We start from the raw sequence: 69,638 nt of genomic DNA, 5'->3' as shown, positions 1-69,638 counted from the left end.
CCCCTAGAGGCCGCGGGCGGCGGGTTCCGGGCGCCCCTCTGCCGTGTCGCTGCAGCCGCTGGACCCCTCCTCGCCCCAGCACAGCGGCGTTCTCACGGAGTGTCTTCCCCTCTCTCGCTCCGCACCGCCCCCTCCCCTTCCCTCCTCTAGTTTGGCGGCATCTAGCACCTTGCACTGAGCTCCCAGCACCCCCGCAGTCTCCAGCCCGGACTTTGGGGGACCTGGGATGCAGACGTTGCCACTCTGGAGCGAGGGACCGTTCAGTCTGCAGCCCCTGACGGATTCCCCCACCTTCCCTGGAGGGGGCGGGGGTGGAGCTCTGGGGGGCAGGGAGACTTCTGGGGGAAAGGGCTTGATTCCATCCACCCTTCCCCAATCGCCGCCCACCAATCCCCCGCCCCCCAGAATGGGGTGTGGCCACGATCCCGTTCCAGGAGGCGACACTTTCTCCCAGTGGGGTCTGTAAGGACCTATTGGGGCGTGAGGGGCGGGGAGGGAGGACTCGGTAGGAGACTGAGGCACTGATTTCTAGAACCTGGAGGTGTTCAGCCGGAAGAGCATCTCCTCCAACCTCTGCCTTCATTCATTTGCTTATCCATTCAAAAACCTTTCCTGATATGAACCTGTGCTGGGCAACCTCCCTCCTGACCGTGGCCGTGGCCGTGGCCGTGGGAAGAGGGCACTGCCTCCTCCTTTGGCTGCAGAGAAGGAAACTGAGGTGCAAGGTCCCGCAGCCTCTTGCCCATCACCCCATGCCAGGGGGCTGTAGGGGATGCAGAGGCAGGATGTGTCATCCCCAGACTCCAGCCCCTGCCTGGTCAGTCCTTTCGATTTGCCAGCAGGGCTGTGACCTCTAAGGGGCTGTCTGGACCGCTCACTCTCCACTTCAGTGTGTTCTCTGAGCCACGGTTGACTTTGCCTTCACCTGGCTAACTCCAGATCGACCTTCACTGTGCAGCTGGGACATCACTTCCCCCGGGAAGACTTCCTAAACTTCCCAAACCGCAACAGGTCAGATCCAGTGTCCAGGTCTGCATTCTCCAACTTTTTTCCTTGAGGACTGGCTTTCTGTCCACCTCGTGGGGCCAGCCGAGCACAGCTGCAATTGAAGTGAGAACAGGGCTGCGGGACAGAACTGATTTCATTGAGCAGACTGCTGGAAGAGCTGGGTTCCATGAGCTGTCCCATGCCCATGCTCACTCTGTGCAGAAATACTGGAGGGTTCCAGAGCTGCTCAGAGGAAAGAGAGCACTTCCCCCCAACATGACCTCCCACACCACCCTGCCCCTGCCCACTTGGCCCAAACTTACCTTCCAAAGCTTGGGTGCGGAGGGGCATGAGCTCGCCATGGACCACTCCTGTGACCAGGTTGAGGGGCGGGGGGATTAGGGTGGAGAGACACTTGGGAGGATGGATCTGGACATTCAGTTAGACTGGGGAAAGGAGATCTCAGGGGTCCGGTTTCAAGGGTCCCTGCATAGTTCTTCCCCAGTGGACATAGCCCTTGCCTTTTATGCGTTCATGCCTTAGGTTATTCTGCTCTGATCCCCTACACCGCTCTGTGTCGAGCTCTGCCCGGCATCAAAGATACCAAAGCCTTGCCTTGGGGAGATCATGTTGGGGAAGGGTTTGGTGGTGGGTCAAGTGGTGCCACCCTCCTCCTCCCCAAAGCTCAGGCTCCACTTCCCTCATTTCCACTCCTTCCATCCTTGGTCATCGTTCTGGGACGCTTTAGGTGAGGTTCGAAGATGGGCAGGAGGAAAGGTTTCTTTGCTGATCAAAGAGGGGCCCCCAGGCCTGGGTTATGCTGATGATAATGCTGTTGAGGGAGCAGGCAGGGGGGAAGTGGAAAGGAGGGAAATGCATGGAGGGGGACTTGTCTGAGGCTGGGGGAACCACAGGCTCCATGATGGGGCCAGCGTTTATGAGTGGAGGCCTGTCACACCGTGGCCAGCCAGTTGGTCCCCGTGCAGAGGACAGCAGCGGGTAGAGGCTCGGGTGGAGAGAGAGAGGAGCCCTGGATACAAGGCCTGGTGGTCCAACCTCTCACCGCAGGACTTGAGGCGTCCCTTTCTCTGGAGGGCCTCAGCTTTCCCATCTGTACAATGATGTGGTCTCCGCCACTTTTGGCTTGGTTTTGCAACATTTGCTGGGTACCTGTGGGCCTGCTCCTCTGGGCTGGGCTCTTGAGAGGAGGATGAAGACAGGGACCACTCAGAGTGGTGAGGGCTGTGATGGACAGAAGCCCCGCAGCAGTGCGAGCACGGAGAGGTCAGGGGAGGCTTCTGAGAGGAGGAGTTATCTGCATTGGTCCTGCAAGAATGAGACTCTTCCCAGCTTGTCCCCCTGCTCAGAAGCTAGGACAGAGGCCGCATGGAGCAAATGGCTCTGTGGAGGTCAGACTGTGCTTCAACCCGAGGGTGTTGGGGAGCAAAGAGCTGTGGGAAGGCGCAGCCACATCTGCACACATCCATGCACGCCTGGGTAGGTCCTCCTCGCCCCAAACCGGAGGGTACGTGGGCCTTGACGTGGCTCTCCAGGGAAAGACCGGGGATTGTTTTTCCATTAAATTTAAGCCACTAACATTTAAAAAAAAAAAAGAGTTTATTTATTTGACAGAGAGGGAGAGAGAGGGAGAGCACAAGCAGGGGGAGCTGCAGGCAAAGGGACAAGCAGGCTCCCCGCTGAGCAGGGAGCCTGATGTGGGACTCAATTCCGGAACCCTGGGATCATGACCTGAGCTGAAGGCAGACACTTAATTGAGCAACCCAGACCTGGGAGGTGGGGGCTTTTGATAGGCATAGAGGAATGGGAGGCCTCCAGAACACAAGACAAAGCTTGGAGGCTGGAATGTTGGAGATTATTCAGGAGCTGTGAAAGGGTGGGGGACAAACGAGAAGGCTGGAGGTCTTGTCTGGAGTTAGATCACCAAAAGCCTTGAAGGATGGAGTCACATACAAGAGTGTCAGGTCAGGACTCAGCCCAGGAGCCACTGCTTCCTGGAAGCCTCTAGATTGGTGCCTCACTGGGACTCTGAGTCATGGCGGTGACCATTTTGTTTGTCTGGGCCATGCTCCTGTCTGCTTTGCTGCTGCCAAGAGCCTGTCCCTGAGGAGCTGCCCAGTGTTTTTGAGAACCTGAAAGAATCTGGTCCAGACCCTCTATCTAGCCAGTGAGCTCTATAGGCCCAGGGCCAGGCCTTAAGGGCTGAGGGATCCTATCTGCGGTTGCTGTGGGTCTGTGATTCATTTCTGTGGCCAGCCTGGAGCAAGGGACTTAGAGATCTCTGGCCCCAAATTCCAGAGAAACTAGTCAGTAGATAAAAAAAGGGGAGGTTGCTGAGCTGCAGTCCAGAGAGAAAATCCAGGGCAAAAGCCTGACACAAGGGCCCTCTGTAGAACGTTCAGTGGTGCCTCGCTTTAGGCCCTGCCAGCGGGCTGCGTGGAATCCATCTGTAAGAGCTTTGCCTAGGCGAATGTGGGGCTGGTGTCTCCAGGGCCCAGTTTACCTCTGGTTTGGACCCAGGAGGGCTGTGAGAGCTGGATAGCAGGCAGGCAGGCACGGAGGGACGGAGGGAGGGGGGGAGGGCAGGGTGTAGACCCTCAGCCCCTGCCTCAGCCCTCCCCAGTCCCCCGCCCCCCTGGCTTCAGCTTTTCCAGTGTTCTGCTCACCGTGGACAGGCTGCTGCGGGCTCCTGGGGGACAGACCAGGGCAGGGCTGCCTGAGTAGACCACTCTGGGGCAGAGAAACCCAGAGGGACCACCAGGGAGAGAGGGGAGTCCCAGGGGACAGTTTCAGCTGAACTTAAAGAGGCAGAGATGATCAGAATGGCCCTTCAAGAGGACAACAGCGTGGTGGGGGGTGGTTAGAGAGAGGACTCTCAGGCTGAGTACCTGGTTTCAGGTCTGGCCCCACCACTTCCTGGTTGCCTTACTTAATCTCCCTATGCCTCAGTTGGCCCACATATAAAGTGGACCTAATTATAGTATCTCTCTCATAGGGTTGTTTTGAGAATGGAACAAACTAATACATGTTAAGTGTTTGGAGCAGGGTCTGAAAGGGGACCTTATGCTGGCATTAGGCATCTTACCACTGGTGGGTGGCCGCTGCAGGCTGGCTCCATCTTTGAGAAACTCCTGTCCTAGAATTTTCTGGTGTGTGGGGAGATGGGAGAGGAGGAAGATGTTCCCTTTCAGGTACCAGCTCTGAGAGTTGGATTCCATCATTGGAGAGGAGAGTGAAAACATGAACGGGGACATGGGACCTAGAGGGGCTCCCAGTGTCCATGTTGGGCATGATGGAGAAGGCCTGAGGTCAAACAAGAGGAGCCCAGCTCAGCTTGGAGCAAGAAGGGTTTTGACCCAACACATGGGAGAACTGCCTGATCTGTTAGCTCCTGGTATCTGGGGACGTCTCTCCTGTGTGTGTCTCAAGGCTTTTTCCAGGGTCCCATAGAGCTGCTCAGCCAGAGAGCAAAGATGGAAGATGGACTCTGGAGTTTTTTAAACTTACCCTCTTCATTGCCATTGGCACTGGATCTTCCCTCGCCATGGTCTGGCCCCGGGTGGGGGTGGATTCTCAGGCTCCCTGTGGAATAAGACCACCCCACTGCCCCTGGTTACTAAGCCATTGTCAGATCAAGTCCTGCTTTGGGAAGGGAAGTCCTTCCTGCTGTCTCTTTTCCATCCCTGCTGCTGTTTCTGCTCTGCCACATTCCTGGAGGTCTCCCGCACGATCTGGGCTGATTTAGGAGTGGAGTTCGAAGAAACGGGTCCTTGAAGGGGAAGATGGCAGACTTTTTAAGGAGGTGTGCATCATGGGGAGAACTAGGACTATGTAAACCCCCCAGGACTGATGGAGATGGTAACATGTATGTGGGGGGCAGAGATGAGTTAAGGAACTATAAAGGGTCCTGAGGTCTTAGGGGTGGTAGAGGGTGTTTATGGGGGCTCAAGGTATGAAATGGGCTTATCTGGAGATGTTGAAGCCTCTGGGGGAGTTAGAAACTCTCTCGGGGGGAGAAGGGAGTTCTGGGTGCTCTGAGCTGGTTGAGGCATATTTGCAGCAACAGGCTGGAGTCTGCTGCATGGTAGTCATGGCAACGCCAACACACACCCACCACGCACGCGCACACGTGCCCACACCCAAGAGCAGTCACACACAGGGCCTGGGCTCCACTCCAGAGTGGGCCACGGACTTATACACAGTGGGTCTCACCCAGTGGTCCTCGGAAGTGGATTCTGCTGGGGGCTGGTAGAGGTCTCACCTATGGTAGGCAGAATGTGGTCCAGGTTGAACCGAGCCTTGAGGAATGGGTAGGCCAAGATGAGAAGCCCTGAGAAGAGAGACGCAGAGGGGTTCTGTGATGGGCAAGGGGCCTGCTTAGTGCAGGCTGCGTGAAGCTGTGGGCAGGCTGTGCACCTGGGAGTGCTTTCTTGGGGGGATATGGGTGTGCATGGGAGGAGCATGGGGGTGCAGGTTGGGACTGTGGGTGCATCAATGTGAGCGTGTGAGTATTGGGAGGGGGGCGGCTCCCCAACACCCAGCCCTAGGAGGGGGCAGGGAGTGGTGCCTATCTGGGGAAGGGGCTCCAGGCTGTGAAGGCCCAGGCTCCTGGCACCAGCCTGCCCCGGTGATTAGCATGGTTAGCTTCCATCCTTCTCAGTGGGCTGGAAATGGGCCCAGGGGACATCACCACCACCAAGTGCCTTTGCTCCACCTTCCCCTAAGGCAGGACTGGGAGCTTCTGAGCAGGCTCCTTCCCACCCAGACCTGGGGAGGGCTTAGCAGAACAGTGGACTGCGCCTGGCCCACCCCCATTTCAACCCCAGACCAAGCATCTGTGGCCTTTGGAAAGAGTATGCAGATACAGATGCCAAGAACCAATCAGTCTGCTGCTTCTGGCTCTGCTTTTACCCCAGGGGAGTGGGGAAAGGGATGGTATTCAACATCGTTATGGGAATAGCAGTGGGACTGGCCCAGACAGACAGATGGACAGATGCCTGGATAGACAGACAGACAGACACCCTGCCAAGGTATACCAGGAAAGAAAAGGGAACCCTTTGAGTTGGATCCTACCTCGGGTCACAGAGTATCCCACTGGGACCTCTGTCCTCTTTTAACTGTCCTGCTGTCAACCCACCCCCAGCTGGCTGATGAATTCCACCAAAACCCCAAGAGGCCAGGGCTTGGAACTAAAGGGCCAGAGGAGGAGAAGCCGAAGAGACCTGTGGCAACCCTTCTCCACAGTGTCCTTATTCCCGGCAGAAGAAATGTCACCGCAAGCCTCCTCTGCCTCCCCGGACCCCAGCAGCTGCCTTGCTCACACCTCTAGCTTCCATCCTCCCCAGACAATTCCTGCTGAACCAGCCCTTCCTTCCATTTCTCGTTCACCTGACTGCACCCCTGCTTGCCTCCCCATGCCCAGCACCTGCTCACCCAGACCGGCTGCGCCAATAAAGATGCCACCCACGGCAGCTGCAGCTTTGGACACAGACACGCCGATGATGATGCTGCCGGCTACCAGGCCGAGGCCCACGCAAGCCAGCTGTAGGCAGCGGAAGTCTCTGCTGCTGATGGGGATGTCCATGCAGGCCTACTCAGGTATTGTCTGCAGCCAGTGGGGCCTGTCCCCAGGAAAGCCCTGGAAGTCTTGGTCCTCTTGGATGTGTCTTTGTGGGTGCTCCCCCTTCAGAGTGGGAATTGGGCAGGAAGATTCAGCCCTGGTAACACTATCCCACAGCTCTCCTAGGGGCCCCCAGCCGCACCTTGACCTAGGATCCCTGCCAGGTCACACCAGCCTACTCCTCCTACCGTGAAGGCCCCTGAATCTGGAGGCCACTCTTGAGACTCCGGCCTGATCACCTCCTGCCTTGACTGTCAATGTCCTGGAGAGCCAGGCCTGGCCCACCAGGTCCCCCCTGTTACCTTCCTCTCAGGAGAGCTTTGCCTGAGCTCCCCTGCCCAGGACATCGGGCCCTGGCCGCCTAGAGCTGGCTCCACTGCCACTGGGCCTTGGCCTATGAAAGTTTAAAGCAGTGGAGGCGGTCGGTGCAGGGGTCATGGGTTCCTCGGAGACGCAGGCAGCTGGGAGGCCCTGCGTTATTCATGAGGTTGCAATGTGAGCTGCCGCCTGCCCCAGAGGCCCACTGGGGCCCTCAGCCCAGGTTCTGCTGCTGCTTCCTGAGGGGGCAGGATAGACTGGTGGCTTCACGTGGAGCTTAGCAGCCAGGGATGTGAGGGGACTCCCTGTCTACATGCTCAGGGCACCCTCTGTGCCCATCTGCCATTTGACACATGGGGCTTCTACTCAGGGACTCAGAGGCAGGCACGGGAGGGGACCCGGAGGAGGCTCAAGAGACAGGAATGGTGACTGGCACAGGAGGAGAGAAAGAGGTATTCCTCTGAGTTCCTGCTCTCCCCTCGCCCCTCCCCCCAGCCTATCAACCTCTGGTCTCTTAAGGGGAGCAGGGTTGAGGGGTCCTGGTTTGAGGCTGATCTCAGGGGACCTCCTTCTCCTCAGGTAGGCTTGATAACTACCACCTTAGTTGCCAGTAGGCTGGGAGAGTGAGCCCTCTCAGCCCTCCTGGGATCCTTGGGGGGGGGGGTGCTGAGAAGGAAGAGCAGGGAGCAGAGTGGTGTGGGGAATGGGGTAGGAGGACAACAAATATGGGGAGAAGGATTGGCAGGGACTGGGTGCCAGTGGCCAGAGTCAGCTGGCTGGGACAGGGCTAGCACCTCCTGACTTCCTCTGCCCAGCCTGTCTGACCTACTTGCAGGAACACCCAGGTCAAGGCTAGGCAGCGGTAGCCCAGCCCTGCCCTTTCCCGCCCCCAGGCCCAGCTCTTCTCAGGCCCTTGATGCATCAGGGCTTCCCTGATCCCTGAATCTGGACCTGGTCCTATGCCTGCACCTAGGCACCTGGGCACTATTCCCAGGGTCCCATCACTAGCCCCACTGGCCTCTGTTTGCGTTCCTCGGTCTCCCCACGATGTCTGCCACCCAACAGAGCCAGGCCACAGTCCTCCACCTCCACAGCGACCCCCTGCCCCTCGTTCCTCCCCTTTTCTGCTGCTGCCCTTCTGTTGAGTGTCTGCTTAGCCCCCGCTGCCTGGGGAATGCCTCCTCGTCCTGCAGGACCCTACTCGGCCAGCCCCAGCTCTGTAAAGGCATTCCAGAGGGTGCCTGAGTGGGTGGGCTGCCTACCGCTGCTCCCATTTCCCCATCTCCTAACCTCGTTCTCTGTCTCCTCTGTAGATCATCAGCCCCACAAGGGCTGCTTCAGGGAGTGAGCGTCCCTGTGTTCTGCCTGAACATAAGGCAGAGCTCAGGGAGGGCCTGGACCTGCATGACCAGCTCAGGTCACCACAGAGGAGGGCCGTGGGCACCATGGGACCTCCATCTCTAACAAGGGGCATTCTTTGGGTGGGGGTGGGGAACTGAGAAGGCCAAGGTCACCAGACTGAGCTTCAGTGAAGGGAAGGCACGGCAAGGAGGCTGGAGAGGGGCCTGGGCAAGGACGTGTGAACTCAAAGGTAAGTGGAGGGGAGGGGTGACGGCAGAGCACCAGTGGGCCCCCCTGGCTGTGTTCCTGGCTCCCATAAGAGGAAGCCCCTGGAGGTGGGCATTCCCCAGCTCCAGGGGCTGCTGCCAACGTCCCCTGTGTCTCTCTCCGGGATGAGATCTGATTATTCCTCTAATTAGGTATCAAATGACAGCCCATGTCTCTGTCACACATAACTGCTCTCCCACTGACTAGTTTTAGAAGGAGCTGTCAAAATAATTGTCTAGGAAAATAGGTTCCTGAGATGTTGAGAATCTCAACCCCTTCACCTCCACTAAGTGTTTGCATAACTCTGGCTGGGCGGGGTGGGAGGCTGAAGGTGGCCCCCACACCGTCAGCAGGACAGGGCGCCTCACACTGTGGGACTTGGGCCAGCCACTCGCCTCCTGAACTGCACTTTGCCTGTCTGTTGGAGGGGGATGGAGATGGCAGAGGCTGGAGTCAGGGAGGCCTGTGCAGTGTGAGCTCCAGATCCCAGAAGAACACTCTAACCTCTAAAAACAAGACCAAGTTCTAAATTAGAGGGTTTTCTTTTTTGTTTTGTTTTTTGACATTGTAAATCCCTCAGGACCCGGTCAGAGGAGGAAATACGGAGGAGAGACACAGTAAACCATGATCAGTTACAAGATCACAGAACGACAAACCCATCCAAGTTCCTTTAGAGATGGGGAAACTGAGCCATGGGGAGTGGAAGGATGGCCCGAGAGTTCTTGCTAGAACCTCAGTGTCCAGATTCTGTGCTCAGCCGGGAAGTCCTCTAGCATTTCTCTGTCCCTGGATTTCTGACTTGTCCTATTTGAGGTGGGAGGAATTGGCAACCCCACCGACAGAGGGAGACACTGTGTTGTCAAGGCTTCCACCTCTTTCCCCATGACAGGGGAGAGTCAAAAAGGCTGCTTGAAACCTTTGTGATGCCTGCTCTCCTGTTGACTGGAATGTAGAGAAGGAGGCTTGGTTATTCTTTCCTTGACACAGGCTATTTCATCTGTGAAAAAGAAAATACAAGTTTGTCCTTGGATGATGTGCTTCCTAGAGTAGGTAAGGAGATGGAAGCCTGAGTTACTAGAGGCCGATCGCCCCACCTGTTGCCCACTTCACAAGCCTTGGGGCCCTCCTTGCTGAAGCCTGGGTCCCCTAGGCCTCTGGACTCAGGGTGGTGGGTGGGCAGCGGGTGGGCCACGGGTCACAGCTGAGTTCGGCCTCAAAATCTGTTTCCCGGAGAGGCCCGGGCTGGAGTGCCTGCCTATGCTCTTTCCTTCCCAGAAGTGCTGAGTCCGAGGCTGGCATGGGGTGGGAAGGAAAACTGGGCGAAAAGGCCTCAGTGTGGTTTAGTTCTGTTTATTTTCCTTGCGGGGTGAGGACCCTGGAAAAGAGCATGATTAATGCACCTGTCCCCTGGGGGACGGGCAGCTTTCCCAGACTGTTCAGAAGCTGAACTCGGGGAAGTGGCTTCCAAGGCAACCGCTACCATGGCAACAAGAGTGCCAGCTGAGGGGGACCTGGCTCCTTGTCCCCTCCAGACCTAAGCAGCTGGAGTAGCTGGCACGGGACCAGGGCCCTGCTGTTCAGGAGTGGGGTCTGGTGAGAGGCATTCAGCCACGAGGGAGAAGGGGCCCCCAAGAGCTCAGGCAGGTAGACATCTGGAGGGAGAAAGACTTGGACCCTGTGCCCAGGCCCCCAGACAGGGGTCAGACAGGAGACCTGCTAACTGGATTTGAGGCAGGAGGCCTGAGATCTAGGATGTGCGGGCTGGCTGAGACAAGCCCACACCTGAGCCCTAGAGCCAGGGGACTGGCCACCACAGTTCTGGGCCCCAGAGCTTCCCTCCCTCAGTGTGTCTGCCAGACTCTCCTGCCTAGCAGAGCCAGGCCCATGGCCTGGGCCTCAAAAAGGGCCAGGGACTTCCCAAGATCACCCAGTGAGGAGTGGCAGAAGGACTAGAACCCAGGACCCCCTGATCCCTAAACGCACTCTCTGCTCCTGGCACTATGGCTACCTCTTGGGGACAGAGACCCCTGCCCAGAGGGGCAGAGTAACCAGGCAGCAGGAGAACCCCACGAAAGGCCAGAGGCCAGGCCCATCTGGAAAGTCTAGACCCATCTCCACCCACACAAGCGAAGGAAAGGGGGAGAAATTTGTCTCTCTCACTGGCTTCGGGTAGAGGGATTGTGCCCTGTGCTGAGGAGACAGCAGTAAGAAGGACCAGTCATAGCCAACCCTCGATCGCGCACTGGCTGTGTGTACTTGGAATTGCTCTAATCACTCCCCGTTTATTAATCCGTAATTTCACAACAGGACCATAAAGTAAGCACTAGCATCCCCGATTTTGGGTAGAAGAAACTGTCACTCTCAGACACTAACTTGCCCAGGGCTCAAAGCTAGTTACGTGGCAGAACTGGGATCTGAAGCCGGGCTGCCTAGCTCTGGGTCCCGAGTGTCTCCGGGAAGAATCCCAGTTCTGTCTTCCTACCTGTACATCAGGGTTTTTCTCTCCTTTCTCTGCTCAGTTCTTCTAAGTGGGGTGACTTACCTCCTGGGACGGCTACAGAAACTAAGCAAGATAACGCCTGGACATTTCTCTGCCAGCAGCTGTTGCTTAGTGCACAACGATGCTAACAAACCCAGAGGAGACACTGGAGCACTGGAGCAGAGACATGAAGGATGACAGGGGCCTTGGCATGTGGACCCGAGTGGGGAGGTGGGCTGGTAGAGGTGGGCCGCCTGAGCAAAAGCACAGAGGCCCGAGAGCCAGCTGGAGCTGTACCCAGAACTGGGTGGAGACACTTGGTCCAGGAAGACCCTGGAAATCACCTTTCAGGTGGCCAACCCAGAGGACTAAACTCACACCCTGGTTCCAAGTCCCCAGGGACTAGGAGGCTTTAGGCCAAAAGGCTTAGAATCTGCAGACTTGTTTCTTCCAGCCCATCCCCCTCCAGGGAGAACAAGGGGTGTGAGGGTGGTGATAGTTGTGTAAGGGCCTATTTAGCCAGAGCGACTCCATCTGGTTAAACAGTGATTTTGTTGTTTATGCAGTAAAACTTATAAACTGACCCTGCCTCCCCCCCCCCCGCCAAGGGGAACTTACTTAAAAGCAAGTCCGGGAAACCAGTAAAATATGGTCGACCAGTCCCTGATAACAGAGCCCAAATACAAGGGCAGGTCAGGTCAGGTGGAGGTAACAGAGCCCGAATGCAGGGATGAGTCGGGCCAGGTGGAGACATCCAATGAGTGGGGGCATGCATACTGTCTCCCTAGCTACCAGGGACTGTGGGCCCCGCCTTTTGGGTGCAATTTGGGCACCAATTCTGACCAAGGTGATAGGCTAGTTCAAATAGCTACTATGGGGTGAATTGTAATTCAATTGGCCACCCGTGTGTGACCTAACATGACTGTGCGGCTTTCTCTGTGTGTTACAATCTCATTGGCCACCTGTGTGTGGCCAGGCCCAACCACATGGCCTTTGCTCTATGAAAGTTAGTCTGTAAAGCAGGGAGGGGTCGCCCTCGCTGTAAGAGGCGGCCCCGAACGGTCGGTTTGATTCTCGAAGCTTGTTGCGAAATAAAGCTTTGCTTGACCTTCGCTTTGTATCAGTCTCGCTCCTTTGATCATGGACCTATCATTGGGGGACCTATCAGTTGCTGCAAAGGGAAGACTGTCAACAGAAAGGATGTCAGTGTCAACACAGAGGCATCGATGCCACAGGATGGCTCCTAGAGTGAGGAGCCCCTGACCCCAACTCCCCTCTCCCCAGAGAAGCTGCCAGCAGCATCTCTTCCACTGACTTGGCCCTCAGACCTCCCTCCTGCTCCTCCTTGGGAACTTCTGAAGCCCCTTTCTACCCCAGCCCTCGCCGGTGTGGTTCTGAGGGTGACATGGGACAAAGCATATGGAAGCCCTTTGCATGACGAACATGACAGCTGTGGCTGTGAGGCACCATTTTTCTTTGTTCCGACTCTGGCAAGTCCTGGGCACACAACAGATCCTCAAGAAAGGCTTAGTGCTGCTCTGGACACAGGGGACCTTCATTCCTGCTTGGGCGCGTGGCTGGCCTGGGCACAGGACACACCTACTAAGGCATTTTTTTGAAGCCGGTTTGTGTGATGGTGGCTGATGTCGGTCTTCCATCTGATGGGGAGACCCTACAGGACAGAGGCTGTTTCTCACTCATCTCTGGGTCCTGCCACGGAATAGGAGACTGACAAATGTTGATGAACTTCATTCCCTCCCCTGAAAAAGAAAAGCAACGATTTCTCCTTCACCTTGTTTTAATCCAACTAGGGGCTAGATTTAGACGGTCCGGATGGGGGCACCTTCTCCCCACGGGGCTACACTCGACCCCTCTCCAGAAGGCCCGTCTCCCTCTCAGGTTTACAGGGGAAGAAAGGACCACCAGAAAGGCCACAGCTAGAATTTAAAACAGTTTTATTAAAACAAGCACATCGTGTAATAGCACTGTCGTGTTGTGTAAGTGTCCGTCTGACTTGTACAGATCCATGTTCTTAGGCAGCTGGGCACTCAGCTTCCTGGAGGCCAGATGCGTCTTCAGGCTCTCTGGCACCAGGCGGCACTTGGCTCGGACCCAGGGCTGCCGCGGTCTGGGCCCCTATCAGGCACGGAGCCCCTTCTAATTGCCCTGGACTGGTGCTGCCCTCCAGCAGACGCAGCCTCTGAGTCACTAGTCACCTTAACAGCTTAAAACCAGTTAGGATAATAGGAAACAGCTGAATAAAACCTTTCACATGCATGGTCATTCAAGGAAGAGCAAGCCATGACATGTTTTGGAAAATCCACCGGCTTGCAGTGGGAGTGTGAAGTCCCGTAGTTGCTGGAAGTGCATGGTTAAAAAAAACAAACATTTTTTTTTTTTTAAAAATGAATTAATACAGACTTCAGCAGCAATCCCAACCAAGGAAGAGGATGATGAATGAGGGACACTTTTCGGTTCTGGCAAAGATTCCGTGCTTCTCCTGCGCTGCAGACTGGAAGACTCATCTGGCCTTCTGAATGCAGAAGGCTCCTTGCCCTTTCCGGAATTGAGTGGATGGCTTTGCTCAGCCCAGGGGAGGACATCCGGAGGACAGAGGAAGGGGTTGGGGGGGGTGACAGTGCAGAGAGAGGAACAAGCCTCTGTCAACCGCCACTTCTCAGGGCTGGCTCCCTGAAGGCCAGCCCCAGCTGCTGCGCCACTGGCCGAGCCCGGGAGAGCAGGCAGGATCCTGGGTCTGCAGGGGGGTGAGCAGGTGGGCAGGAGCCCAGCAGAGAGATGTCCCTGCCGCAGGCGGTTATGCAAAGTGACAAGTGACTGCTTTCCTTTTCAAAGACAACCCCTTTGGATGGAGCTTTTTCCTTGAGGACTCTGGGTGGGAACCTCAGGGCCTTTGACAGGATGGAGCCACACAGCAGCTTCCTAGGCTTACTCGGCAGACTCTGGTCACTCCTGGGCAGGCCGTGGTTGGGGAAGCCATGGCTGGGGCGGGTCAGAGTGTGGCTGGAGTTGGGCACGGGTCCGGGTCGCTACTGCGGCCTGCCTGGGCCAAGGCCCTCCGGCGGGCCAGGCGTGACTTGCAGGGCGGGGAAAGCCTCACAGAGCAGAGGCCCTCAACCAAGGACTCAGACTCCTCTGCCAGCTCGTCTTCCTCGCGCTGAGAAAGCTGGCGGTTGAGGGCGATGGCCTCGGCCGCGAAGAGTGTCAGGTCCATCGTGCTGCTATTTCTACAGGGACGGGCAGCACAGAGCAGAGGGAAGCGGGGTCAGTGCCCTGGCTTGGCCAGCCCGCTCCCGGACCCTGGAGGCTTTTTCTGGGCTGCTCCCCCAGGGAAGTCGTTCTTGCCCAGGTTTGGAATCTGATTTCACTGAGGCTGGAATGGCTTTTAGCCTCAACTACAGTCCTTGGACTTAGGAGTTGGGACAAATGCCCCCTTCTATTCAGAGCACCCCCTCTGCGCTCCCATGCTCTGCACCCAGCTCTCCCAAAGGGCCCGGCACATGAAGCGCCCACCTGTGTATCCCCCTCTCCCATCAGGGCAGGGAGCTCCAAGAGCAAGGGCTGTGCCTTTGCGTCTGTGGCCCTGGGGCCCAGCCCAGGGCAAGCTTACAGCAGGCACTGAGGTCTGTCAAAAACATCTCGTAGGGTGGATCTAGAGAGTCAGGTAGGGCTGCCCAGGGCAGCAGCACTCCGGCTCACCCCAGTGGCAACTACAAATATGTAAGACTTCCCTGTGAAACTCCCAGCACCCTGTCATGAGGTGGCCCCCTGGCAGGGTTCCCACTGTGTGGTACCCCGGTCCTCTGGGAATAGGGCAGCGCTATTAGAAGTATGGTCTAGTGTTAAAAGGCACTAGAGTCAAACAGATCCAGGTTCAAAGTCCAACTCCCCAAGGCAACTGTGCAGCCCTGAGGGAGAAACCTCAATCTCTCTATTCTTGGGTTTTCTCATCCATAAAATGGGGTAATAGGAACACCTCTCTTTTAAATTGATCATAAAGAGCATGAATAGAAGCTCTGTAAAGCTCTTAGCACAGGATCTGGCACGTTGTATACATTTACTATAGAGCGGCCATTACTATTACTGTCTAGGGGTGACGGGACAATTGGTCCAGCTGCCTCAGAGCGACCCCTCCTGCCACAGACACCAACCCGCAGCAGCAGAGGGAACCTTGGGGTAAATAACCTACAGATAAGGTCTTTGGGCTATAAATGGTGATTTCTAGTTAGATGCAAGCGGATATAGAAACAGTTTTTTTCTCCTGCAAACAGCACCTGAGGGGTCTTGAAGGAGCGAGAGGGGAGGGGCCGTGCTGAGAAGGCAGGCTGGGGAGCCCCTTCAGGAGGATGATACCTGAGCCGAGAGTTAGGCTTCCTGTCCCCACCTCCACCCTAGTGTGGCTGAGAGTTTGAGGGAAAGTCAAAGCCAAAGAAAGAAGGGCATCAGGTGTGGTTGGAGCATTTACCTCTGGAGGACTTGCGGCGTGGGGAGTCCCCTTTCTGGAGCTTGCTAGAATGGGAAGGACAGATGTGGGGGTAAGCACTGCTCCCTCCTTTAGGAGCTGCCCAACCCATACCAGTGCAGAGTGGATAGCCTACTAGAGATTCCTGGCCCAGCACAGACACTTGGCCAAGTTGCCTGCAGGGTCAGACCCTCCAAGGAGAGAGCAAGAAAGGACAGTTTGAGCCCAGCTGACTCTGCCAGGAGACTCACTCCCTTTGCCTGGCAAAGTCTTCTTTATCCTCTGAGACCCAGCTCGAGGGTCACTTCTGAGAAGCATTCATTCTCCCACCCCTGCCACCTCTCTACCCCGTCCAAGCAGAGGTGGAATCTCATCCTTTTGTGCCCCTAGCACTTTTTTGGGTCCCCCACTGTAACATGGGGCTGGCAACGTTTGTTTCCTTCCACCGGAAGGGCCACTGAGGCTGGCTAGGGCCTGGCAGACCAATGACACAGGCCCCAAATGCCACTACCAGGCTGCTTTCAAGACTATGTGCCTCTGCCAATGGTAGGATGCATGTGCCAAATCCCCCAGAGGCCTCTGTTCATTCCTGAGCAGCATGGGTCAGTTAGAAGTCTAGTCCTAGGCCAAGGTTAGTGCCACGTCTATGACCCGTAAGCGGATCCTTCAGGGGCTACGTCAGTGGCCAATTCACTCTACATGGGCAGGGACTGAAGCTGGTCTCCCTCCAGCTGAGGTCAGCCCCCTGGGCTGCTGTCCAGTACTTGCTACTCTAAAAGCTTCCTCCCCACCATGCTGCAGGCCTGGGGAGGTGGACTGCGGCCCCTCCCTGGGTTACTCACCCCCTGCACCCAGGGGTGCTGCAGAACTTGGGCAGCACTCAGTCTCTGCTTTGCATCTCGAACCAGGAGCTTAGAGATGAGGTCTTTGGCCTCGCTGGAGATGTGTGCCCAGTCCTTGTCAGGAAACTCATACTTGCCTTCCTGGATGCTCTCGAACAGTTTGTTCTAGGTAAAGAAGATTCCTCCTGAAGCCACACTACCACGGAATAAGCAGAATGTACCTGCCATTGATTTGGTCACCCTGGGTCCCCTTGGCTTCAGCTGGAGCTACAGCTCATAGCTTGGGGATGCCAGAGGCCAGGGCCCTCCCCAGCTCCCTACTCCCTACCAAGTCATCAGATCACACAGGATGCCCGTCGGGCAGGGATGGCTATGCTACTTGGAGGGTGGGTGACACGTGGCAAAGGCCAACTAGGGAACATAGATCCAATTCCTCAGCCCTTTACACGGGGCCCCCACAAATGGGCCCCTGGCATCCTGTAAGGTTTCAGCTGCCCCTACCACCAACCTTACACTTCTACTCCTCTTCCTTGTACCCATGTAGCTGTCGCACACCTCCTTGTCTTGGCTGGTGCTGCCACCCCTGCTTGGATTTCTTGGGCAAGACTCAGGTTTGCAGGTTCCACTCTAACAACTCTCCCCTGAACTCCCAGCTAAGCCTGTCTCTCTCTCAGCCTGTTGTTGGCCTTTGGACAGAAGGGGGAAGGGGCATTACGGACCCTCTTCTGGAGTAGAAACACCCCCAGCCCAGTCTTGTTGGGCATTCCCCTTAGCACACTGACCACTCCCACCCGCCCTCCCCCCACCCCCGGCAGGCCCTGTGCAGCGGGTCCCCAAGCTGCGCTCACCTGGCACACCCTGCAGACCTCTCCCCAGTCCCAGCCACAATCAGTCCCACAGTGACCTACGAAGGGGGGGTAGCCGCTCAGCATGATGTAGAGGACCACGCCCAGGCTCCACAGGTCACAGCGCTTGTCGTAAAAGGTGGCCTCATCCCTGAAGACCTCCACCACCTCCGGGGCCATGTACTCTGCAGAACCACACTGTGGGGGCCAAGGTTGGGAGGGTAAATGGCAGAGAAAGGAGAGGCTTAGTCACAGGGAGAGGAGATGGCCAAGAGCAGAACATAATGATGGCACGTGAGCAGGATGGGGCCAGAGAGCAAGGAGTTGCCAGGAAGGCTGGCCAGAGGGTTCGCCTGATACCACCAATGCACTTCGAGAAGCTGGGCTAACTGACTGACTGTAAACGGAGTCCTAGCATTCCGCACGGTCCACATGACCAGTTCCAGGTCACCTTCTTGTCTTTCCTGGTCCTTCTCCAGTAGGCTCCAGGTCAAGGAGCTGTGGGAATCTCTGCCTCAGCTCTCTGCATTCACTTCATGTACAGGGGCTTCAACGTACCAGGGGCACGGCTCTGGGAAGGGCTCTGTGGACATCTGATCCCAAAAGCAAGGAGTTCTTTTTTTTTTTTTTCTTTTTTTAAATCATAAATAGGCTCCATGCCCAGCATGGGGCTTAAATTCACAACCCTGAGGTTAGATCCGAGCTGAGATCAAGAGTCGGTGCCCCCATAAGAGAAGGAGTTCTTAAAAGTGAAGTCCTGCCAAGATTCTCTGCCAGCTTGGAGGTATAAGGAGGTAAAAGAGGTATAAGGATTCAGAATTAAGAGTCCATCCAACCTGGGAGAGCTCTTAGAACAAATCCAATCTCCCTGCTTCTCCCATTTATAGATGAGAAAACCAAGGATGAGGAAGGGGCACGTATCTGGTTCCAGCACACCAGTGGTAAAGCCAGTACATTCAGGACTTTCTCCTTCCATCCTTGCATAGAAGATGCTGATAAAAAACAAAACAAATTCTTTTTCCTCCCATCTTCCTTATTGCAGGCTTGCCAAGAGATGCCTCCCTGGCCCCCAACATACACAACTAATTAGATGGGAAGACAGGAAGTGGAGAAAGGACATTTTCCGTGGTATTGGCAATTAGAGTTAATGACTTTGAGAACAAGGTACCTCAGTGTAGTAGAAGCTAATACAGAAACATTTCTAATAATGTCAATTAGAATAAGACATGAGCATACTGAAATGCATGTCTTAAAAAAGGTTATTAGGAAAATTCACTTACAAAGCATACAAATCTCAAAAGATTCGTAATAATTATAGTACATCGGGTATGTGCAAGAGCTGTCTTAGGAAGAACAGCTCCCAGCTGCACATCTGGGCATGAAATATGAAGTGAAGGAAGCAACAGGATAACTTAGGCAAGTGATCCTACACGTAGAGAGCTGGGACCTCTCAGTTCTGGCCACAGAGAGACCTCACTCCCCCTCTCCATCACAGGGTGATGCATTGAGACCAGGGAGGGCGGGACTCAGCTGTCGTGTGCTCACGTGCAAAGGGCTGGCCTGGGATAGTGTCTGTCTTTACCTGGCTCCGGAGTCAGGGCTCAGCCTGTTCCAAGATACAAATTGTCTCATCACTGGCAGAGGACCTGCCCTGAACAAAAAGCTCTCATGTCAGTTTCATTAGCAACTAAGCACTGACGGGGTTGGGTGGCTCACAAAGCAGGGGCCAGATGACAACTCAGGCAGAGACCCTCGGTTTTCATCCCTTAGCTCTCTGTTCTGGACTCCAGCTTTGGGTTGGGGGTACTCCAAGGGCACAGGAACCCTGAAGGAGGTGGTATGGGGGTTCAACCATACATACTGGAGTGGTCAGCTCTGGTGTGGTTATGGGGGTGCAGGAGTTGTTCAATTTCACCCCACTGCCCAAGTCAAAGTCACAGATTTTCACTGGAGACACCTGAAAAGGATAGCAAAAAGCAAAGGTTACAAATATAAGAAACCCAAGGGCAAGAGGAGACCAATGTGAGTGTGACACAGTCACTCACCATCCCTCACTCCTTCCTCTCTCACTCAATGGCTCTTGCCCATGCGGGCACACATGCACACGCACGCACGCACGCGCGCACACACACGCACACACACACACACATACACTCTCGCACGCTCTCATTCTATGGCTGCCATGCCAAAGCCCAGCTTTATCTGCCACGTCACGTTTACTCTCCTTGGGTTATCTAGAAATCACCTGAGGATTTACCCTAAGGTGTCCTCTGCCTCACACTCTTTCCTCACTTCCTAAGAGAAAATGTGCATGCTGTGTGGTGTCAGACCACTGTGCCCTTAGTAAAATGAGCAGCAAACCTACAAAACTTTTGCCCACAAATGACAAATGTCATTTGTCATTGTAGGCTGCACAATCAGAGAAGTAAGTATGTATTCCTGAAAGACTCCTGGTGGCCCATTCAGTGGGGGGCACTACCTCAGGTGGCTTGGGGTGACCAACTCATCTCTGCTTGCTCGGGACTTTGTTGGTTGCAGCCCTGAAAGCTGTGTATCCTGAGAAACCCCTCGGGCCCTAGCAAACTGGGAGGGCTGGTCACCCAAACTGGATGTTGCCCCTGAAACCATAGACAGCATGAGTCATCTCTGGAGCCGAGTGGGAGGGTACCTCGAGTGCCTGCCAGGGAACAGCCTGCATGGTGGAAGCAGCACAGTGAGCCCCTCAAACATGCTGGTTGTGGGAGTCCCATCTCAACCACCGCCCTGCTGGGGAAGCAGACCATCTCTCAACTTCCCTTCCTTCCTTCCTTCCCTCTCCCTTCCTCCTCGTTCTCTCTCTTATACCCTTCTTTTTCACTTAGTCTCTTTTTTTTATTGTGATAAAACATATATAACATAAAATAATCCACTTCAGCCATTTTTGAATGTATAATTTCGTGACACTAATTACATCCACGTTGTTGTACAACCATCCCCAGTATCTGTTTCTAAAACTTTTCCGTCATCCCAAAAGGAAACCATGAGGTAGAAACTCCTCATTCTCCCCTCTCCCCACTAATATTTCATCTATTTTCCATCTGTAAGAATTTGGCCATTTCAGATGTTTCATTAAGTGGAATCACGCAATATCTGGCTTTTTGTATCTGGCTTATTTCACTTAGCATACTGTTTTCAAGTTTCGTCCATAGTGTAGCATGGATCACAACTTCCAACTGTTGTGTGGCTGAACAATATTTCATTGTATGGGGGGACCACATTTTGTTTATCCATTTACCTGCCGATGGGCACTTGGGTTGTTTCTAGCTTTGGCTGTTGTGAATAATGCTTCCATGAACACTGATGTTCAAGTTTAAGCCTCTGTTTTCAATTCTTTTGGGTATATACATAGGTGTGGAACTGCTGAGTGGTGTGGTAATCCTGTTTAGCTTGGTGAGGAGCTGCCACACTGCTCCACCGTGGCCACATCATTTCCACCGGCAGTGGACTCCAATTTCTCCACAGCCTCATCAGCATTTGCTCTTCTTCAGTTTTTTCTTCTTTTTATAATTCTAACCATCCTAGCAGCTGTGAGGTGGTGTCTAATGAATTTTTTTAAAGATTTTATTTGAGAGAGAGACCGAGAAAGAGAGAGAGAGCATGAGCGGGGGGGAGGGGCAGAGGGAGAAGCAGACTTCCGGCTGAGTGGGGAGCCCAATGTAGGACTTAATCCCAGGACCCTGGGATCATGACTTGAGCCAAAGGCAGATGCTTAACCGACTCAGCCACCCAGGTGCCCCTAATGGTGATCAACAATATCCCTAATGACCAAGGATGTTGAGCATCTTTTCATATGCTATTGGTCATTTGTATACTTTTTTGGGGGAAATGTCTATCCAAGTTCTTTGCCCATTTTTATTTTTTTTTTACGATTTTATTTATTTGACAGAAAGAGACACAGCAAGAGAGGGAACACAAGCAGGGGGGTTGGGAGAGAGAGAAGCAGGCTTCCCGCTGAGCAGGGAGCCCAATGTGTGGCTGGATTCCAGGACCCAGATGTGGGTCTTGGACCCTGGGATCATGACCTAAAGGCAGCCGCTTAACGACTGAGTCACCCAGGAGCCCATTTTGCCCATTTTAAAAACTGGCTTGTCTTTTTGATGTTGAGTTTTAGAAGTTCTTTATATTTTGGATATTAAACCTCTATTACATATATGCTTTGCAAATACTTTCTCCCATTCTGTGGCTTATCTTTTCATTTCCTGGATAATGTCTTTTGATGCTTGGTTGCTCTTAGTTTTAGTTTTTCAACCACAGAAAAGGGGCAGTAAACCTGAGCCAATAAGATCAAATGAAAGGACAAAAGCCATAAAAGCATCTTGTGAACTGGAGGCAAGAGAGAAGATCAGAGTGTCTGTGGAGTTCTGGCGTCAGACTATGTCAGTTTTAATCTGTACCCTATTACTTATCAGCTGAGGGCCTTTGGGCAGGCTTCTTAATCTACCTGAGCTTCACTTCTGTCATCCATAAAATGAGAATAGTAATAGTACCTACCTCAAGAGATTTTATAAATACTTAATAAAATAAGTATAAGTGCCTGGTACAATGTAAGCACTCAAGAAATGTTAACTATAATTATTATTAATAATCATAACGATAATGGTGACAAATTATAAAGTCTTATAATAAGCCAGAGCCACTGACAGGAAGTCACAAGATCTTATTTGAGCTAATGAATTACTACTCTCCACAAAAGAGCTGTAAGGAGCAGCTGACACATTCGCTTGCAGACGTTTCTGTTTATGGGCTGTCCCTTAATTCAGACCGACAGGGTGTGTTCATATACACACGCCGTGTACGTACACACACAGCCAGCAGAACCACCAGGGCCTCAAACCCTCCAAACAAACACAGAGCTTGTCAAATTCTTATATGCTTATGGAAGTACGGACACTTCCATTTAGTAGGAGGTTAAGGTAAAGTTTACAATAGGTTGCATCTATTTAACACCCAGTATCCATGTTTGCTTTTTAATGGGCACCTTTGGAAATAAAAATGGAAACAAGAACCCCTTTTCAGGAACTTGCTTCCTAATTATTATGTCAAGTGCTAGGCACCAGCTGGCATATATGCCATAGCATAAACATCTTTTTTAGGCAAAGAGTCACTTCACAGAAGACTGAGTTGTTGTCTATGACTCACACCAACTGCTCAACAGACAGGTGCACTGGGCTAGAAAACATTCGTTTTGTGCAGTTCTCATGTATATTACAAACTCTCAGGTGTAAGCCAATCACACTGTTGATAAAGAGCAAAGGAGAGACAGGGATTAACCCGATTTGGAATGCGGAAACACTACACGTCCGGTCTGACATTCTCATGTGTCCATAATAATCAGGGCAGGTTGGTATCTGCAGCTGGGAGAGCTGCTAACGACCGAACTGAAAGTAGAGGCAGCTTCCCCACCTCGGTGTGAACTGTGAGCCCCAATAAGTGAGCCTTAAGTACCTTTTCTGGAGACTCACACAATATATTTTCTGGCTTCAGATCGCGGTGAGCGATGCCTGAAATGACAGAGAGCAAAGAAATGGTTAACGTACACACATAATTATCAAACATTCCACACACAATTAATTTTTTCCAAATGCTGTTGTTCGCAGATTAATTCCCAATTATGGTACATTAAAAAATCAACGAGCTGCAGGAGGCAGAAGTTACCAGAGACGAACCAAAAACACAGTTGATTCTGCAAGTTCTTTTGAAGCCGAAGCTTTGCAAATCAGGCAGGAATAAGAAGGGGGCTAAATGAATCCCAGCTAGGTCGGCCTCTCAGCACTGCAGTGACAACCAAGAATAAGAAGCCTAATATGAAACAGAGCCAAGAGCCCTGCCAAAGGCCATGCTTGGAACTGCAATGCAGAAATAATCAGTGCCTTGTTTAAGAGCATCTCAGGGGGCTGACGCTGCTCTACCTCATTTCTTCTTGTGTGGTCGACTTAGAAAAAAAAAATGATTCTCTAGGTGAGACTCCCTGCATGTTCAGAGGACCAAGCGTTAGTTAACAAATCTTCCAAAGCTTGTCCAATCCCCTTCGCACCTGCTCTGCATTTCCAAGACAGTCCTGTCGGAAGCACAGCAAGGACTGCTTTGGCTTGAGGGTGCTGTTCTTAAGAGACACCTCCCTCCACTGCATTCTGACAAGACCTCCTAAAGGAGCCCGCAGATGGCAGCTTACTCCATGAGGGGTTAAAAGCTGGTAACCTGGCCAAGAAGGCCCCTGGGGGGCAAACCACCTTCTGACCAAAGACAGGGACAGAGAACCAACTCATAAAGTGTGGTGGACACTGGCACTCCATCCCTCTTGCCTCCTGCAGAATGCACAGTGCAGGGACCAAGAGGCCGGAAGGTTGAGCAAGAACCAAACAGCTAGTGCTCAGAAGTCCTACAAAGTAGCATAATTTTCATGAAGTCACAGGGAAAAGCAGAACCTGCTTTCCTAAAACTCCCTCGATGACCAACTTCTCAGGCCTGCCTCCGATTCCCCACCAGGAGGCACTTCGCCAGGGAGGGAAAACCTGAGCTCCAACAGGCTAAGTAACTTCATCAGTCACCTAATTGAGTAAGAACCCAGAGCAACTCAGTCCAGGCTGTACAAATTGAGTCGGGCTGCAGCCTGCTGCACTAAAAGTGAAAGATATTTTCCATTACAGCAAGTGCTCCCACAGAAGGATCATGAGCCACACATGGAGACTTGCTCTCCAAATAGGTGCCGATGGCCCAGTCGTCCCCCAGCCTGAGAACTGAGTGCCATGCCGGGATAATGGGCCTGCCTCTGTGAGCACGCCGGCCATCGAGCTGCTCTGCTTCATTTCCCAGAGGTTAAGCTGCAGCGTGTCCAGTATTTAAAAGTGTGGAACTTGTTTCCAGGCTGACCCATTCCTGCCCAATCCATCTTCCCAGTGTGAAGTTATTTAGAAAACAGCGAGGTTCAGCTAGAAATTGTTTTTCATCCCAACTTCAAGTCACACAGGCACCTGGTCAGCTAGATGCTGGCAAGCACTTCAGAACTCCTAACACACACACCAGCTCTGTTCCCCTTAGTCCGCCTTCTACAAAATAAATAAATAAAAAATAAAACTGCCTCTGCCCCCCTCTAAGGTATGGGTCTTGCAAAAAGTGTGACCCAGTTTTGCAATCTGCAGAGGCAGCTTGGGGAACAGTTGTAAATCTTTGTCAAGCAGGTGTTACCTACATGCATCCTGGCTTTCAGAAACAGAACTAGTGCTATTCATCATGCTGGGGAAAGTACAGACACCCCTTCTAGGAACTTTCGTCCCATGTGCAAGTCAGGCGCCCAGCACGGCCACTGTCAGCGTGCAGGTGTCCCTTTAGCAGCAGGAGGAAACAACATAGGACCAGCGAGGCTGAGCTCCCCATACACATGCCCCGCACCCCCAGCGTGCACTGTGCTGCTGGCCCAAGGTAAGACACGTGCCCACCATGCCTGCAAGTGGTCTGGAGCGCTCACAACCTATGTCCACAATGTGGAAGGGAGCAGAGCTAAGTCACCAACTATTCAATCCACCCCATCCCTCACCAGACAGAAGGCTTTATTTTAAGAGTATTAATACTAGGAATGAAAATGCTTCCTGTCTGGTGGGGGGATCAGGGCGGAGGAAGGAAGGAACACTCCTGCAGAGCTTCTATGTGCTGGGCCCTGTGCCCCAACTGTGTTATACACACATGATTCATCCACAGGCCCACACAGCTCCATAAGCGAGTGAGGACAGTGCTGCACGTGAACCAGAGCAGCACTAATTACCGCTGATGACATAATTCTCTCTCTTTTCACCCTAACTCTGGGGGTGGACATTACTACCAAGAGAGCACACAGCTGGTGAAAAGGTAATGCCAGAATTCATTTTTCCATGGCACTGCTGTAAGGCACGTTTTAAAAACGTAACTGTCAGATATATTTTTGGAAATACAAAAACAATTCGTAAAAAGATTTAATTTACTATAAAAATTCTTAAACAATCAGTCCTAGGTAAGGGACTTGTAAACTGAGTGTAAATCAGACAACAGCAGCCTGCAATTTACCATCATGATGTTTAACAGACACCTCAAACTTAACCATGTTAGTAGAAAAATGCATTTTCCATTTATCGTGAACAAGATATAAAACTAGATATATACTATCATGCTGATTTTGAAAGAGAGATAAAGGTGACATATTTTAAAAGACTAGAAAGGGGGCGCCATGGTGGCTCAGTTGGTTAAGTGCCTGACTCTTGATCTCGGCTCAAGTCTTGATCAGGGGTCCAGAGTTAAAAAAAACAAAAAAACACCAAAAACCTAGAAAAAGTAACACCCAAATATTTACACTAGAATAGTATTATGATGACGCTTGCATCCTCCTAGGACAGGAAAAGGAGATCATCCATACGCACACACTCACTCATCTTATTCATCATGAAATATACTCTTTTTTCCTACCTGCTCTTTCTCCCCTGTCCCTGCCCTTCTTAAGACTGCCACATCTGCCCACCATCCACATGGGAAGCCCAGGGCCATCCTGGCTTGCTTGCTCACCCTCATGGGTAGGGCTGCCAGGTACACCAGCTCCTGGCCTGGCTCTCTGCCTGGCCTGCCCCTCTCCATCAGTCCCCTGAGGCTGGCTGTTCTAACCCAATCACCAAGACAAAGGCTTGGTTCACCTTTGGTGTGCAGGAAGTCAAGGGCAGCAGCCACATCCCGTACCACTCGGCTGGCTTCTCGCTCATTGAAGTGCTTCTGCTTCTGGATATGGGCCAGGATGGAGCCTGGGGAGCAGAGGAGACACACAGGAATGGTCTTTTCAGGCATTGGAAAGTATAACTTCTCAGAGGTCAAGTCTGTTCAAGTTTGGGGTGGGGACAGAGCCATATTCATTCAGGACCAAGTGTAGTACCTGGCACAGACGAGGTGCCAGCACAAAAGTAGAATGAACATGGGGTGCCTGGGTGGCTCAGTTGGTTAAGTGTCTGCCTTTAGCTCAGGTCATGATCTGAGGGTCCTGGGATCGAGTACTACACTGGGCTTCTCCCTCAGCAGGGAGACTGCTTCTCCCTTCCTCTCTGCCTGCCACTCCCCTTGCTTGTGTTCTCTGTCTCTCACTATCTCTCAACATCAAATAAGTAAATAAAATATTTTAAAAAACTGGACTGAACAGAACTGGACTGCCATCTTCTGTACCTGCCCACGATGAGAAAAGGAAAAGGGAGAAAAAACAACTATATGCATGACCAAAAATATTAGTGCCATTGAGGCAGATTTGGCTTTTGAAATAAGAAAGAATTAAAGTGAATCCACATAAGGTTTGGGCAGGGGCCTCACCACAGGAACATTTCCTCTTTTGGTTCTGGTCTCAGATCCAAACAAGAGCACAAGCTTTCAAACAGAGGTGCCACGCCTTCAACAGATATGTAAAGGTCTAGGAAAGTCTAGAAAAAGAGGGAAAAGTGCTTTCCTTCTGACTTTCCTATTTCTTATTAATAATAGTATCATTTTGTTGGCAACGGCTAACATTTATGGAGTAGTGACTATGTGCCAGACACTATGTAATAATCTTTAAATAGGTTATCTTAGCCTCACTACAACTGTATAAAATGTACAAAATAGAGTTATCCCTGTTTTATAGATGGGGAACCTGTGGTCAAGAATGGATCAGCAACTTGCTCAAGATGACACACCAGTAAGTGGAGGCATCAGGACTTAAGCCCAGTGAGTGTGGCTTTAGAACCTGTACAGACTACCCCTCAGCTGGACATGTGGTCTGGCTGCTGGGGGCATGGGCTGCAGTAAGCCAACCACAGTCTCATCTACTGCAATCGCTCTGGCCTCAGCAGGGCTGTACTCTAAGCAATACGTTTACAGACAACCCCCAGCATTTTAAATGTAACATCTTGGTGGTGGAAGGGCAGGGGCATGAACATATGGCACAGGCATGAGCACATGGCCTGGCTCCATGCGCTCTGTGCTCACAACTGGAAGTCAGTATTTCTGGGCTGAAGGGGGTCATTTCTGCATCTTTTTTTTTTTTTTTTTAAAGATTTTGTTTATTGATTTGACAGAGAGAGAGAGAGAGAGAGATCACAAGTAGGCAGAGAGGCAAGCAGAGAGGGAAAAAGGAGGAAGCAGGCTCCCTGCTGAGCAGAAAGCCCGATGCGGGGCTTGATCCCAGGATCCTGAGATCATGACCTGAGCTGAAGGCAGAGGCTTAACCCACTGAGGCACCCAGGCGCCCTCATTTCTGCATCTTAAAAATGGCACCGGGGCGCCTGTACTCAGTCGTTTGAATGTCTGACTCCTGATTTTGGCTCAGGTCATGATCTCAGGGTTATGAGATGGAGCTCTGTTTTCAGCTGGGAGTCTGCTTGAGTTTCTCTCTCTCCCTCTGCCCCTTCCCCACTTGCTCTCTCTCAAATAAATAAATCTTTTTAAAAAATGGCACAAATTTACTTATTGCTGGTTTTTGGCATGGGGAAGGGATGACAGATCTTTCACTTGCCAGATTAAACAATGAAAGGATCCCAGCATGCTAGGGATCATTCCCAGATAATCGGCTCCTGGCTAGGTCTCACATTTGCTTTACTGTAGTGAGTCTTTTGCTTCCAAATTTATTAAAAGGGCAGATAGACAGTAATAGCTACCTACTTCTAAGATAGCCTTCGGCATACCCAATAGTTTTAACAATATTAGTAGCTGACATTTATTGAACCCTTAGTGCCCATGGGGCACTTTGCCAAGCATTTCATTTAAATGACCTCACTGAATCTTCAGAGCTATCGAAAAAGGTAGGTGCTATTATGATCCCTATTTTATAGATGAAAACACTGTTTAGAAATGTTATGTGACTTGCCCAAGGTCACACAACTAGAAAGTGATGGAGCTACACTTAAATCCAGCTTTGCTAGTTTCTAGAGCATGCTCCCTTAACCACCTAACCCTTCCATGTGGCCCTCTACTCAGCTCCGGATATCCTCTCTAACCTGCACCCTGCAAATCTATCCTTGGGCTGGGTGAGTGACGGTGAGGGCAAGGGCTGTTTAACCCCTTCTCTGAGTCAGGAAAACAACTTCAGTACACGTTCCAGTGATCACGTGTGTACGTGACGGCAGTAGTAGTGACAGTCAAGAGTGGCATCTTTCCATCCAAAGGACACAAATCCTCAGACCTCCTCTCTATCCTGGGTCTATGTCCTAAGTCATGGAACCTTCCTTTGCTCTGGTGAGCCTTTCTGGACCTCATTAATGTATGCAAGAGTTTCTACCCCATAATTAATTTAAATAGTGAACAGGTCAAAACAATGGATTGATAAATTGATGACTAAATGTATCTATATGAGTCCTACTACAAGGAGAAGGCATTTATAGAATGCCCACACAGGTGACATTCTAGGTTCGGCAAAATGCTAATTATCATCCTTCCCTCCGGCCTCCCTTCTCCCAAATCAAGGGCAGTTTTAAGTCCTTCATCCTTTTTATTAGCTTGACTCATTTTAGAAGTCTCTGGGATTCATGATGGATGATCACCACCCTGGGTCTTAATCAGAAGTCCAAACACATACTCAACAGTAAGTACCTCCTTGCAATTTCTCAAAGACCAAGTAAAACCTTGTGTCATCTTCAAAGAACTCAATCAGCTCCAAAATGTTCCTTAAATAGGAAAAAATAGGAGGAAAGGGAAAAAAAGGGAAATGGTATTATATATTAAAGCCCACTTACAAATATACAACGAAAAAAATATACAATGCCTTGTAGCAGGGCAGAAATCAACCTGAAATCAGAATGCTTATTAAAGACCCATGTCTGAGAAGTAGCCAATGGTGTTAGCAAGACTCAGGTCACCTTATCTTTCCATAATGTTCAGTCTCTGGTGTTTTCACCAAGTCTGTGCTGTCAAACCCCAACCCTAAAACCCACTAGGTAGAGTTATAAAAAAGTCCCGGTCACATTAAACTGAATAAAATCTGCAGCCGACTGGAAGCAATTGCGGCTAATAACACTGAATAGTAGGTGTGTGTCCTGGAGGCAAGCAGCAAATAATTACTTGCCCTCCCTCTTGCCCATAAATCACGGGGCAGTATTTACATTGCCTGGAGAAAATGGAAACATCTGTCAAATAGACTTGGGGCCTAACGTGGGCACCGCTAGACCCTAACTGCTAAGCGCTGCTTAATGAAACGGCCGCATTCCCGGCCGCCGTAGCACTTGTGGCCTTCCCCGGTGAGCACTCTCTGTCTGCCTGAGCATTACTGTGCTCTGCCAACAAGGTCGTCTTGTAACTCAGGAGGGAAGCCACCAGCCTGGATATCGGAGGTGTTGGGGGCTTTTTTTCTTTTAAAGAATGAAATAAACCAAGTAGAGGCTCTAATGCTCAACTCAGAAGCTGCAGGGCTGAAAATAAAAATCTGTCCCTCATAAAAAAATGCTGACCACTTTGGGAGATACCAGGCTTTTACTAGTGTGAAGGCGTCCAAATAAGATGACTAAAATGGCCTGATTTCAAGGAAGATTGTGGAGGCAGCGCCTGGAGTTAAATCAACAGCAGCCCCCATCCTCCAAGCTTAATGACAAAGCCATCAATACCTGGCCGCTGGCTCCCCACTGACCCTGCTGTGCAGGGAGGCAGAGGGGGAAGCAGAGTCTTAGAGGTGACCCTGATTTAAAGCCACCACGGGAGAACCACTCATTTGGAGCTGGTGGTGAGGCGGCTGAGGCAGGGCCGGAGGCCACCTCGGCCTAGTGGGCCCGAAGAGTGCTGGAGCGGGCTTCCAGAGCCTGAGTGGTGGCTGCAGATCCACTAACATGCTGGGTGCGGGACACAGCAAGTACCTGTGCTAGCTCACACTGTCCTCATCTAGTCACGAAAGCTGGGCCAGAACAGTGTGCACTGGGTAACGCTCAGTCAGCCTTGTTCCCAAGGGCACTTGAAGGAGGGAACCCCATCTTCTCCCAGCCCCTTATTCAGATGGCTCACTCTTCCAATTTGCCTGGTTGTTACTCACAGTACTTCAGTCTGAACAGAAGCAAAAGGCTCCAGCTGCATCTCCTCTCCCCACTCTTAAACATGGAAAGACAGAAGGAATCCCCTACAGTTGTGGCCAAGGCACGTGAGCTAAATGCTGCGGTCGGAGGTGGTGAGAAATGACCTTTTCTGCAGCTAAGCATCCCCCCAAGAGAAGCAGCTAGTAACCCAAGACTGCACTCACTTGTTTCCTTGACACTGATAGAGCGTCTCCACCTCTCGAAATACCCGACTCCGGCTGTGCCCTGCTTGTTTTTCGATGATCTGTGGAAAGAATAAAATCTGTTATACCCACCTGACCTTGAAACACCTCTCGGCAGGAGCCCTCTGGGCAAATGCAAGGCCCAGTTCAGCCCATGTTTGGTTTCAAGCACAAATGTGGAGTAGACCTTGGTGACACAGGCGCTGTGACTCCGCCAGCAGCACAGGAGACCGACCCGAGGCTGTCCAGCCTGGCTGAGGCCTATTTTGACTCTGGTTAAGCAAATGCTGTGGAAGTCTATGGGGACACTGAGGCAGCCAGCAAGAAGACACAGAACTACCTCTACCTGGCTCCCACCTCAAGGGCATCTCTTCCTGTCGTAAGGGTGAGATTTACAACCCCCACTGAAGGATCTTCCAGGGCTGGAGACAGAGCAGTGGGGCTGGAGGAGGCAGCAGAGAGGAACTAGAGCTCCACGACCCGGCTCAGACCCCACCTCTGCAGCTCTGTGGAGAATGCGCCCTTTGGTGGGCACTGTACTAAGTTAACTCAGGTGCACAGTCTTGGTTCTTACAACATAATCCCAAAAGACAGGAAGAGGTCAAACATTTTGCCCACAGCTTGATAAGTGGTAACAGGGTTGGCATCCAAGCCCAGAGCTGCCTTCAAAGCCCTTGCTATCCTACCCCTATCTATGTTCCACCCAGGTTCTTTCAGACAACCTAGAGACATTGTCTCCCATTTATATACCTGGAGATGCTTGGCAAGCAGGAATTGAAAGCATGGGTGAGCCAACAGATGAGCAGGTGGTTTGAGCAAGGACTGGCTAACTCTGTACATCTCCAAGGACCCATCAACAGCCCCAGACCATTGCGAGTAGAGTCTGGGGGCAAGTGTTCTGCAGAGCTGGCTCTGCCTTATGGCCCCACATATGGAGTGGGCGGCACAGATGATAACACCCTTCTCCTTCGCTCCCAGACTGCTGTGTAGAATACTTTAAACCATTCCTATGTGTTGCAGCATAAACGCCCATGACCAGGTGTAATTTTCTATTCAATTCCATGTCTGGGAGTAAACCATGGTGGACCCACATTCTAAGCAGTCAGAGAAGTGTAGAACCGCGGCACAGAAGATATCTAACTTGTTCATTTACCTAGCATTTCAGATCAAAGTCAGGAAGAACCTTCTAGCAGGCAAGCTCTTCAGCAATGGCATTATTTTCTCTGCATAAGTAATGGGCTCCTGCTATCAGAGGTCAAGGAGCAGAACATGAACAATTATTTGAGGAGATTTGGAAGAAATTCAGGACCATCCTGAAGTTCCATTTCAACCCTGAGACTCTAGGATCATCATCTGGATGCCTATAGGGAAGCCATAATAAAATCAAATATTGTGAGGCCATGCTGGGTGAAGTAGCCCATCTTTAGGGAGCTTCCAAAGGACAGGAGAGATATGAGATGTGGGCTGAACTGCTCAAATCAAAGAATTACCAAGCCAGGGTTTGGTGTTTGCACCCAAAATGCCCAGGGGCACAGAGGGCCAGGTTTTCCTCTTATGATCCAAACCTGAAGAAATAGGTCTGGACAGATGCATAAATGTCCCAAACCTTTGAAAATCAACTTATATTTGTAGCTTATTACTACACTTAAGCATATTTTCAAAAATTACTTAAAATTTATACTCAAGTTTCCAAAAAGGAATTGAGGTGGTACTTTTTGTTACCATATGAAGCAAAACTCCAGCAAAAAAGGGAATGTGACTTAGCAGAAATATTCTCCTTTATTAATCCATAGCTGGGACTATGGCCAGTTGGTTAAAAGAAGAAACACTTCTTTCAGGAGCCACTTTGACTGGGTTTGCCTGTATGAGGCAGTGCTTAGACCTGAGGGCTCAGGTAGATGATATGAAATACATTTGACTTGCTTCCTTGGATTTAATGAGACCTTGTTTCTAGATCAGTGATTCCCAAACTTTGGTGGGTATAAGAATCACTGATGAACGAGGTAAAAACACGAAGACCCAGGCCCTACCCTCTATCAAGAAAACTGGATCTCTGTGCTATTAGCTCTCTAGATGATTTTGATCCATGCTGAATGTAAAGTGGCCCCCCATCAGGACTTCTCCAGCTTCAGCAAGCGTCAGAACCACTTGGAGATCTGGCTAAAATCATATTGCTGGGCCCATCTCTGGTTTCTGACTCAGTAGGTCTGGGATAGGGCCAGATATTTCATACTTCTGACAAGTTCCCAGGCAATGCTGACGCTGCTGGTGCAGGAACCACACTTTGAGAACCAGTGCTTCAGATCCATCTCTTCCTCCATATGGAGCTGGCAAACAGAAGCACAGATGGGGAGAGTGAGCCACTGCGAGGTCATGCCACAAGAAGCCACCTCTCCTGCTCCAGAGCTGAATGCTCAGCCCTCATTATGATACTGTACATCACTTTATAGCATTGTATAACTGGTAGTGTTTCTACTTCTATCAGTTCATTTTAATTTTCATCTTCATAACCACTCCACTGAAATAGGAAAGCTAGGTATTATTATCCTCATTTTAGAGAGGTGGGAACTGAGGCTTAAGGAGATTCAGCAACTGCCCAAAGTCAGGTAGTAGTTTGGTAAAACAGAGATGTGGGTATGCCTTTTCATTCCAAATCTGGTTGTCTACTCCCTGATGTTTACTCCATTTTTCAGAATAAGATACAGCAGCTTACTATCAGCCAGGTATGGTTCTAAGCACTTTACATGTATTCTATCCCCACATCAATGCTCTAAAGCTTCTATGATTACATCCATTTTACAGAGAAGGAAACTGAAGGACAGAAGTGTTAAGTAACTTGCCCAATGTTACACAGCAAGTAAAAAGAGAAACAAAGAGTTGAATCCAGTGAGTCCAGTTTCGGAGTCCTCATTTTTACTGAGTTGCCATATTGCATACTATGAAGCATATCTGGCTTAGGCCAGCTAGGAGTGACTGCGTGCAAAGTTAAGTCTGGCATCCAGAGGAGACACTCACTTTGACGGCATACTCTTTGCCATTCTGCAGGCTCACAGCACCTTGAACTTTGGCATAGGCTCCTTCTCCAAGCAATTCAGAGGTCAGCTTGTACATATCTAGAGGCGAAATGGGTGAGAGGAATAACAAGGTAAGTCATGCCTTTGCAAGCTCAGATGGAAAGAACAGCTTCTGTCACTCAGCCTCCCTGGTGCGACAGTGAGGGCACACACGGTGACTCTGTAGGGCTCAGTGACAAGGAAGACCATTAACTCTTCCCGCCATCGCAGGACTCAGTTTCTCAACAACTAGACCACATCAAAGGCATCCTGTTCCTCATTTTAGAGATGAGGTCAGTGGAAGAGTTTCAATTTGGCCCTTGTGTCCTGAGCACCTACTATGTGCCACACAACATATTAAATTCATAATAGGGACAGAGTGAGGAATAAAATATAGTTCCTGCCCTTTGACGGTCACAGTCAGGTAGGGAAGACAGACATGCAGACAAGTGACCCCAGAATAAACCAGATAGTAGTAAGTACTATCATAAAAGGACAAGACACAGGACAAAAAATAAAAAAAACAAAACAAAACAAACAGCAGAGGGAAGGAAAGGTTAAATCTGTGTAGGGAAATCATCACAGAAGGAGTGTGATTTCAATGGACATCATTACTCATTTGTGGAGCACCTGCTCTGTGCCCAGCTGTGCTTGGCACTGGTGATAAAAAGGGGAACAAAGCACTGTTTCACTGTGTACCACACAGAGAAGTGACTGGAGGTTTCTGAGAAGTTTCCAGAAGTCAGTCACAGGAAATAGGAGAACAGAAGTAGGATGCAAACGGATGCCTTGAGGTTTATAGGGTGCTGACTCAGGGTGGTTCCCACAGAGTAATAGGCTGGGATGAAAGAACATTTAGGTGACCTGCCCAAGCTCACAAATAGCACAGACTCCTTGAGCCCCTTTCAAAGGAAGCCACAGCTCCATCATGGTCTCTGTCAAGCTGACCTCTTCCTCCCCTGACCTCCACTCTTCAGTTCTTCCCTCTTGAGGCAGCCCAGCATTTAAACCCACAGGGTGAGCAAAACACTTTTAAACCATGAAATTAGATTTTATCACTCCTAGCGTGAAGGCCCATAATTGCACAAGCCACCCTCGAATAACAGGAAATACTCTCATGTTCACAGAAATAGCAAAACTTGTTGATTTGGAAACTCCTCTGAAAATCTCAAGACTTTTGTCCATCCCTCCATTCCACCCCTTTACACATATATCTACTGTTTAAGTTAAAGACAAACAAAGGGACAAACTCTACTCTAATTACCTTCTTGGGTCCTGTAGCTGTTTATAAACGTGCACACTGTTGTTTCTAAGTGCTTTAAATGACATGCATCTCCGGCAATGGACACTTTGGTATTAGCCTTTTGTGCACCTCAAGATAGGTTGGTGGTTGGAAGCCCAATATCCCTGATTCATAAAGGGCTTGTTACCAGAACCACTGTACAAAACAACTGATTCACTAGTCTATCTGAGATGTTGCAAAGAGGGACCATGAGGGGACGCTCTTTTAGGTCTCACCGTGAAAGAAACACCATAGGTGAAGGGGGCACTGTCACTCCTGGAGTAGCTACTGACGCTTTCAGTCCCTTGCAGAAGTATATGATGATTCACTTCATGCCATTGCATGCCCAGCAATGACAGGACCAGCGCTGAGCCGGTGCCTCCCACAGTGTTCAAAATCTTTGATGATCCAACATCGTATCCCCTGAACACAGCATGCGCTCTTAAAGTTGAGTCAAACTCATACAGCACAAGTACCTGTGGTTTCTCGAGGTCAAATCCTCTGTTTTTAGAAGACTTAACTTTCACTTGGAGCTGTGGCCTTGGTGTTTCTCTCATCCTTTTACATGGTCGTTCTACCTCTCAGCAGCCCCTCCAGGAACAGTCAGGGCAAAGAGCACATCAGAAAAGAGCCGAAATGCACCAAGCAATCTCACTCCATATACAAATCTGATGGATCGGTCTTTCTAACCCCTGAACAGATGCTGAAACCGTTCAGACCGTACCATCTGAGAGCTGTCATCCCACCTTTCACCCCTGTCACACAGATTAGCACAAGCTGACTCTCAGATGACACATGCTCAGAGCTAGACCTGTGGGCTACCTGGATGCTCCTCCCACGCTCGAGGAGCCACAGGCCCAGATCTGAGGAGTCATGGGACCAACCTTCAAATTTCCCTGGTAAGGAGTCAGTGGCCCGGGCCTTCCGCTTCTTCTTTTTCCTCTTGTCACCCTCTGCGATGGGAAGGGGTTCACTGCTGCCCATCTCTGGGAGAAAAGAGAGGTAAGGGAAATATCACTATACTGATCAAGGCATAAGTTCACCCAGAAGCAGGGGGACCCAGAAGCTTTACACTGATGGTTTTTAAATATCTGTGAGGACTATTGATTTGTTTGACCCAGGAGGCAAAACTAAAGGCAAAGCCATTATTGGAGATCATTAACTGTGGAAAGGAACTCAGACAGACAGGCTAGATTAAAAGAGGATAGCAGAGCCTGCTTTAACCAAGCTCATTAGCACATGGATTTAGATCTGCCACCAGTTAAACTGTAGTTCCCAACAAAAACAATGAATCCATAAGCCGAATCCCACCTGTGACATCCTCCTGCCTCAGCGCCAGAAAGGCAGGGCCCAGGGAGCTAAGCAAGGGTGTGAGCTTGGGAGGGGCCCAAACAAATGAAATCATATGCTCAGTGACATCCAAGGGGATGTGCGCAGGGATTTACAGGCCTTCAGTGGAATTGCCCCTGGGGGTACAATAGGGCAGGGGACAGCTTTGAGGATGGCCCTAAATTACTTCATGTCTGGGAACACACACCTTGGTTCCTATGCAACCCTGAGCATCCTCTCCCCTTCCCCTTAGCTCCTTATTTGAGAGGATGCAGTTAGGGTCTATTCAGAAGTCTGAGAAGTCTACAGCTGACAGGTCTCCACTGGGCTGCTGGATGAGGTCATTTACTGCAAAAACATTATTATCTCTCACTGGCCAGCAGGTTAAAGGGAGGCTCCCCACGTTAAATGGTAGATTTGTGAGGCAGACATTTTGACACTGGGCATGCCAGGCAGGAAAGGGTAGGGATGGAAAGAATAAGCAGGAGACTGAGAGGGGTAAAGAGAAAGGAGGAACAGGGAACCAGGACCCAATCAGGGCACTGTTTCTAAGACACTCTAGTAAGGGCCTTCTCCTGTTAAAGATAAATTACTTATAGAACATGTCATGCCCCTGATCCAGAGCGGAGCCTTAATACTCTTTGCCTGCAGTTAGAAATAATAAGATTTCTCTGAAGTCTCTGGGTCTAAATCCCCACCAGGGTGATTAAACCTTTACATCCTTCTAAAATAGAGGCACTCGGGTGCTAGTGGGGCATTCAGTGTGAGAGACTTTTACACCAACCTTCAATAAACACAGGCTCTGACTTGTTGGTTTTTTTTTTTTTTTTTCTAAGAGATTTTGAAATGGAAGCTGGCTCTTTGCCCATTGAGGGGAAAGGCCCACTTTCTTCTCAGAGGACCCCGGCTGAACACAGTCAGAAAAATGGCAAGTCTGCTCGGGAAGATTGATTAGGGCCGATGCATGTCTCTACATTGTTCTCAGGAGCAAGTACACAACAGCTATTAGGAGAGAGCACACAGAACAGTGGTACTTTCCACTATAATCCGGAAAGCCTAGTTAGATAGCCAAGTAAGCGTCTGACAGCTCAGTTTAGGTGCATTCTTCCTCCCATTTTTGGATCTGATGACAGTAGATTTTTCAATTATACATTAGAGAACAGATAAACACGTGGATAAAAGGAATCCACAGAGGATCTCAAAATATTACTCTGGCCAACAGCTTCAAGCACAAGATCTATCTGGGGGTGACAACACACTATGAATTCAAAGAATTCAACTTAAATATCGGCACCCGATATCTACCCTCACCAAGCTAACTTAAAGGGAAAAAGCTGCCCAAAACCGTGAGAAATTCTACAGAAATAAAACTCAGGGGGCTCTTCAGGAGCCCAGAGAGGGGTACTGGCCACTGGGACAGCAGGCTGAGGAGGAGGTCCCACTGTCCCTCTTGCCCTGCCCTGTGTGCAGTCCAGGGCCAATCCATTTTCTTATCAGCGCTGCGAGGCAAGTGCAGAGCGGACTGATTTTGGATTCCCTTCTCCTTCTCCTTCCTCTGCCTGCTCTCAGATGGAGGGCCTGAAGACAAGCAAAACAGCCAAAAGGCAGGCAATGCGGAGGAGCAGCAAGAGAGCTGGCAGCATTATAATTCACAGGGGATGCTCAGACATACTTACGACTCGAGCTAGAAAACCCTGTTAGCGGCAATTTATACTTGGTTTTTACCACAGCAGGGCTGAGGGAGCCTCTTGTGGAAGAATCATACCTCTGAGCACCGCCGCATACTCAATATTAGATTTTATGGCTTCACACACAAAAAAGATAGAGTACCTGGTCTATTCTGCATGGATTTCAATGGAAGAGGGTACGCCAGAAGGGACAAATGGTTAAGACTTTCCTTGGAAACAGAACTTGTTGAAGGAGAGTTGTTTTTGAAACTAGGAAGAAAAAAATGTAGGAAGGCAGTGAAGTGAAAAAAGAAAAAACAAAAAACAACCATGCTTAACTTCCCTGTTTACACGGGGGGAGGGGAGAGAGAGAGGTGTCATAATCTTACCAACGGGTTGATAGGTTCCCCACCTGGAGCCTGTCTATAATCTCTATTCTATTGCAGACAGTCCACTAGCAGGGTCTGGGGGACCTTAATTTATTAAGCATGCAAACATTGGATGGAAGTTTCCTTGGGGCGTAAGTCTCCATAATCACTCTGGTCCTTGGCTCACCTCTTTCCCTTGGCTGGAGATGTCCTCTCAACCGCTACAACCCAGCTCAAAAGTCTCTGCTCCCCACACCCTCAAAGTTTCCACCCGCCTGAATGAGTTCAGTTCGTACAACACTCTGGAAATCAGGTACTAGGCAAACAGATGGCTTTACTGCACAGAACTAACAGTGTTCCTCCTGTGCTCCCGAATACCCTGCCAGAAGTTCTACTGGAGCACTGATGGGATCTGGCCTTGAGCTCTCTCCCCGCAGTGTTCATAAAGGCCAGACTATTGCCTGTTCATCTCTGCATCTCCTGTAAGCCATGGCACAGTGTCAGATCCACATCAACCATCAGAAAATGGACCCCGAAATGAAATGTTAGGAAATGATGCGCATACTTAGTGTTAGGCGTTGTGCCTGACACCCAGGCCCTTTCGGTAACAAGTGCACGCACTGAAAGAAATGCAGGTCCACCTCTGCCCTACAGACTGTGCAGAGTGAGGCTAGTCATGGACTAGCTCTATGAGCTCTCTGACAAACTCTTCCTCAGAAAGAGCCCTGTGGCCCGGAAGGTTCTTGTCCTTCTAGCCAGAAGTGTGGTCTCTGCTGCAGGACTGGGCAACATGTTTGTGATTTCAGAGGTGGAAACAAGCACTTCTTTTAAGTTTTCAGACAGACCCTAGCTGGTGTGGAAGCTCCCAGTACTTCTATGGCCTCCATCCCTTACCTTCCCCTTGGTCAGGGCTCGGTGGTCTACCATCCGTGTACTGGTGGAGGTGAAGCTGAAGAGGAAGCACAGTGTTGACAGGGAAAGGACATGAGCTTGGCATCAGGAGACCAAAGAGAAAGTCCCAGCTCAGATATTACTAGACATAGCACCAAGGCTATACCAAGTTACTCTGCCTCTTAGAGTCACAGCCTCCTCATCTACAGAACAGGTTTTAAACTAGTATCTGCCCTTTCCAGCAACCCTGTGAGGACCCAATAACATACTTGATATAAATGTGCAGGAAAAGCATATGTGTATGGGGCGCCTGGGTGGGTCTGTCAGTTAAGTGTCCAACTCTTGATTTCAGCTCAGGTCATGACTTCAGGGTCGTGAGATCAAGCTCTGCATTGGGCTCCACACTCAGCAGGGAGTTTGCCGGGGATTCTCTCTCTTTCCCTCTCCCTCTGCCCCTCCCGCCCTACTTGCTGGCTCTCCCTCTCTAAAATAATGAATGCATCTTAAAAATTATGAGTATGCATAGGTATGTAGACATACTAGACAGAAATACACAAAAATGTTAATACTACAACAATTTGAAAGAGAGCCTAGTATATACCAGGCACCGTGCTACATATTTTATGTACCTGACAATAATTCTAATTCTTATAATAATTCTAATTCTTACAATAATCCCACAAGGTAAATATTTTGTTATATCTAAGGCGAGGAAACTGAGGCTCAGAGGTTAAACAATCTACCGAACACCAAACATCTAGTTAGTGGTTTAACTGGGCTTCAATCTCAGTGTTGCCTTTTGTGTCCAGGACATTTCTAATCCATAGTAGTTTTCTCTGTGTGATGGAGTGATTTTTATTTTCTGCTTTACATTTTTCAGCATTTTCCAAATTTTATACAATGAAATGTGTTACTTTTTAATGCTATTGTTATTTTAGCTAAGTCTTATTTTCAATAAAACACACGATACTTTTTTTCTAAAACACACACTGCAATTCAGAATCTGATTATATAGAGAGTATTTAAAATCATATCTAGATTTCTCTGCACTGAAATTGAGTGAGGATAATAAGTGAGGAAAAAAACGTTTCAGGAATATTGGTGCCTGGAAAACAACAAACACTCTTTTAATTTTTATTTTTTTAAATGCTATTTTTTTTTTAAGGAAAAACTTAAACAAAATGATGTAATGAGCCTGCAAGAGACCAGTTTAAATTCTGGCTCCCACCACTGAGTGCGCTCGGGCAGCTTGCTTAGCTTCCCTAAGTATCGGTTTCTTCATATTCCGAGAGAGGTCAGAGTGAGGCCTGGGCTGCTTGCACCATGAGGCTATGGTGAGGGTCAAAGAAGATATGGTGTGAAAGTGCTGATGACTTACTCATTCAACAAATACTGTATTTATTGGGCACCTATGGATTGTCCAGAGCTAGATGGTAAGACTACGAGAAAAGACATAGTCTCTCTGCCCTTAGGAATTTAAATCCACTGACATATAAAACAATTTCAGTAGAGTGGGACAAGGGCCATGTGACAGGCAAGTACCAGGTGCTGTGGAGCAGAAGACAGGCATCAAATTCAGTTTAGTAACCAGAGGAAGGGACAGCTAAGCTGCTATCTGAAGGATGAGTGGGAACTGGCCAGGGTGGGGCCTGGGGAGAAGAACAGAGAAAGAGCATGTGCTAAGGCCAAAGAGAGAAGGCATGGCTGGTCAGTGTGAACTGGGGAGAAATCCCAGAGCTGTTGAGGTGGGGGCCAAGGAGTCTCACCTGGTGGGCCCGCAACAGCAACAGCTATTCCTAACAGGTAAGTACCCTTCATCCACTGTTCTCCCCACAGTGACCCCCAGGCCCACCTCTGAAAGAACTGTCACTTCTCCAGAGTCGTAGGAGCCACACTGCCCCCAAAAGCAGCAGATCTGTTCTCCATGTTTTGGAGGAGCCGACAGAGAACTGAGCAGCTCCAGCATCTGGAATGTGATACCCAAGAGATGGCTAACTCAGCTCAGCAAATGTAGTTCATGCTCCTCTCCCGAGTACTCGAGAGTTCTTTCCAAAGTCTATGGTTCCCTCCTCTTCCCAACCTGTAAGAGTTATTTCCCTCAGTCACAAAGGCTTTCCAGAGAAGGAACAGTGGTGACAACAAGCTGAGGAGTACAACTATCTGTGGTGTTGCCTCCTCAGTCGCCAGCTGGTGGAGGCCCTCAAACGATGGAGAGTTGACAAAAGGAAAGAAAGGGGGTGGACACTCTTTTTTTTTTTTTTTTAAAGATTTTATTTATTTATTTGACAGACAGAGAACACAAGGAGGCAGAGAGGCAGGCAGAGAGAGAGAGGAGGAAGCAGGCTCCCTGCTGAGCAGAGAGTCCAATGTGGGACTCGATCCCAGGACTCTGGGATCATGACCTGAGCCGAAGGCAGCGGCTTAACCCACTGAGCCACCCAGGCGCCCCAGGGGGGTGGACACTCTTAAGGAAGAGCCAAGACTGAGAAATGGGAGGTCAAGGAGGTGGCAATAAGGAGGGGCCTGGGAAGACAGAGCCTGGACACTGACTTCTCTGAAGGAGTAGTACTAATAGGCGCTGTGCATGGTGCTACCAGCTACAGTACGCACATCTACACCATGCTCACCAGATGCCAGGCACAAGGTCCTAAGCATTTCACAAACACATTTTACATATCCTAACTCCTTTCATCTTCACAACTCTAGGAGATAATAATAATTATTATCTACATCTTACAGATGAGGAAATTGAGGTACAGAGAGATTAAGTAATTTGCCTGGGGTCACACAGCTAGTAAGTGACAGAGCTAGGATTTAAATTGAGACAGACTGGCTTAAAATTCAAGCCTTTCTAATGTCCAAAATCTATAAGGAACTTAGCAAACTCAACACCCAAAGAACAAACAATCCAATCAAGAAATGGGCAGAGGACATGAACGGACATTTCTGCAAAGAAGACATCCAGATGGCCAACAGACACATGAAAAAGTGCTCCACATCACTCGGCATCAGGGAAATACAAATCAAAACCACAATGAGATATCACCTCACACCAGTCAGAATGGCTAAAATTAACAAGTCAGGAAATGACAGATGCTGGTGAGGATGCGGAAAAAGGGGAACCCTCCTACATTGTTGGTGGGAATGCAAGCTGGTGCAACCACTCTGGAAAACAGCATGGAGGTTCCTCAAAATGTTGAAAATAGAACTACCCTATGACCCAGCAATTGCACTACTGGGTATTTACCCTAAAGATACAAACATAGTGGTTCAAAGGGGCACGTGCACCCGAATGTTTATAGCAGCAATGTCTACAATAGCCAAACTATGGAAAGAACCTAGATGTCCATCAACAAATGAATGGATAAAGAAGATGTGGTATATATACACAATGGAATACTATGCAGCCATCAAAAGAAATGAAATCTTGCCATTTGCGACGACGTGGATGGAACTAGAGGGTATCAAGCTTAGTAAAATAAGTCAATCGGAGAAAGACAACTATCATATCATCTCCCTGATATGAGGACGTGGAGGTGCAACATGGGGGGTTGGGGGATAGGAGAAGAATAAATGAAACAAGATGGGATTGGGAGGGAGACAAACCATAAGTGACTCTTAATCTCACAAAACAAACTGAGGGTTGCTGGTTGGGGGGTTGGGAGACGGGGAGGGGGGTTATGGACATTGGGGAGGATATGTGCTATGGAGAGTGCTGTGAAATGTGTAAACCTGGCAATTCACAGACCTGTACCCCTGGGGATAAAAATACATTATATGTTTATAAAAAAATAAGAAATAAATAAAAAATTTTAAAAAAATTCAAGCCTTTAACTATTATGTTACTAGTAGTATATTAATATTATTTCATATATCTAATATTATTAATATTCTATTGAGCTAGTCATGCTGAAAGGCAGGAGGGGTAGCCCAGTCAGAGTTAGCCAGGCACCAACAAGAATGTTTTTATTTAGAACCCTTAGCACAGAGCTTCCCTACTGAGGCACTGTGAATGAGATATTGATCCTCTCACTGGGCTGAAGAACATCATTTTCTGTGTGGGCACTTTCTGTGTGTGCTCTAGCTGACACAAATACAAAGGCATTATCACCACATTACCATTATTATATTAATCTGAAATCTGATTAATAAGTTTCTTTGTCTTACTTGGAGATAACTGTATTTTGCGTTTTGGCATATTATGGAGGATGAGCTACAAACTAGTCCAACCACATGATTTCGTGGCAGTTCTGCTATCAGGCACAAGGCTACATTCTTCTTCTATCTGACGTATTAGTTGGTTGATGTCATTTCTGATGGTATCATTACTACATAGGGGCCAAGGTCAAGGAAAAAGTACACTCAAACAGAAGCTAGTCATATTTAAGGCATGGTGGATGAAAGGAGCCACTTGTGCAATCAGCTCACTCAAAGGCCAGTCTGTGAGTGATTCCGAGGGGCTAGGCTATTTCACAGGTTTTTCCCAAGAGTCCTGTGTGTAGTGAGGCTGGTCAGCGTTAGGCAGACTGCAGCATCTCACTCAACTTCGGGGAGAGTGGGCAGTCTGAGGCCCACTAGGGTGCCAGCAGGGCGGTGAGTCACAACAGGCCTCAAACAAGGCTGGGACAGCAAGATTTCCAGAGGGAAAAGGTCTGGAGTCAGGCCCATCTTCTTCCTCCATTCTGATTCTGGGATCACAGTAGCCTTCAAAGCTGTCACCCGCATCTCCTGGAGGAAGGAATGATCAGAGGAAGGACGGAGCAGGTAAAGGAAGTGTGTGCTTTAGAAAGAGTAAGCGAGAGGGAAGGACTATATTTGTGTGAGCAAGAGGACAGAATAAAAAGCTGAAAAAGGCAGGCTGAAGTCAAATCACCCAAGCTTATTAATGTGACCACAAGGCCCTCCAATGTCTGGTCCCCATCTGCTCCGCAGCCTCACCAGGCCTCAGTCATTCTTCCAAGTAAAAATGAAGGGTGGCTAGTTCAGCTTGTCATTCAAACAATCCTGCAAATGCTTTTTGCTGAGACAACCACCGTACTTTAGCATGCACACAAATGCTCTATGAGCCTTTTCACTTTGTCACACAGAATATTAAAAAGATGTGTACTCGAGGGTTGACATTCATTAAAATTAGCAATTTTACTGCTTCATCAGCATATTCTTTTTTTACTTTTTTAATTAAAAAAATTTTTTTTTAAGATTTTATTTATTTGACAGAGAGAGACACAGTTAGAGAGGGAACACAAGTAGGGTGAGTGGGAGAGAGAGAAGCAGGCTTCCTGCTGAGCAGGGAGCCCGATGTGGGGCTTGATCCCAGGACCCTGGGATCATGACCTGAGCCGAAGGCTGACCCTTAAGGACTGAGCCACCCACACGCCCCAGGACATTCTTCAAACAAAACAAAGCAAAACAAAACCCCAAACCCTGAGATGTAGCAAAGAGTAATACCATGACTGCAAGGACAGTTTGTTCGTGCCACTGCCTTGATTCATGCTAAAGTTCGAGCAGTTCTATGCACTGTTGCTCTACAACAACAAGTAATATTTTAGTGCTGTTACGAAAATAGTTGTTTCTTTTTAAAAGATTTTATTTATTTATTTGACAGACAAAGATCACAAGTAGGCAGAGAGGCAGGCAGAGAGAGAGGGGGAAGCAGGCTCCCTGCTGAGCAGAGAACCCGATGTGGGGCTTGACCCCAGGACCCTGGGATCATGACCTGAGCCTAAGGCAGCGGCTTTAACCACTGAGCCACCCAGGTGCCCCACGAAAATAGTTTTGACTTGGTAGATACCCTGAAAAGGTTTCCAGGACCCCCAAGGTCCGCATAGCCCACTTGTGAATCACTGCTCTAAGCAGTGGGGCGGGACTGGGCCATGAAACTGGCTGCAGAAGCAACTGGGAGGCTGGTCGGGGACTGGGAGAGCAAGGAGAGGCTGCTGCGGCCAGCAGGAAGGCAAGGAAGGCCTGTAACTAAGGCAGGGATGGGAAGGAAGAGAAAGAGGTGAGGGGATGAAATCTTAGAGGTGGAACTGGTGGAACTGGCACTAGTCTTGCTGAGTGACTGGAGATGGTGGAAGAGTCAGAGATGCCCACCGTCTTTGAAGGAGGGGACGGGGCCTCTTACCTCTCTGTCCCCTCTGCCCAGCAGGGAGCCAGCACAGAGGGGGACCTCAATATATTTTTATGAACTAAAGTCAGGTAACCAGAAGAGCAGTGGTACCATTAAGGAAGGGGAGAATTCAGGAAGGGGAACTGGTTGGGAACGGGGAGCAGGGAAGATGGTGTGTCACTGGGAAGCTTCAGATGAAGAAGGGTGACACACAGCAGCCGAGGAGTAGAAAAGCTCACAGATCAGACTCAAACTATCCTCGCCCAACTATCATTTGACCCCATCTCCAACTAAGGCATTATTTCTAACCTGGCAGGCATGATAGAGCCTCAGGCATTTAAGAACACTTTAAAAGAGCATTGTATATGTCACAAATACGGCAAGTTAAAAAGAAAAACAAAAACCTGGAAAGATACATCTCAAGCCATTATTAACAATGGTTACTTTGGGAGAACGAAACTGGGGGGGTATAGAATTATATTTTTCATACCTCTGTTGTATTTGATTTTGTTATTTATGGCACAATTGTTTTACTTTCATAATTACAAGTAAATAAATATGTTTTACTTACTGCACAATCTCCCTTTGACCTTCTCTGCCATTGTATTCTGGTAGAAATGTGCTCATCCTTACTACGTAACTGTCTTAGGCATGCCAGGCAGCTCAGTTAATCCTAGCTGCCCACTGAATACCGAAATCTCCCACCCACCCTTTCCTCTGGAAGTATCAGATAATTTCAACCCAAAGCAACCTAGGGTTAAGCAAAATGTGCATCCAATCTTACCTTGCCCAACTTCTGAGAAGTAAATCCTCTGTAAACTGAAATGAAATAATGAAATAATGCTCCTGTCAGAGGGCTGCTGTCTTCCAGCTACAGGAAATGTTTCAATAGTCTCTGGAGGTAGCAGGCATTCTTCACTTCCTGACTGGCTTTTGCTTCCTCTGGCTTCATAAAAATCTTAAAAAAGCAGAAATAGAAAATATATAAAAATCTGACTTCTTTAAAATGAGCATTGAAAATAAAGCACACCCTACATGTGCCCCAAACCTATGCATCACACCAGTAAGTAGATATATACAAGACCATCACAGATTTCCTATCTTTAAAATCAGGCACTTGAGCATTTGAAAATGCTGACACTAAGCATTTTAAGATGTAATGAGGGTCTGAGTAGAAGTTTTCAGATTCTCTTTCCGCTGGGGGGTCCAGACGTGGACCTGGAGGACAGATCTGGACAGCTCTGTTCACTGAGGAGTGTCCTGCGGAAGGTAAAATCTGACACTTTTCTGTCATCCATGTTTTTATTCTATTTTTTTTAAAAGATTTTATTTGAGAGAGTGCATGCACATGCACGTGTGCATAAGCAGGGTGAGGGGCAAAAGGAGAGAGGGAGAAGCAAGCTCCTCACTGAGGAGGGAGCTTGACGTGGGGCTCGATCCCAGGACCCTAGGATCACGACCTGAGTGAAAGTCAGATGCTTAGCTGACTGAGCCACCCAGGTGCCCCGTCACCCGTGATTTTAGAGATGAATGAACTCTGGCTCGATCTCTTAGTGGCCGGGTCCAGGTCTCATAGGCAGGAGGCAACAGAGCCAGAAAGATAAAGTAGATGCTGAGAGTAGCAGGTGGTATAAACATGAAAAAGGTTTTAAGCCCAATGCATAATTATTGCTAGTTTTCCATGTGATAATTTGATCTTCTATACGTCCACGGCGATTTCAATCTTGCGACTCTGGCTATCATATGTCAAAGCTGATTTGCCAATTTCTCTACAAAATGAGTATCTATTTCCCCGTTTCCACAGTGGAAAAGCTCTGAGCATGCAGTTTAAATCTGAGTTCTGGGGCACCTGGGTGGCTCAATCAGTTAAGCGTCTAACTACAGCTCAGGTCAGGTCATGATTTCAGGGTCCTGGGATGGAGCCCTGGGTTGTGTGTGCAGGCTCCATGCTCAGGGGGGAATCTGCTTGTCTCTCTCCCTCTGCCTCTTCTCCCTCTCGTGCTCTGTCTCTCTCTCAAATGAATGAATAAAATCTTGAAAAAAAAATCTGAATTATGGGCCCTTGTGCTAACATTTCTAAAATGGTCTTCTAACTGGAAGCCGGGTATGTTTCACCATGATCTCAAATCATGTGTCCCCAACTTGACTTATCCCAACCCCCATCCTTCCTCCGTTCCCTTCTTCTCTATCAGATTCTGCCACCCTGCCAGCTGCCCAGCACAGATCATTTGAATCATTTCCACTATCTCTTTCTCCTCTAACCTTGTTGTTCCAAATGCTTACACGCTCAGGCTTTCCCTCAGCCTGGTATGCTGTTTCTTGAAAAGAACACCTAAATTCATCCTCAGGGCCCCTCAGGAATTACTGAAAGTGATCCCACAAATTACAGCAGTCCCTAACCTTTGTCTACTTCACCCAGCATTTCATCACATCCACGGCACGCTATGATAATACACAAAGCTGGATATTCACACACATACATGGCTTGCCCACTAGGCCGTAAGCTCCTCAAAGGCAGGGATGGATCTTTTTCATGTTTGTATTTCTAGTATCTAACATAGTATCTAGCTCAAGAAGGACTCTAGGAAATATCTGACTATAAAACATTTCTCTATTGTCCAATAGAGAATGTTAGCATACATAATTATTCTTCCTATCGTGCTTTTTATTCCCCAACAAATCTCTGTGGCCCAATGAAACTATTTCCAGGGCCCAGAGAACCTCAGGTTACACTCCCTCTCCTTAAGGCTACGTTTCCAGGGACTACCTGGAACACCTTTGAACTATAACTTTGCCTTTAGTCTTGCCAGAGGTTCCACCTTATTGCCTATAGTAAGAGTTGGCCAATTTTTTTTCCACAAAGAGCCTGATAGTAAATATTTCAGGCTTTCTTTAATGTTGCATGATCTCTATTGTGACTACTTAATTTTGCCTTTGTAGAATGAAAGCAGCCATAGACAATATGTAAATAAATGATTGTGGCTATGTTTCTATAAAGCCTAATTTGGATTTTCTTTCTTTCTTTGTCTTTCTTTTTAAATATTTTATTTATTTGCTTTAGAGACAAAGAGAGAGAACAAGTGTGATGGGGTGAGGAACAGAGGGAGAGGGACAAGCAGACTCCACACTGAGCACAGAGCCCAACCATAGGGCTTGATCCCACAACCCCGAGATCATGACCTGAGCCAAAATCAAGAGTCGGATGCTTAACAGCCTGAGCCACCCAGGTGCCCCTTTATTCAATTTATTTATTTGAGAGAAAAAAGAGAGTAAATACAGGAGCAGGGGGTGGGGGAAGAGGCAGACAGAGAGGGAGAGGATCTCAAGCAGACTCCCTGGTGAGCATGCAGCTCAATGAGGGGCTCAGTCTCAGGACCCTGAGATCATGACCTGAGTTGAAACCAAGACTTGGACACTTAACCAAATGAGCCACCCAGGCACCACTAGCATTTGGGTTTTAGATAATCTTCCCATCACAGATATTAATCTTCTCTTGAATTTTCCCCCACCCATTTAGAAATATAAGACGTATGCTTAGCTTGCAGTCCATACAAAACAGATGATGAGCCAGATACAGCCTATAGGCCATGTTTGCCAACCCAGTTTATTCCCCTCTTCGCCAACTCCATTCCGTCCCTCCCCACAACGCACACATGCACACAAAGGTACCTCCGTTTGCTCCCACCTCTAGTAAGCCTATGGTAAAAACAACCTTCAGAATTTATTTATGGATGTTGTGTTATTCTGCTGTTTAGAACTACTCAAGAGCTGCGGAGGTAGAAAGAGCATGGGCTTTTGAGCCATGAGGGCCTAGAATCAGATTCCAGGCTTCCCATTCACTAATAAGTTGTCTTGGACATAATACTTAACTTCTCTGCTTTACTGTCATCATCTATAAAATGGAGGCAAGAACACCGACGCTGTAAGGTTGTTGTGGGAATTAAGTGAGCTAATGTATTTCAAGCTCAGGGCACAATGGCTGGCATAGAGTAGGCACTCAATAAATAGCAATTATGACTCTAGCTTGGGATATGGCTTCCCCAGATCAGCTGAGGCCCTAGAACACGCTCTGTAAACCACAACTGGGCAGCCAGAAGGAATAAACTGACAGCAAAGTACAAAGGCAGAGAGATAGAATTTGAAGATTTTCAGATTCATGACCCAGGATTCTAAGTGCCCGGTTGACCCTGATTCCTTCTGGTACCATTTCAAATTCCTGGGTCTCTTTTCCTCCTCAGAAAGAACTTCTGACTCTCACACTGCCTGCATTTTCTCAGCATTGCTTACCAAATACCCCAATGAGCCCCGGAGCCCTCCCTTCCCTCCTGGAGGTCTTCCTGAGATAGGGCTGGGAAAGGATGAATGAGGCCAGACCATACCTACACACAGCAGAGTGCCACTGGGTCTAAGATAGGTGGGACACCCAATTCCCTCTCATTTCTTCTAAACTTCCTACCTGTATATGGAATGAAATTTTCCCAGAGTTCAAGAACTAGTTTTTCTATAGAAGTCTTAAGAGAAAAAAGGCCTATTAAAAAACAAGGAATCGGGATGCCTGGGTGGCTCAGTGGGTTAAAGCCTCTGCCTTCAGCTCAGGTCATGATCCCAGGATCCTGGGATTGAGCCCCACATCAGGCTCTCTGCTCAGCAGGGAGCCTGCTTCCCCTCCTCTCTCTCTGCTTGCTTCTCTACCTGCTTGTGCTCTCTCTCTCTCTCTGTCAAATAAATAAAATCTTTAAAAAAAACAAGGAATCCATCATATCATTTTTAAGTAATATGAAAACATCCATGAAGGGCAGATAAGACTCAGGATTGTGGTATCTCTGTCCTTGGTTCACAAGTCAAATTTGAGCCTGTCACTTCCCTGCTCCAACACTTCTAATGGTTGTCCACTCCACTGGAATAACCAGGCCTCTGTGCTGTCACTCAGGGGCTCACAACCTTGCCCCAGGTTACCCGTCCTGCATTAGGTCCTGCCATTCCTCTACAGAAATCCCGACCTATAGTTCAGGCAGAATGGATGATCTGTTTCTACCTAATTGCCTTCAACAATTTCCAGCTCTCCACACTTGTGCATAGTCCAATCACAGCACATCTCCCCTTAGCCTGTGATCTGGGGACAGGGTGAAGACTATCTGATTGCTCTCTGGGTACTTATACCTAGCACAGGGCCTGGCATGGGGCAAATACTCAATAAATGTTAATGCATGAATGAAAACACCTGAAGTTATTCTTTCCTTATACTGTTTTAGCTGGACTCTTACGAGCAGACTAAGCAGTCTGAGTCACTGCCAAGAAGTAGAAAAACCGAAAAGAAAGAAAAGAAGCATGACCAATGTGATCCAAGCCACAAAAAATAGGTTTTAAGAGTGAGGTAAAAGAAACTAAGGCTGCTTAATCTGGAGAAGAGAAGAGGAGGCCTAACTCGATTCTGGCTTTAAGTACACAAAAGGTTCTCAGGAGAAAATCTTGATCTCATCCTGCCTTTATAATCAGAAGGAAATTTTCCATATTCAAGGAAAATGGAACAAGAAGAAATGGCTTAAGTTAAGGTCAGAGGGTTTTAAGCTGGAGAGAAAGAAGAACCAAATTAGGTACCACTTTTTCAGAGATACTGTTATCGTACTTTTTGGCAAGTGAATTGAAGCTTACTTAGCACTTTTGTTGAAGGCTGGGCACAAGGGAGTAAGTATGTTGTTCTGTTCCTGTTTACTGTGGGAAGAGGTAGGTGAAAATACAAGTCAGGTAAAATTTTCTAATGAGCCACTGACTTTTAACTGACCCTTCTCCTGTGGGCACTTCTGTCATGTTACACTTTGCAGTTCTGCGAAAGAACAATGTATCATTTCAAAGTTTCCTGATGAAGCAATGGAAGGCAAGAGGAGGCAGCCATGTCAGAGTAAGACAGTAGGGAAAACCACCCAAATAAATACACCTTCTATAGAAACAAAAGCTAATGGGACATTAATAATAACTGTTGATATGATTACTATTAAAGCTAACATTCATTGAGCACCTACTGTGTGGTGGGCACTGTGCTAAGTATTTGACGTAAGTCATCTCAATCCTCATAACAATGTTATACAGTAGGTAATACCTGTATCCCCATTTTACAGATGAAGAAACTGAAAACCAGGAAGGTTAAATAACTTGCCCCAGCCACACAGCTAGCAAGTGATAGAGCCAGGACTCAAACCTAGCCAGTCCAATTCTAGATCTTTATGTAACCTAGCTACTGTGAATCCAGAAGAATGAGAGCCTGGAATTTAAAGCCTAATCTTTCAGAATCCAGGTGCATATTCCTGGCCACTTCCTTACACTACCCCAAGCCAGGAAGAGCAAAGCAACACATGACATTAGCAAGAGAAGAGATCTCAGAAGTGAACCCATATAGACCCAATATTACAGACAAAGAAGCTGAGATCAAGAACTCACAGACGATAATGAGCAGAACGAGGACTTGAATGAAGCAGCCTAGTAAGTCTTGAGTGTGGACCTCTTTCCTCCATTTTAGATTCTTGCTGAATCTGAGGGTGAGAAAATGAAGGAATGGTATCTGCCAAGTGGGTTCCCTCCCCAGACACTTCTGTGATGAGCTGCTAATCTCACATTAGAACCTATGCCTGAAACACAAGGATGCCAGCAGCCTCTGTAAACTGATTCTGAGATTCTAATAGCAAAGGATGCCAATGCACTTGGTTGATGGTGCTACAGCAGCTTCCAGAAATACTCACACATTAAACCAATCAAGCAGACCTGGACCAGGCAGCTTCCATGTTAGGCTGGTGGTTCACAGTTTAAGCCTGAACTGGACTATTCCAACAGCCTTCTCGCTGATGTCCTCCTTCTGGACCTTCTTTGCTCCAGACTAGCCTCCATTATGCAGCCAGAGTAAACAGGGCCCTAGTGATGGTATTAGGAGGCTTGCAGCATAATGGAAAGGACATAGGTCTTTGAAATCCAATACTCCTAAGTTTGGACCAAGTTCTGCCACTTACTCACTACCTGACCTTGGGCAAGTCACTTTAATCTTGCTGAGGTCTGGCTTCTTCATCTTTAAATCAGGGATAAATATTCCCATATTGTAGGACTGTGAAGATTAAATAAATCAAACATATTGCAAGCCACCGTGCAGAGCAGACCCTCAATAAATGTTAATGTTTTCTTCCCAACTCCCCTCTACATTTTGGCCACAACCTACCATTTCAGCTTATTTCCTCTCCTTACCAAGTCCATTCCTCTCTCTCTCTCTCTCTCTTACACACACACACACACAAACACCTGCTCCTTTCCACTTCTAGACTACTGCTCAAATTGCAGCTTCGCATAGGAACGAACTTCTTCCAAAGCCCTCATAAATTTCCACCTTCAGGAATCCTTTTCTAGATTCCCTTTGGTCATGTTGGGATTGATTTCTCCTTTTCCCAAACTCCCACTTTGTTTACATTCCTTACTACATTTACCACAGTCAGTCTGATTTCAGTTATTTATGTGATTCTCTATTTTTCCAACTACACTGGAGGGAGAAGGCTCTAAGAAGACAGTTACTTATTGGAGTGCAGGAAATGTGTTGTTTTCCTCTGTGTATATTTCTCAATACCAGGGTTTTGTACTTAACAAGAGCTCAGTATGTGTTTATTGAATTCAGTCTTGCCACCCTTGACTGGGAATCTTTACAGAAAGATCCTGGACTACGTTTATTCTAAAACTGCATTTACTATCTAACTTGATAAACATGATAAACGGATACTCATGGGCTTCCTTCATTTTTTTGTCAGTTCTTTCAAAGCACTCTGGATTCCTCTCAAGACATCGTTACAGGGGGACATCGCCAGGAGGACAGCTCTCACTCACAGAGGTAGCACAATCTGGGAGCAAGCTCTTTGGAGAACTGTTCTACCCACTGGTGCGGAGATGGCTGCCATTTCCACCATATTAAAAATCAGAGTTGTGGAATCAGAATGTAAATCTGAATGATTTCTATCTGCCTCAGTTTCCAAGTCTATAAACAGAGTTTTAAAGTGTTACATATAAAGCACGGAAACAGTATCTGCCATATAATAAGTGCTCAATCAATGTTAGATATGATATTTAAAAGGTTGTGGACTGGGTTGCCTGGGTGGCTCAGTGGGTTAAGCCTCTGCCTTCAGCTCAGGTCATGATCTCAGGGTCCTGGGATCAAGCCCCGCATTGGGCTCTCTGCTCAGCGGGGAGCCTGCTTCCCCCTCTCTCTCTGCCTGTCTCTCTGCCTCCTTGTGATCTCTGTTTGTCAAATAAATAAATAAAATCTTTTTAAAAAATTGAAAAAAAATAAAAAATAAAAAATAAAAGGTAGTGAACCGGAAAAAACAGTCAGGACTTTCACTTGTAGTACTATCTCACTTTTATTTTAGTACTATCTCCACCACTGACTGATTCCTTTGCAGTCTTAATCAAGTCCCTCCTCTCTTGGGACCTCTCCCCATCTGTAAAATCAGAGGTAGAACCAGATGGTTCCCAAGCTCCTTCTACTATTAACGATGTGTATTTTCCTATGATCATCAAAGAGCCTTCTGTTCCACATGCTGAAGCTGTTGGCAGGAAAAATACGAATTTGTAGTTGCAGGTTCCCAAATGAGAAGGACCAGCCCCAAGGCCAAGGATAAAGGCAGAACAACAGATTAATAAACCACCTGTGAGTTTTCCCCTGTATGAACTGTATCACACTCAGTTCAGGTCTTTGAACAGAGCACCACCTTCCTTCTAACAAAACTCACAGCAAAACCAAGAGAACAATAAGAGCAATGAAAAATCTTGCCTTGTACAGAATTCCTGCACTTTCTTGCCTTTGATGCCAGAAATCAGGGCATCATCAATCTAAACTAGGACTCTCCTTAGGCACAAAGAGAAGGAAAAACACAAAGGCCCACTCTGAACCTGAAAGCTTATAAAACAAAGACCAAAGTGAGTAAATAAAAAATGTTAATGACTCATTCAACCACAAACACTGCAAAGGCCTACTATGTGCCAGGAAGAGGAGGGATGAAATAGACATCCCTTACTACCAGTGTACTCAGAATACACATGTGGAGACATACTCCAAGGTAGATAGTAATTAGAGCTATATTTGAAGTTCAGCCCCTGCTACTGAAGATGGGAAGGAGGGCAACTAATCCAGCAAGGAGTTCAGAGAAGCTTTCCTAAGAAGGTCACATGAGACACTGACCTTGAAAGACCAGAAAGAAGAGGGACTGTAAGGAAGAGAGTGCAAGCAAAGGAACATGTAGGGAGTGTTTAAGGAACAAAAACTAGCTATTTTGACTGAGGCACAGGGTGTAGGTTTTGGAGAACAAAGGGAAACAAGGCAGGAGAGATGTCTGGGAACAGATTATGGGGGAACTCATCTATGCAGCTGAGGAGTCCAGACTCTACACAGTAGGCAAGGAAGCCGGCCAAGGTTTCAGAGCAGAGACAAAACATGATGAAGACCATTGTCTGAGGAAGAGCACATGGGCACCCATGAAAAGGATGCAAAAGGGGCCAGATTACTAGATTACTATGGGACCACATAGCAGGAGACCACCTACACTTCTAAGCATGTGCTGGAATCCACAGGTCCTGTTCACAGAGCTTTTCTCTGCCAAGGTTCAGCTTCATGCAGTCTAAGTTTGAGAGGTGCTCTCTTGCGAGGTCTTCAAACCACCAAACTCTGCTAGATCACTAGAGTAACAGGTTTCCCAAAGTCAAGAACCCAATTAACTCTGGGATCACAAAAAGGAAAGAAACTGGACATGGGAGAAACTAGGGAAGGGGACACCAAAGTCTCCAGCTGGTTCAGCTCCATATGAAAACCCAATCCTTTGGTCTCCTCTTTACATCACTTCCAGCCTCGTCCTTTTTAGAGGGGCTAAAGCAAAGGGTAGTAAGACTGAAAGCACCAGGCCGAGGGCTGAGGATCCAGCGCAACAATATACACCCATGGCCCGGTGCAGGGCTTGGCACATGAGCCATGTTCAACAAGCACTAGTTGCCATCTCATCCTGCAAGGTCAGTTCCACCTATAAAGCCCAAGGAGGCTTCAAGACTTAGGTCACCTCAACTCTTCCCCAGGGACCTCTCTAAAGTACTCCCAACCAAAATGACCTAGTTCGAAGAAATCACAGCTGCCATGTCTTCAGCACCCACTCTGTGATGGGTGCCATACTAGGTGACACATGTAATCCTAGTCAACCTTTACAATGACCTTATTGTATCCCTTTTATACAAGACAAACCAAAGCTCTGAGAGGGGAAATGACTCAAGGACACACAGTTAGTAAGTGGCAGAGGTGAGATCTGAACCCAGGACTACCTACCCCAAAGTCAAGCATTTCCAACATTTCATTCGTGTCACCTGCGCTGGGTTCTCATCTTTCACTGACCATCTGACAGGTAGCCTGGCAACTCCCTAAGAAGAGAATACACCAGGCATCATCTCTCCTCACTGTACAGCGAACCCACACATGTCAAGAGCTTTGGGATGAAAACAGTTAACTTTAAAGTAAGGCAGTGCACACAGATGTAAACTCCTCACGTGAAAATCTATTCGTGATGTTGGACTCTTGAGATGAGCCTAGCCATACGGTGCGTTAGGGACTGATTGCAAACTGGCCACCGATGGAGCTCCGACGTCGGACACCTGTCACGACCTAATCCTCACCCCAGGCACCAGCTGAGCCCCGGCCGGGGACACACGCCGCGTCCTGAGCTCGCCACGGACGGAACCCCGCCAGGTCACAGACGGGGTCCCTGAGGAGAGCTCTAAAGAAGCGTCCCCTTCCACGGTCCCTCCGCAGCACGCTCGGATCGTGACCTCGGGCCACTCTGAAGGCCCTAACTGCCTTGTCCCGGGCACACCGGCTCGTTCAAAGACCCCCGCCCCATTTCGCTCGGAAGGATACTTCGCTGTGTCGCCTTTACCTCAGCAGCGGGACCGGTCGCGCGCACCCACCTGCAGGTCGCTCCGAGAACGCGGAAGAGGCGGTACTAGACCCGAGGGGCGGGCCCGACCAGAGAGGGGAGGGGTTACGCATGCGCCCTAATGGCTACGCCCGGCCAAAGGGTGGGGGCGAGCTAAGTAAACTGGGAAGATGTGCTAGAGAGGGGCGGGAAGATTGCTGGGGCGGGGGGTGGGGCTTAGCTCCACTGACCTTATTATTTTTTTTTCCAGCGAAGGTCGGGAGGTCGGGGTACCGCCGGGATGGGGACAGCCAAGCAGCGGCAGGTGTAATTACCATTTACCGAGAGCTTCCGTGTGCCAGGATGGAATTTTTAAAGTGCCTTTTGCATATGGGGAAATGCTGCCAGTCTTTTCTAAAACGAGGGCTAATTCTGTAAAATTTCCTCAGATGTTTGTGTACCTATCATTTCACCGTAAGAGTTTTCTTGGGCAAAGCGTTACCTCCAGTAGTTCAAAATCGAACGCTTTAAAGTTCATTTCTTGGAGAAAACCAACTGCTTTTAAATTAGTATTTGAACCAACCCCCTCAGCTCCCCCCAGGCTGCAAGTGTAATGAGGGAATAAGAGTGCTGACTTGGGTTTAATTCAGGTCCTGACTCTAGAGAGTGTTTCCTCCTTGGTGAAATGGAAGTAAAATATCCCTTCTCTGTCTGCCTCGGGATTGTTACGTGGGTTTGGTGAGCACTGCTGATAGAGCCCCTTAGACTTCCATTCCACCATCCTGATAAAGCTTTGTTCCTTTCCCCTTCTGGGCTCAGTCTTCTCATCTGTGTGATGGAAGGGAGTCTGGAACCTGAGAGAACATTCAGGAATTTGCTACATTTCTCAGTCTGGGTGAAGGCTGGAGAGGGGGCCTTCTCCCAAGCTTCTGTGCTGAGTCACTTAGAGAATTCCTTAGTCCAATCCAAAGGCCCCTGCATATCCTGACCTCTCCCACCATCACCTTCTAGGCCCACTCAAGCTTCATGTCTTCAGTGGCCATGCAGCCTATTCCTCTCTCTGTTTCCTGAATATCGAAATAGCCAGCTGGTCCTGAGTCTCTCAGGTCTATGTTTCAATCCAGGTTCTTCAAACTGCTATGTCTCTAAGTACATAGTTCAGTTAATACTAGATGAGGGCTCTGGAGGATTCAGAAAAGGAAGGGCTCCAGGAGGGCTCCCCCAAATCACGTGGACCTCCACTGATTTGGTGGCTCCCTTCACCATGCACTACATACAGCTTCTGGGGGTGGGACAGTGAGAATGGCAGCAGGAAACCTCAAAGCAGCTACACTGTTCACCAGGGCCAAGGATGGCGGGGTATCCCTTACTCAAAGGTAGATGCTCTGCCCCAAAATGGGAAGAGTGTCTTGCTTCTACCTCATTCCCTGCTCTAAATACTTTTATGGATCTTGAACAAACAGGAAAGCAAAGCCTTCTGCTGTGGCTGCCCAACCAAACTGGCCTTCTACCCCCAATACACTGCCTCTCACAGGACCCTCTCCTGCTAAGTTTTGCCCTGTGGGGTAGGGGAAATGCTGCCTGCTTTCCTCTGGCTTACTGAAGCCCCAACTCTCTATTCATGTATCCTCCTTTTTCTCCACCTCTATCCAGTCTTCTCCAAGCATCCTGCTCTGAATTTCTCAAAGTGATTTTGTGATGTTTTCCTGATGTAGTCAGACATTCCCACCTTAAGTGCAGGACTTGGTCACACAGTTCTGAGATAAATTTACCTTCCTTGCCATGGTATATTCCAAAACAACTATGAGTGCAGAGCCTGAACTTTGAGTCTGAACTGTCCAGTCATTCAGGAGGTAATGGTGACCTGGCATAGGAGGTGTGCAAGCAGGGCCGCCTTTTAGGATGGTAGGCTGGGCCTCCTCTGGTAAGCCAGAAGAAAGAAGGGCAGAGTGGAGGACTTTCCAGATTCTAAAGCAGTGAAAACATGGATACTGGGCACCAGGAAGGGAGATAGGCATCTAGCCAAAGACAGACCTGATTTGGTAAGCTATGACACGTCAAGCATTTAGAGCTGTGCCCGATACATAATGAGTGTTAGCTATTACTGTTATGACTATGAATGATCCACAGACTGTGAGTAATGAAGGAGCTCAGAGGTAAATCAGTCCCTCACTTCCACACCTGCTCATGAAACAGACTGGGACTGGACCCCAGGACTCTACTTCCCAGGAGAGCCACTGCATAAAGCCAGCCTATCTCCCTCCCTCATAGGGAGAGGAAAGAGCTCTAGGTGGCCCATTGCTGACTCTTGTCTGGGCAGTTGGTGGGTGAAGGACAGTGGAATCACAGCAAGACCTGTGCTAAGGGGCTCAGATGTCTCCTGAGGAATAAGCTCAGAAGTCAGCCCATGTCTTGCCACCCTCACTTTGAGCTCTAGCCAGAACCCAACAAACAGCCTTTTCTTGAGAAAGGCTTCCCTTGCTGTGATTAGGGTTAGGACTATATTTCTGCTCTGTCCTTGACCCATTTGCTCCAATAAACCACACAGACTAAGGACTCGGGGTGAGAACAGCCATGACAGGGAACCTGAGCTGAAACAAGGAAAGACTCCCAAGAGACTGAATTCCACGAAGCAAGGGCCAGCCCTCCCTACTCCTAAACAAGGCCAGAAATTCTGGGTCCAGAATTCCCAGAGTCCTGGGAAAACCTTGGTATCTCCGCCCTGGAGAGCTAGGCCAGACATGACCACACCAGCCAGCCCTCCCCATGGCCTGGGATCTCAGGACAAAAAACCCTCCCTTCTCCATTCTGGCCCAGTTCCCTTCTCAGCCTGCCCAGGAGCCATGTGGCATCCAGACCACAGCTTCCCACCAGGGCCGCTTTAGTTTGCCTCCTTTATTTTACCAAAAATAACAATAATAAACTCTTCCCTCTGTTTCACAAAAATAGATTTCCCGTCTCCCCACCCCCTCCACAGTCAGCACTGGCCAGAGCCTGGAACCCATTTTCCAATCCACAGTCCTCCCCAAGGGAATCTCTGATCCCTGGACCCCACCCTACCCCAGAGCCTCTGGTGAAGTTGCTGGGTCAGTGTTTGCCTCTGGAACTTCTCCAGAGGCAGCAGTGTGGGGTCGGCTGGCTGGCCCCAGGAGCCCCATCTGCTTCCTCAGAGATCAGGCAGCTGCTGGGCCACGGAGAGGGGGATAATTTTGGAGGCTTGGCTCAGCATACAGCCCCAGCAGACCTGAGGGGCAGTGGGGCACTCTGACATCACTAGAAATCCTTGCTCAAAGCAGGAACAGTTGTGCTCTAGAGAGGGGCTGTCAAACCCTCTTTCCACATGCAGCTCATTTCCCTATGTAGCAATCTGCAAGCCCCGGGGTGGGAGTCAGGACCTGGGGTTTCTACTCCAGCTCCACAAAAGCCTCACAGGGAGGTCTTGGATAGTTTCTCTCTCCCTTCCTCCTGGTTTCAGCTTCCTCCTATGTAAAGAGATGATTCTGTGAGATTGGATGATCCCCAGGCCCTTTCTGGCTCTCCATGCTGGCCTCCCAGTGTAGAGTCTGGTGGGTCTGGGCACAGGGCTGGGCACGGCGGTATGGAGTAATGGAGTGGCAAATGAACATCCCATGTTCTCTGTGGAAAGCTGTCCAACCAGCTGGAATGTCTCAGGGATGGCTCGGGCAGGAGGCATGTCCTCGCAGTACAGGGGGCTTTCCAAGCCTGGAAGAGTCCATTCACTAGCCACACATCTTCTCTGTCCGAGGATGGGAGACAAGTCTCCAGGGTTTCCGAATTCAAGTTCCTCTAGCTCCTTGGGCTAGGGGATTATCTTGCGCTGGGCTTCAGATCCCGAGAGCCAAGTCTACAGATTCTGGGAGCTAGACTGGAGCGTATGATTCCCAATTTAAGGACCAGAGGACCTATGTGGGCATGAGGGATCGTCCCCAGCCCTCTGGAGGCTGTCTATCATCAGGCTTTCCTGGAGGCAAAGGGATGAGTAAAATGACAGTTCCTGGGCATCTCTGGCTAAGCAGATCAGAACCTGTGTCTGTGGTGGGCCAAGGGTTTAGGTACTCAGGGCAGGACTCCTTTCTTACATCCCCACGGCTCCCCAGAACTCATGCTTACGGAAGCTGGTAGCCTGAAGGTTCAAATAAAGAGCTACATCTACAATCATATTTTGTGCACTCACACACATGGTCAGACCACTGACCAGCCATCACTTGCACAGTGGTCACTGTCTGGTGGTCCTAACCCCTTCTTCCCTCCGTTCTTCTACTTACCTCACATTTATGGGAGGTCTAGTATGTGCCAGGGAGGGTCTAAGGCAGCTGACTCTTACAGACACATCCCACAGTGAAAATCACACGCTCTCACACCCTCACACAGAGTCATCTGCGCTTACTCACACACAGTGTGCCTACGGTCTTGTACCTTTCTATCGCTCAGCCACACCCACATGCCCCATACAGGCACGGGAACCGCCAAGGAAGGGTCAAGTACTGGGGCAGAAACCCAGCCCATCCCACCCTTAGACTTCATCTGGAGGTGCAGCTCCTTCTGTCCTTTTCCTTCTGCCCCTCCTTCTCCATTCATAAGCAGTCAGGGAGCATATGGGCAGACTCCTGAGAACCACAAGTCCAGCGGCTTGGTGTATGCAGAGGGGTCCCAGGGACTTCAGGTTCCTCTGCCACCAGATTCCTGAGGGTCCTCCCCCCAGCTACTCTGTGTTCTGATGATCCACAGGACAGGCAACGACTCCAGGCTTGGGCTCAGTGACAGATCCGCTCTGTCATCTCCCTCTGCAGAGACAGAAGGTAGGTAGGGCTCAGTCAGAGTTCCATCTACCAGGCAGCCCCTTCCCAAACCATGAGGTCTGGCTGTTCTGCTTGAATTCAGCCCCTTCCTGCCCTCCCCCACCCCAACCCCAGGATGCAGATCTGAGTCTATAAACGGAGACTAGAATGAATTCTCTATTAAAGTGCAGAATCATGGTGCCTGGGTGGCTAAGTGGGTTAAAGCCTCTGCCTTCGGCTCAGGTCATGATCCCAGGGTCCTGGGATCAAGCCCCACATCGGGTTCTCTGCTCAGCAGGGAGCCTGCTTCCCCCTCTCTCTCTGCCTACTTGTGATCTGTCAAATAAATAAATAAAATCTTTAAAAAAAAAATAAAGTACAGAATCCATGGTTCCATGAATTGCCCATGGATTGGGTATTGGGTTTTCTGAAAGTAGGTAGCCTTTGGATCTGAAAACTTGGCAGCTAGCCCTGGGAAGGAGGGGAGGGCAGCAGGGGCCTGGCCTCACCAGAGGCTCCAGCTCCCGCTGGTCCACCAGGCTGAACTCGCGGATGAAGTAGTAGAAGTGCTTGTAGCAGGTGTTGACATGTGCTTCGGCCCCCATGCTGAGGATGCTGTCGAAGTGGTGGATGTAGACATGGACAAAGACCCGGAAGAGGCGGGTCAGGATCTTGGTGCAGACCTGCTGGAAGTTCTTGGGGAAGGGAACTCCTAGGAGGTGGGAACAGGCAGAAGTGGGGGGATCAGCAGCCTAGGGATGAACCGCTGCCCAACTCTGCCCTTCCCGCCACAGGCACCCTTCACCCAGGATGGCCAGTTCCCTGCAGGGGACGGAGAGATCAGGGTCCCCTTTCTCCCTGCTTCCCCTCTAAAAGCACAGATCCCATTGTGCCTTTCCCCTTTGAACTACGAATCATCTCCCAATATTCCCATCACCTGGGGCCAGACTCTGCAATCATACAGGGGATCACTGACCAACCTTTCTTTGACTACAATGGAAGTTATGCCCAGATTCCCCACAGAAATATGTGTGTCCATAGGTGCTGCCCAGTGATATACTGGATATAATTCCAAGGGGGGTTTAATCAACATCTCTGGTCCATTTTTAAAAACACAGGTCTTTGGGATTAAGTTCTAACTTCACAGCATGGTGCCTGCTCAAAGCCTTTCACCATCTGACCCCAACCTCCTTCGCCAGCCCCACCCCAACTCCTTCCTCTTCATACCATTCATGCAGCAGTCCCCAAATTCCCCATCTTGAGAATTACAAAATCCTCAAGAATTAGTTCAGATACCTCTCATCGCTTTAACTATTCAATAACACAAAGAACCTTCCATCTTTGATCTGGGCCCTGTGCTGGGTCCTCTGCATCTTTTGCCTCCTATGATATGGGTACGGAAGCCCTTCTAAACATGATGGTGATCTAGGCATGATGGTGACCCCACTCACCCAAGGCCATACTAGGAATTAGTACAGACTGGAGGCAGGATTACTTGCAGAGATAAACACCACAGCCTCCGCCTGGGAGAAGCTTTCCAGCATCTGTGAAAAAGGCGCCTTTCTGCACAGTCCCCTGCACTCAGGGTAGAGATCTTGGTGACTATGCCTTTTTCTCTGCTATGGCAGAGCCATCTGCAGGGTTAAGGCACGGACACCTGGGGTGTCCTAGGCCTGGGGGTTAAGGCGAGAAGGGAATAAGAGCCCAGACACGGGCCCACACTGGTTCACCCTGCTTCACACAGGGCCTCACGGCTCTCAGGTGGGGTGGAGCCCTGCTTCCTTGTGAGCCCTTGCAGGCCCAGTCCGGGATCCTCAGACTTGTCCTGACCACCTAGACTTGGGGGCCCAGACCCCAAGAGATCCGAGGTGCAGTTCTGAATCACCGATTCAGTGCACTGTCCCTCTGTTGGCCTTGGTTCCTCCTGTGTGAAAGGCGGATGCCCACTGTCGGGCCTGATAGTGCAGGAAATGGCAGGCCCCAGATGGGGAGGGGCTGTGAGCACTGAACTGTGACTCAGTGCCCAGCCTCCCTCAGTATTCAGACTTTTCCTCTCTGGGCTTGCCCACCCTGCCCCACCCATCTCTGAGTCCTGTAGCCTTAACACAGAGGAACAGGGGGCCAGGTGGCGGTGACGATGCTGTGATGGATACGGTGTCATGCCTGCTCAGCTCCTGAGCCAACACCTGCTCTTGCTGCCCTGGGATGGGGAAGCCAGGCCGGTGTGACAGCACTCATCCCCTCTTGCCACCCTCACCAGGCTGCCCAGCTGAGATAAGAAAAGGCCCCATGGCTTGGGCCTGACAAGGGAAAATTCCGCCCTCAGACCGCTGTGAGATAGAGATCTAATCGGGCCCTCCCAATCCCCACCCTCTTCTCTTTCCTGGAGGGAAGAGTCAGAACTAACAGAAGGTTGCAGAACTAACAGGAGGTCAGTCAGCCCAGGCAGGGTGACGGGCTAGGAGCACCTAGACGCATCTCTTCAAGAAGGTTCCAAGAATCACAGTGGTCTTGGCCAGGGTGGCTCCTGGAGGGACATTTAAGCTTCAGATAAGAAGAGTCCCAAGCTTCGAGGTGGGCAGTCCCAGCTCAAGATGCCCGATCTTGAGCAGACACTGAACCTCCCTGAGGATCAGATGCCTCTTCTACAAAATGGGGATGAAAATCATAACTGCCCCCCAACCCCAACCCCTTATAGAACTGCTATGGCAAACTAAACGCCTCATCTGTAGAATGGGCTCTGGGGGCTCCCTCCCTCCCCGGCTGGGCCTGACTCATCTGCGGGTGGGTACTCACCAACACGAGTGGGGAAGACGTCCTCGTCATTGATGAGGCCCTCAATCCAGTCCATGAGCAAGGCCATGTAGCGCGGCGCCGAGAGCTTGGCGGGCCGCCGGTACTGGCGCTCGTCCTGCCAGCGGTACTCATAGCGGGGCCCACCGGCCATGACCGGGCAGCTGCTTTCGCTGCAGCGCTCAGCCATGGTGCCGTAGATGAGGTTGATGCGGTTGAAGAAGTCCACCACATGCACGGCGATCCAGTCGTCGATGTTCTCCCCTGGTGGCAGCCTCACCACACTGCGCAGGTCCAGCCCCGACTTGAGTGATGCCTGCGCCTTCTTATATAGCTCGAAGCGCTGTGTGCCGGGCTCAAAGCGCTTCCGAGGCCGGAATGTCTTGTCCTTGGCGAACACCTGCTTCAGGCACAGTGCCATGGCTGGGCTGGGCGGCTGGCCAGGTGTCTAGGGGTGGGACCTGTGGATGGCCTGCCAGGGCCAAGGGCACAGAGGGAGCGTGGTGGTCAGGTCCTCACGGAAAAGCTTTGACTCCCCCACACATCATTTCCCTCATGCCCTCAGCTTTGGGCCCGTCTCTGCAGACTTTGCCTAGAGTCTAAACCCTCCGTGTCCCCAGGGCCAGGGCTCCTGCCCTGTCTTCAGGCTACCCTTGCTTCCCCTGCCAAGTGGCCTCAGCTCTCCTGGCTCAAGTTGTTTCCTCTCCCCTCTAGCTGCATCTCACAGAGGTCTGGGCCTGGGATCCAAACAGGTGCTCATCTGACTTCTTGTTGTCCACTGGAGAGGTGGGGCGGCGGGGAGGCTTCCTGTAGGCCACCAGGGGGTGGGAGCCTGGATGAAACGACCCTGGGGCTGCTCCATGGCAGCGTGGGAGAGCCTGGCTGCATTGTGCTGGGGGTCGGGGTAGGGGCAAGGCCCCGCCTTCAGCTTCCTCTGGGATATCCCGAAGTCCATCCGGCCACCGGGGTTTCCCAGGGAGCAGGAGGGACTTTTCTACCAAAAATGTACTTTCCTTTTATTACTCTGAAAGAGGAAAGGGCCCTCATAGGGCCAGCTGGGTGACCTTTGAGTGTGGCTACAGGCCCTGGAAGAGAGGGGGAGGTGACAGGTCCAGATGGGGGCCACTTCCTCTGACAGTGGCTAGAGATCCTTCCCCATGAAGCCAGCCTCCTCCAGCCCCAAACCGGAGTAAGCTAGTGGCCTCTCCCCTTGCTCTGGACAGTACATGTTCGTGAGTACTGACGACGCACCTGACATAGGGAGGTAGGAGAATGCAGTCAGATCTACCCAGCTGGGCCTTTCTAGAATTCAGACAAATCTGTTTTGCCTCTCAGATGGAGGGATCCCAGGCTCAGACAGACTTTGGAACAGCAGTCAGAGCCTCAGGCTTGGAGGCAGGAGTCCTGGATTCTAGTCTCAGCTCTACCATGGCCGGGTGACCACCAAAGCAAGCATGAGTCTGACCCATACAATGTCCTGGGTCAGGCAGGTAGAGGCCAGTTTTCTGGGACTCATGTGGTAGTCATCTCACCTCCCCTGTGGGTGTGTGAACACTTGGGAAAGGTGGACCCAGGTACCCGCTGAAGCCAGAATTTAGCCACAGACAGAGGGCTAAGGCTGAGTTGTAGGCTAAGTACTGAGCTGTGACTCCCAGCTGACCTCTGACCTGGCCCTGACCCTGGCCAATCTGAGGCCTGACTCTAGTCCCAAACTGAGGCTGATAGAGCCACAAACAAAGCCTTGCCTTAACCTCAGAGCTGACATAGGAGCACTTAACCTTCTCACATCTCCTATAATGCTGGGGCAGGATGGAGGGGAAGGAGCGAGGCGACAGTTGGAAGGAGGTGTCATGTCAGACAACAAGTCAGGCTAGTGGAGAAGTCTGGAACAAGGAATCTTCCTTGTACCCATAACAGGCAGGCCGGGATGGGGATGGTCAAGTAAATGATAGGTGTTTGGAGAGCAGGGGTAGGTCTCCTGGCAGGATCTTGTCCTCTTGAAAAGATCCCTCAAATATGTGGAAAGTCATCTCATCCATTCCTTGATCCTTGACTTCTACCCAGAGAAGTCCCCAGTGTGGATGCTGAGTTTCCTGATCCCAGAGGAGATTTCCACACTTCATATACCACCTGTATTCCAAACTCTGCTTGGGGCGGGTGCTTCCAAAACCACTCCTACTGTGGTTCGGTGGGGTTCCTGGTTCTCCTTCTTTGCACAGATCCCTTTAGGGACAGTTACCAACAATTATCACCTCACCCTCTCTTTCCTGCCCACTTCCCTCCTCCAACAGCCCCCTCTCCACCAGCTCAGCGCTGTTGCTTGTTGTATGATTCCTGAACCTATCCCCACCCTCCTGCCACTGTGTGTTTTGTCACACTGGTCTCTTTGTCTGACTATACATGGTCAGGTTGAATGTTATTTCCTCCTACAGCCCCCTCTACCAAACCCAGATATCTTTCTCCTGGGGGGGGGGCGGCGGGGGAGGCTGCTCTTTGGCCACTGTTGTCCCTCCCCTCCACCTAGCCTCCAGCCTAGGTCAGGGCCTGGCATATAGTTGAAGCTCAGGGTTTAAGTAAAGCTTAAAATCCAGAATTGCAGAGTTGCAAGAGCCCTGAGAAATCAACTAACTAGTCCACTTCTTGCAGAGATGGGGAAACTGAGGCCCTCTTTCTGAGGAGCCACCATTCACAAAGCAAGTTACTGGCGGGTGATCTCCAACAGCACAACTGGGAACTGAGATAAGGTGGGGCTCAGCCCATCACAATGAGTAAAGGACCATTTTCTTGTGCTGACTTGTCACTGGTCTGGTGGAGGTAAGGGGAAAAGAGGGAAGTGATTGAAAAGGGGAAGCATATTCCCACCAATTAGACCAACCTAATTCCTGTTCCCTCAACATGCTGAACCTCCCCCAACCCCCCACAGCACCCTGAGTGTCCTGACCAGTGAGGGAGACTCCCACCATCTGGCTACAAAATTTCAAGACCTGGGTCTTTTCCCTGGGTCTTTCCCCAAACTTCAGGAAGGGGAGGGGGTAATCTCTACGGGCAACTTGCCACTTGTCTCTCCGTTTTCCACTCCCATGCCCTTATTTGGGTTTCCTTCCCTCAAAAAACCTCTGTTCCCTCTCTAAACTAGGGCCATTTCGGCCTCTTAGCCCCGCCCCTTTCCTAACTCTGAGTGTCCTTTTACTTCTGAAGTGCCCAGTGATGGCTTACTCCCTGGGTGGGCATCTGGGTTTCCCAAATGAAGACTAGAGTAGCCCTGCCTGTTTCTGACATTTAGCCCCCCCCCCGCCAGGGCCACACCTGCCGCTCCCCAGGCCTGGCCCAGGATCTTGGCAGAGGGCTGGCCCCAGTTTGAACCAAGAATGCAGCCTCTGCCTACGCGACGTGAGTGTGCGCGTGCGCTCTGAGGGCAGAGATCCAAGAGAAAAGTAGAGACGGGACTCTGTCCAGCGGCGCTCGGTCCCCCGCGTCCACCCTTAGGCCGCCCGCGGACCCCCTGACCCCCACTCGTCCAGTTGCCGGGACAGACCGGTCATAGGACCCAGAGGCGCAGACCTGACGTTTCCGCTCCCGAAGACACGCCCCCCTCCAACTCCGCCACCCCCAACCGGGACTTTCGGAGCTCGGAGCCTCGGACCCCGGACCGAGCGCGGCCGCCAGCCTGCCTTGGGGCGGAGGTCGCCTACGGACGGGGCCACGCCAGGACAGCAGCAGAAATGAAAGTGGCAGCAAAGCTGGGCCGTGCGCCGGCGGGGCGCGGGCGCTCACTCACGGGGACCGCCTCGGTCCTCCTCTGGCCGCAGGGTCACATCCCCGGCGCGCCGAGTCGCCTTCTCCTCCGGTTCTCCGGCTAGGCCGGTTCTCTCTCTAGTCCGCCCGCCCTCCTGCCTGCCCCGCCGGGCCGCGATCGCCCTCCGCCCCCGCGGCGCCGCCGGCTCCGCCCCCGCCCTCCCTGGCCAGGCAGCGCCTCGGCCTCCCGGCGGGGAAGGGGCGGGGAAAGGGGACCCCCTCCCAGTGCACAGACGCACTCCCGCCTTTCCGGAAAGTCCGAAGCGTGCTCCCAGCTTCCCTCTAGGCAAAGGACTAACTGAGCAGCCGGCCCTGGCAGTGTTTCCTCGGCTTTGCCACAGAGGCAGCCTCAGCTTCCTCGACTGTAAAATGGGGACAGATCCAGCCCCTGTGTGGAGCAGAAGCAAAGGGGCTGCTAAATAATGGTGGTTTCCTTGTCCTGCTAGAATAATCTGTGGCCTATTTGTCCCTGAGCTCAATCAGGTATCAGGGCTGCCCTCTCCACTCCCATACCCTCAGTTCCTGGCCTAGTGCCTGGTACATAGCAGGCCCTTAATGCCCATTTGCTGGGTACATGAAGGCTTTGGGAAACACAAGCTGAGCCCCTCACAGAGCTCTGAAGGGACTGGCCCTGAAGAGTGCTCACGCGACAAACTTTCACCTGACCAGGGCTGGGGTCTTCACTCAGGCTGGGCAGATTCTCCTCACCAAAGTCACCCCATTTCCCCTGAGGAGACCTTTGTTCTAGGTCTGCTCAGTTTGGAATGTCTTATTTACCACCTTTCTTCCCAAATCTAAACTTTTAAGACCTGATCTGCTCTCTTTTCAGTTTAGGTTCCCCCCCGCTGGGGGCAGACAGACATCCTAAATCAGTACTCAAGTCAGGGTAGCCTCCAGGCCCCGAAATCAGTTGGCTGATTCTGTCCTGGGATTGGAGGGAAGGTTAGAGGCCTTCTAGGGTGGGAGGATCAAGGCAGAGAGACAGGCTACAGAAGTCACTCCGGAGGGGTGCAGAAGGTGAGCAGGTGGGGGGGGGCGGGGGGAGGGTAGACATTTACTATTGCACTGATGTCCTCACTGGGCTCTCCTTGTGTCTGAATCTTCTGTTTGCTTGATGGCATGAGAACAGACTGAATCCCTAGGAATCTCAGCTCATAGAACTGAAGATTCATTCTTTTGTTAAGCACCTAGTTTTGCCCCAGTCTAAAGTCCAGTTTTCTCTCTCTCTCTTTTTCTGATGTCTGAGTCTTCACTCTGCCCCAATTCCCCTGTAAGTGAATAATTACATGCTCTCGTGTATGCAGAAGGAATTCTAGTCTAGTCTTTCATTTGTTTGCTATCTTAATCAATACCCTTTCTGTGCCCTGAAAGAGGAGCAGGTGATGAAGCTGACCCTGTTGCTAACCTCAGGTGCCGACAAGTCAGCAGTAGGGACAGCGCACAGAGAGAGAGAGGTAACACAAGGTCAGAGCTCAGTCATCACAAAACCGTCACAGAACCGTGTTCTCATCTCTGTGAGAGGACGGTTAGGGACTGCTGGTGAGCACTTTGTGTGTGTGGGGTTAGCCACAGGAAGCACATGGAACACTCAAATTGGGCCCTTTGGGGAGAGTTTAAAGAAAGCACTATTTAGAGGCGGGGTGCAGAGAAACCACAGGGTTGGCATATCACTGAAGGGCTAGCAAGAGCAGTCCTTTGCTATCTACCCCAGGCCGAAGCTGTCATCCCTAGTGAAGGGGTGCTGGGAGGGAGTGAAGGTGGGAGGTACAAGGAGGGGGCTACTGACTGGAGCTGTGGCCTGTTTGACCGGCATACCCAGCTCAGAGCAATCCTGGTGCAAAAGACAGGTGGTAAATCCTATGGAAGTCTTGGACAAGGGACTGTCTATGCAGCCCATAGAGGTGGGCATTCCAGGGCCTAGAGCTGGAGGGAGCAGGAGGGAGGAGGGAGCAGGAGGGAGGAGGGTGCAGAGTGTACAGAGTGTAGCTGGAGAAGCAAAGGAAGATAAATGCTTGGCACATGGGCCCAGAGACAGTGACTTCACAAAGGAAACAGAAACTGCTTATGTTTTCCTTATCATTCAGTTCTAAGTATTTTGAAATTTCATTGTCATTTCCTCTTAAACTCATGGATGATTTGGAAGTATGGTTTTAGTTTCTCAGTCTACGGGAGGTTTATATTTTTCTTGTTGAC

The 69,638-nt window shown here is 49.9% G+C and overlaps 3 protein-coding genes across 14 annotated transcripts; all 3 read right to left on the bottom strand.

The window, feature by feature from the left end:
- Positions 1-3,614: 3,614 nt before the first annotated feature.
- Positions 3,615-6,589, bottom strand: KNCN (kinocilin). The gene is made up of 4 exons (XM_045978270.1): positions 6,439-6,589; positions 5,267-5,335; positions 4,513-4,587; positions 3,615-3,694 (listed from the first exon to the last, which is right to left on the bottom strand). Exons 1-4 carry the CDS (start codon positions 6,587-6,589, stop codon positions 3,615-3,617), a joined length of 375 nt encoding a protein of 124 aa, XP_045834226.1.
- A 6,385-nt stretch (positions 6,590-12,974) lies between these two features.
- On the bottom strand, positions 12,975-56,159 carry MKNK1 (MAPK interacting serine/threonine kinase 1). 7 transcript variants are annotated; one of them, XM_046021853.1, is made up of 15 exons: positions 56,080-56,159; positions 45,927-46,100; positions 39,037-39,091; positions 37,938-38,044; positions 35,663-35,764; positions 33,459-33,556; positions 30,426-30,505; positions 28,796-28,869; positions 25,891-25,995; positions 22,682-22,737; positions 19,059-19,154; positions 17,201-17,395; positions 16,353-16,517; positions 15,514-15,557; positions 12,975-14,275 (listed from the first exon to the last, which is right to left on the bottom strand). In XM_046021853.1, the coding sequence occupies exons 4-15, from the start codon at positions 37,951-37,953 to the stop codon at positions 14,041-14,043; spliced, it is 1,266 nt and encodes a 421-aa protein (XP_045877809.1). In that variant the 5' UTR covers positions 37,954-38,044; positions 39,037-39,091; positions 45,927-46,100; positions 56,080-56,159; the 3' UTR covers positions 12,975-14,040. The 7 variants fall into 7 exon arrangements, with proteins under 7 accessions (XP_045877809.1, XP_045877812.1, XP_045877805.1 ...); XM_046021856.1 differs by having other exon boundaries at positions 56,111-56,141; XM_046021849.1 differs by lacking the exon at positions 56,080-56,159 and adding an exon at positions 55,476-55,567.
- Positions 56,160-59,816: 3,657 nt separating this feature from the next.
- On the bottom strand, positions 59,817-67,621 carry MOB3C (MOB kinase activator 3C). Of its 6 annotated transcripts, none has more exons than XM_045979480.1 (4): positions 67,158-67,621; positions 63,654-64,122; positions 61,367-61,569; positions 59,817-60,863 (listed from the first exon to the last, which is right to left on the bottom strand). In XM_045979480.1, the coding sequence occupies exons 2-4, from the start codon at positions 64,069-64,071 to the stop codon at positions 60,834-60,836; spliced, it is 651 nt and encodes a 216-aa protein (XP_045835436.1). In that variant the 5' UTR covers positions 64,072-64,122; positions 67,158-67,621; the 3' UTR covers positions 59,817-60,833. The 6 variants fall into 6 exon arrangements, with proteins under 6 accessions (XP_045835436.1, XP_045835418.1, XP_045835446.1 ...); XM_045979462.1 differs by having other exon boundaries at positions 67,212-67,621; XM_045979490.1 differs by having other exon boundaries at positions 67,322-67,621.
- Between the last annotated feature and the right edge of the window lie 2,017 nt (positions 67,622-69,638).

The sequence above is a fragment of the Meles meles genome, chromosome 1 (genome assembly GCF_922984935.1).
Source record: "Meles meles chromosome 1, mMelMel3.1 paternal haplotype, whole genome shotgun sequence".
NCBI classification, from domain to species: Eukaryota; Metazoa; Chordata; class Mammalia; order Carnivora; family Mustelidae; genus Meles; species Meles meles.
This window is presented reverse-complemented; position numbering and strand designations above follow the sequence as displayed.

Coding starts and splice junctions, on each gene's coding strand:
- MKNK1 (XM_046021853.1), bottom strand. Junction 22,738..25,890: donor TGACTTCCTGCACACCAAAG/GTGAACCAAGCC, acceptor CTGTCATTTCAG/GCATCGCTCACCGCGATCTG. Junction 19,155..22,681: donor TGTGTGAGTCTCCAGAAAAG/GTACTTAAGGCT, acceptor TATCCTTTTCAG/GTGTCTCCAGTGAAAATCTG.
- KNCN (XM_045978270.1), bottom strand. CDS start 6,589: ATGGACATCCCCATCAGCAGCAGAGACTTCCGCTGCCTACAGCTGGCT. Junction 5,336..6,438: donor TATTGGCGCAGCCGGTCTGG/GTGAGCAGGTGC, acceptor CTCTCTTCTCAG/GGCTTCTCATCTTGGCCTAC. Junction 3,695..4,512: donor TGCCAATGGCAATGAAGAGG/GTAAGTTTAAAA, acceptor TCTGTCCCCCAG/GAGCCCGCAGCAGCCTGTCC.
- MOB3C (XM_045979480.1), bottom strand. CDS start 64,071: ATGGCACTGTGCCTGAAGCAGGTGTTCGCCAAGGACAAGACATTCCGG. Junction 61,570..63,653: donor CGTCTTCCCCACTCGTGTTG/GTGAGTACCCAC, acceptor CCCACCTCCTAG/GAGTTCCCTTCCCCAAGAAC. Junction 60,864..61,366: donor AGCGGGAGCTGGAGCCTCTG/GTGAGGCCAGGC, acceptor CTGTCTCTGCAG/AGGGAGATGACAGAGCGGAT.